We start from the raw sequence: 72,089 nt of genomic DNA, 5'->3' as shown, positions 1-72,089 counted from the left end.
GCCCTCTGCCAGACAAAGTGAAGGCCATAATCGATTTTCCCCGACCTGAGTCCTTGCGCCAACTGCGCCGTTTCCTAGGGCTGGTGAAATATTACCGACGGTTCATCCCGGAATGTGCGGCCATTGTTCAACCTCTCGAAACTTTCTTTCAAACTTCCAAGTCTCCCAAGTGCAGTCTTGAATAGTCTGAAGCCGCTGATCGCGCATTCACTACCATCAAGGAGCGCCTGGCCTCTTCTACCCTCCTCGTGCACCCGCGCCACAACGCTCCCACAAGCCTGATGGTAGATGCTTCCCACTGTGCGATTGGAGGTGTACTTCAGCAGCACATCCGCGGCAGCTGGCACCCGCTCGGTTTCTTTTCGAAGAAGCTTTCTCCCACCGAGCAACGGTACAGCACTTTCGAACGGGAACTCCTGGCGGCATACCTCGCTGTGAAGCATTTCCGCTTTTTCCTCGAAGGCTGCAGCTTCGTGATCGTCACCGATCACAAGCCTCTTACGAACGCCTTCAAGTCAACGAAGAATACATATTCTCTCCGAGAGACGCGCCATTTGGCTTGTCTTGCAGAGTTTACGACGGACATTCGGCATGTCAAGGGAGTTAACAACATTCCAGCCGACGCCCTTAGCCGTATTTCCGCCATACAGCGCTCCGGTTTCAGTTCTCAGGAGTTGGCCCAAGCCCAAAGCGATGACGAGGAGCTCCGAACTCTACGTTCTTCAAACAGCTCCTCTCTGCAACTCGAGGACATTCTATGCCCTGATTCGGGAGTCAGCATCGTTTGTGACATTGACCCGGTCTCAGGCCGCAGACGGCCGTACCTTCCTGCGTCTCTCAGGCGCATTGCCTTCAACTCTATTCACCGTCTCTCTCATCCTGGAGTTCGCGCCTCACGGCATTTGATTGCCGAGAGATACGTCTGGCCGGGCATGAATACTGACGTACGCGCCTGGGCCCGTTCCTGCCTCGCCTGCCAACAATGCAAGGTCTATCGGCATACCACATCGCCTCTGGCTACTTTCCCACTATGGGACTCAAGGTTCTCCACAATTCACGTGGACCTTGTTGGCCCACTACCGCCATCTAAGAGCTGCCGCTACATCTTGACAGTGATCGACCGTTTTACCCGCTGGCCGGAGGCTTCTCCAATCGACGATATTACGGCGGAGACTGTTGCTTCCACGCTTATGTCGACGTGGATCGCCCGTTTTGGCGTGCCGTCGGAGATTATCACAGACCGTGGCCCCCAATTTGAGTCCACACTCTTTCGCCGCTTGACATGCCTGCTCGGTGTTACTCACCTAAAAACAACGGCCTATCATCCTCAAGCCAACGGCATGGTCGAGAGGTTTCATCGTCAGCTCAAGGCCTCGCTGATGGTTCACGAATCACCTGAGCAGTGGGCAGTTCACCTTCCTCTTGTGCTGCTAGGCTTGCGCACTGTCATCAAAGATGATCTTGGTTGTGCCACATCCCAAATGGTCTACGGCACGTCTTTGCGATTACTGGCAGCCTTCCTGGTCCCTCCACAGCCTCAAGATAACCCTTCCTCTCCTGGCCCATCCTAGGTAAAGGATTTAACCCGGTTTTTCAGCTATATCCGTCCCCAACCGCCACGGCCGTGTTCCACAAAACCCACTTTTATTCACCACAGTCTTTCTGTCAGCCAATACGTTTTCATCCGTGTCGACAGTGCCCGCCGGCCACTTCAACCGCCCTACACCGGCCCTCATCTCATCATTTCACGCGGCGGAAAGACGTTTACAGTTCGCGTTAACGGCCGCGACACTGTCGTTTCCATCGATGGCCTCAAGCCCGCTTTCACCGAGGCTGAACCGCCTGCCTTCGACACCACCATCCACCACTCCACCCTGAACACCACCACTCTCCCCTCCGTTCGCAGCCCCACCCGCGAACATCCCAGCGCAAAGACTGTCCGTTTTGCAGACACTCCGTCACAAGAGAGGGGGGGGGGGCTATGTAGCGGCGCCCCAGCAGCTTGCGTCGTCTGCTGCCGCAAACGGGCACGCTCCAGGAACGATGACGCTGGGGCTGAGCCACGAGTGGCGAGTGCTGACCACGTGCTTGCGGCGCGCTGGGGACGAGCGTGGAATAAAGCGGGGCCCCCAGTTTGGCTCCACGGCGCTGTAGCGTGCAGACGTGTGTCTTCTAACATCTCTGTCGCCGTCGCGACAACACCAACCATGTAGCTATGAAGCCATGTATTTACATAATGAAGAACAACTATTTACATCAAGCCATAACCGAGTCTCGCCTGGCTGTGCCGCGCACACAGCTCTTCTTCGTCCTCATCGTTGGTGGTGGGCCATCGCGCCATACAGATTGTCCCGTACTCTGAGAATATGCATGGGTCGCTAACTATCTTGAACGACGGAAACTTTTCATGTGCACAGAAAAAGTATCAACACCAAGCTGCGACGAAAATAGAGGCGTCCCTCAAGGAGCAGTCTTAAGTCCACTGCTGTTTAGTCTTACGCTTATTCACCTAAAACACGTTATCCCGGGGCGTTAGTGTCACACACTACGCTAATGATATCTGTCTTTGGAGTGCATCAAGATAGCGTAGGACCACGCAGCGTATTCTGCAGAAGGCACTTGAAAGTATAGCGGCATACCTATCGCCGAGAGGACTCAATCGTTCCTCCGAAAGAAGTGTCGCAGTGGCGTTCACCCGCATGTGCATGGACTGATATCCTCTAACCTTCAGTGGCCGGCCTCCGAATTACACAGGAACCCAAAGATACCTGACATTGTAATAGACAGAAACCGCTCTTGGTCACCGGAAGTAAAAAAAATTACGTACGCGAATTTCAGCCGTATACCTAATTATTGAATATCTTTGTTGCACTCGCTCGGCAGTGGTTGTCGCTCTGCCGTGCTCTTCTTCAAGGCATATGTTGATGGTGTCTTGTGCTACATCCTTCCCGTGCAGAAGCAACTGTGCCCGACTAGCAGAAAACATCTGGAAGCGGCAAGGAATAATTGTCTAAGGAAGTGCCTTGGCCTTCCTGCAGGCTTGTCATGTTGTGGGACTCTTGCAGAAGCTTACTGCCTGCCCATAGATGTGCTACGGCTTCAAGAGACGCAGCGAAATAATTTGAGGCACAGGCTACATGCCAGAAGGCATTTCCTGCCTCGTAGTGCGGATCAAGACGCTTCCAGCTTCGAAAAAAAAACAATAAATGCCGTTAATACTTCCGTTCCAAATCAAGCACCGCAGACCGTGCCACGGGGATTGCAGCCATGTACTTTGTAACCTGTTACCATAAAACATTCTATACCTGGAATTGATTAAAAAACACATATCCCAAAATTTTCTACTTCAGTGTACACTTGCCCACATTCACAAGTTTTACTCAGCAACGACTCATTTTCACAGATGGATCGGCAACATCTGAGCGCAGTTCTTTAATAATTTTTATTGTGTCAGTTAAGAAATCATTGCCATGCCGGCTTGAGCAAACGACTTCGGCCACGCTAGCTGAACTTTGTGGAATCAAGCAAGCCATCGGCTACATACTTCATCAGCCACCGACAAAATGAACCATTTTCACAGATTCAGAAAGCCGGCCTACAAAGCCTGCGACGTGCTAGCTGCTTCAGCATCTACGACCACATCCAGCGTGAAATAAAACAACTTCACCATCTCGCGCACGCTGTTGGCCATCGCCTATCCCGTCAGTGGCTTCCTGGTCACTGTGCTGTACTACGAAATCAGAGAGCAGATGAGGCTGCACCCAGGGGCTTAGAAATAAACAACAAAAGAAAGATTTTCTAAAAAAAAAATGATGCCTCAACTATGAGCAAGGCACTAGCTCTAGAAAAAAGAAACCGCTTATGCTCTTTTTCGGAACATCCTCATGATTTTCTATACTCAATTGACCGGCCGATAAGACTGCGGCTGCCAAAACGACTACCTCGCTGGCAGAAAACGCTATTTTATAGACATTCGGCGTTCACTAATGCCTACTTACGTCGCATAGGTTAGCGCCAAAGCCCATATTGCGATAAGTGTGGCTCCCCCGAAACCATCGAGCATATCCTCATAGAGTGCTCCGCTTACACTGATGCAAGGGGCCTGTTACAGCAGAAGATGACATGACTTGACCCTGAACCAATTACACTGAGCCTGATAATGGGACCATAGCATTCTCCATCATCTCAGCGGAAAGACGTCGATGTTTTTTGGCTATCTTAAAGTTATTGGCGGCGCTGAGACTTTATAGCCCCCCCTTACGCAGAGAGCCTTCGCTACATTCCATGTCCCTCTACATAACCCTTTCTGTTTTGTTTTCTTGTCCCTTATGCGTACAGTCTTCGCTATATTCCATGCCCCTGTATATGACGCTATCTCTTTTTTTTTATGTTTTACTACTCCTTTTTTTAAATGCAGAGCATTTCTTTAACTCACGGTGTTATGCGTCCGTAAGTCGGAGTCCGCAGCTAGCCAGCATGTGCGCCCCTCCCCCGCTCCTCCTCGCTCTCAACAACAGGTGCGGGCGCGCCGGCGCGTGCTCCGGCGCTGAAACAGGCGTTGGAGCAGCAGGTGCTACCTCCTCTCCCTCTACTGCGCGCGCTACGAATATACTCGTTGCCCGAGCGAAGGATCCGCGGCCCGACGTTGACGTTTGGCCGCGGCTTCTCGTGCACGAAGTTCGGCGTCGGCAGCGCGCTTCAGACGCTTGCGTTGGGCGTCGGCAGCGCGCCGTCTCGCCGCCTTGTCTTCTGCCGCCGTCGATGAAGAGGATGGCACGATGTCTTGAACTGGTACTGCAACGCTGACGTTGGCTCGCGTCGCGGTACTGCTTGAAGGTGTTGCTTCCATCGCTTATGAACTTAGACGATGGCGCACTGCCCTCCCGAGAGGGATAATAAGAAAGAAAAGAAAAGAAACAAAAGAATAATAACAAAGATCCAACCGATTGCCCCGCACAGAGGGTGGGGTGCAAACGATGGCAATAAATAACACGTTACGTACTTACGTCTCTCGTCTCTCTCTCTCTCTCTCTCTCTCGTCTCGCAACCCAACTACCCAACCCCTACGACAACAACTACAACTACTACCGCCAACTACCACAATCTACGCCACGTGACCACCCCCAATGCTCTGCATTTACTCGTGCCCCTCTCGCGGGGGCATGCGACGGAGGATTTTTTCTGCTCATCTATTTTTTTCCCATTCCCTTTCCTGCAGAGTATAATGTCGACGTCCGCATGTTGGCAGACCTCTCTGCATTTCCTTCTTTATTAAGAAGTTCTCTCTCTTAGATGCCGCGGCTAATAACTTTTTTGTACAGTGCATAGAAAATATTTGTATTCTCAAATGCAGGGTGGGAACACCATGTCGCGCCCCTGCATCACTCCAGGAATTCTTCCTTGTAATGTTTTTTAAAGCGACCCTTTCTTACTTTTACCAATGATGTATATACGCTAAAACACACTGCAGAGAAGCCAACATTTTCAGGCGATGATTATCATCGTGAGTGATGTGTAGAAAAATTAGAACGCTTTCCTACGAAGCTTGGCTACAGTTACTCTAGGTCGCCCCGCTAAAGTTGATGTGCAGCAGAACAAGCAGGTAACCCAGCCATGCGACGGCGCGACGTATGTAAGCCTAACGTCATGTTCTGAGGTGAACGTCGAGCCCAAGGACGCGAGTTCAATACCCAGCCGCGGCGGCAGCTTTTGTGATGTAGGTGAAACGTGAAAGCGCCCGTTTGTTGGAGAAATCGGCGCAAGTTAAACTAATTTAGAGCATTCCAGTACGGTGCGCCTCATTGTCTGTGTTACATCGGCGCGTTAACCGTCGTAATCATTAAGCTGAACGTCGACAGCACTACGTATGATGAGAATGACGTTGCTCGGCCTGCCGTAATGCTGTTAGCCGCAGAATGTTACACCTAACGCCTCATTTTAACCTTTCGGACGTTATTCCTAAAGTCACATTTGGAGGTTTAGCACAATAAACCGGCACCCACTCGGAAAAGTACTACTCACTGTACGCCAAGCACTAGGTACCGACACGCGCCGTAGACCCGATACTCATACGCTTGGCCGAGAGGGCATACCCGAGATTGGTTACGTTGATTGTAGAAAAGTGGCGCATACGTCCAGAGTGCCACAGACTCGCAACGTAAGATTGGCCAAGAAATGCAATTCATCACGAGAAACCTTCGCGCTCATGCGTCGTCCTCGTTAGACGGAGGGGCGCATGATTTTGTACAGTGCAGCTGTTAGGTGAGCCAAAGTCACTTTCATTCGATTGTAATTATTGCCTTCTTCTCCCAAAGAAAAGCGTGAATAGATGTGTTGAAAGAGGGAATGCTTGTTCAGTCCTTTATTATTCTACACTGGCTGTGGGCTTCTGGGCCATTGTGATTAACTTCTACTGCGTTATAGTCTAGATCATCTTCTCACGTGCAAACCAAAACGTTGTGTCATTTCGTTGTCGTGCCTGAAATGTAAATCGCACTTTACTACACTTACTGAGACACTGACAAAGCATACACTCAGATGCAAAATGAATAAAAGCGTGTCATAAAGTACGGAACACCAAACTTCAAAGTTGCTCACAATAAATTAAGGGGAGTTCCTGGGTACCGACCTAACACATTCTAAGCAAAGCTGTCCATTATTGCTGAAAAAGAAGTGTTACCGCCGTGGTTTCACAAAATCGTCACGTCGGGGAACAAAAACACCCGAGCCTCCACGTGTCATTTTGCCGCAAGACATTTTATACCGCAGGTCGTTCAAAACCACCTGCTGTTGTGTGTCATATTAGCGCAAGGTCACCAGTTATATATCCCTACGTTGAAAACAGCATTTGCGAGCCGTTCCAAAGCGCGTGACGTTAGTGTGTGTGAAGTATTTTCTTTGAAGCGCCGGGGGTTTTGACCACGAGGGGCTTGTGTGAGCGCATTTGTTTGCTTGTTTGACTTTCACGCAAGTGTGAACATGCGTGTCTTTTTTAGAGATGACACCCGTCACCGCTCAAAAGAAATAAAACTTGCTCATCAGTTCTGTGTCCCCTCTACGCCGCGTGCTCATAAACTTCACTGGTCTTTAGCACTAACGGCCGATGTCTTTTAAAAGGCGCTTTTTGGTCATGCGCCGCAGTGCCCTTGTCTTGGCGTGATCAACTGTATGCGTGATTCGTCGTTCTCTCACCACCTCGTTTTTGTCGCTGATTCTTCAGCGGCGTATCCTGACGTGCATAGCCGAGAACATATATGAAAACCAATGTTTACGCCGTTTTAAAAGCGTTCGGATCGATTATTATTATTATTGTTATTATTATTAATTATATTATTATTATTATTAAGTTATTATTATTTTGCACCTGACTTCTAGAGATGCTGCTCCTCTTGCTTGCAAGCGGATAAAAACTAAGTACAACACCTATGCCTCCTTCTATGTTGCCGTAAGCAACGTGTGCTATGATTTACTGCAGGATCCAGCTCTGTGGCAAATGAGTGTCTTTTTAAGCCCTTCCGGGGCGTACTGCGTGAGTCCATGCTGCACCTGTCTGCACTTTCCTCGCCCGCTTGGTCAGTGTTTGTTACCAAAATGTCCGTGGTTTTCGGACCAAATCTGCTGAGTTCTTTTTCTCTATAGCTTCGTCCTCATATAATGTAATCGTCCTTACCGATACTTGGCTATCCTCAGAAATTTCATCTAGCGATTATTTTACCGATAATTATGTTGTTTTCCGAAGTGAACGTACTGGCCCCACTTCTAAAAATTGCGGTGGTGGAGTGCTCATTGCGGTGGACAAGTCGTTGAACTGCCGTCGTCGCTCAGACCTTGAAACTTTTGCAGAATCAGTGTGGGTGGAGGTTCTCGGCGGTAGAAAAAATAGTATCCTAATTTCCATCTTTTATATACCTCCATCCATAAACTACGCCGAATTTCAGCGCAGTGTCACATCGATAGAGGATGTTGTTAATGCCTACCCAGAAACTAAATTTCTTATATGCGGGGACTTCAACGTTCCCGGTGTAGACTGGGATGATTGCCCTGTCAGACGCGATCATCATTACATTTCCCAGAAGGGCTACTGTCTGTTAGACTTTATTTCTTTCAGTGGTCTAGAACAAAGTAATAAGTGTAAAAACATTTGTGGTAATGTTTGAGACCTTTGCTTTTCCAACCAGGCAGGCCTTACCATTTCTCTGTCGGATACCTTGCTGGTCCGTCCCGACAAATTTCATCCTGTCCTTCACATCTCACTGCCGTATGTGTCGGGGCTATCGAGATGCTCCGGCCATTCTGCATATCCGACGTACAATTATGCTGCTGCAGATTACGTTGCTTTTTATAACTACTTATGTAACACTGACTGGTCTCGCCTCGTCAAACTTCCCTCTATTGATGACCAAGTAGAGAAACTTTCTACAATTACTCAGCAAGGAATGCAAACGTTTATACCAAGAACGTCCGGAAAGAAATCTAGACTGCCGAACTGGTTTACTGCGGAACTGCGAAGGGCTTTAAAGGAGTACTGACACAAAATTTCAAAGCTGAGATAACTATGTAAAACGCTTACTTTTTATCAGGAGATACCTCCCAGCAAGTTTCAACAGCAACCGTTCAGCGAAACATATTTAAAATCCATTTTAATCTTCGCCCGCACGAGAAAGCCCAGAGCGGGCCGACGTGACATCATCTGCTACTTGCCCCAAACTGCCAACATCGGGGCCCCCATGACGAAGTCGACGCGCTGGCTGTGGTTGGCGCGCGCTGCTCGGGCGTGTGTACACGTCATGGTTTTGGGACTGACGTCATGCTGCCCGGGCCTGTGGGGACGGCGAAGACCTCGGCCGGTCTGGGCGCGCGCGTGTGCTCGCTTGCGCGCGCTTCCAGAGAGGCAGCGATACGGCAAGAACGGTGACGCCATGTGATACATCCTGTCATGGTGGCCCCTCGGCGTTTTTTTGTCGAAACCGAAACTGGCACAAATAAACGACGCCGTAAATGAATGTTTACGCTGCGCTCGACCGCCTAATCTGTCATTCTATGATTAGTGGGCTGGTAGGCAAGCACAGCAGCGAAAAAAACGTAACATGAAAATTTCGTGCCAGTACTCCTTTAAAATGTAAAGCCCGTGCTCACAAGAAAATTCGCGGGCTACAATCCGAAGCTTGGAAAAAGGAGTTTAAGTAGTTCAGAGCCCTGTGTAAAGAGCTGTATGATCGCGATTGGTCAGACTACATAGCCAAGGTAGAAATCAGCGCTACGCGCGGCCAGAAAAGTTTCTGGCAGTATGTTCGCTCTCGATCTGCTGGCAAGGTTGCCGAAATCGCTAACCTTCTAGACAACAATGGAAACCCGATTGGAGACGTTGCTAATGCCTTTGCGGCTCATTTCAGCTCAGTATGTCCAAAGGGTGAAGTTAAAATTTTGTCCAACTCTTCCTCTGCGTCGTCTAATTTCTGCGTTCCCAGAATAAGTGAGGGCGACGTTCGGAAAGCCCTGAAGCACCTCAAACCGTCATTTTCCTGTGTCCCTGACGGCATTCCTTCCGCAATATTAAAAACCTAACGGGAGCTCCTGGTTCCCATACTAACCGCTATATTTAATAATTCAATTCAATCTGCTACTTTTCCAGCCGCCTGAAAGTTAGCGCGCTTGGTCCCTGTCTTCAAAACTGGTGCTAAAGATAGTGCTAGAAACTATCGGCCTATTTCGCTTCTGTGTGCGGCGTCTAAGCTTTTTGAGACTGTGTTCCACGATGTTTTAACTTTCAGTGTTACGGGCATACTAATTTCCGAACAGCACGGGTTTATGTCCGGACGTTCCACAACCACTAACCTCGTTTCTTTCATGCAGCGAGCGTCCGAAGCGGTCCATCATAGGAAGCAGCTTGATACTGTGTACTTTGACCTGAGCAAGGCTTTTGATGTGGTCAGTCACCCATTCTTAATTTTTAAACTGTCACTCCTGAACATAGATAATTCGATTCTTGACCTCCTAATTAGTTACTTGCGTGGGCGGACCTGCTACGTAAATGTTAACGGCCAGCAATCCTATCGTTACTGCGTTTCAAGTGGTGTGCCACAGGGGTCTGTTCTAGGCCCTCTTTTGTTTACTTTATTTGTCAATGATGTTTCAGGTGCTATAAGGCATTCTTCTTTTTTACTTTATGCTGATGACATCAATATTTTTAAGGAACTTTCGTCTCTTAGCGACTGCGGGCATTTCCAAAGAGACGTGGATGCATTTACACTCTGGTGTAAAGAGAACGAACTGATAGTGAACGCCGCGAAAACCAAAGTGTTGTCATACACGCGTAAAACAGACTGCCTGCTTTATCACTACTAAGTTAATGATGTTAATTTTCCTCGAATCTCGACGACAACTGATCTTGGCGTGCTTTTTGATAACCAGCTGACTTTTACACCGCACGTTCGATCCATCAAACAGCGATCTCTCCGCCGCTTGGGTATGGTCTGCCGGATGTCTAAAGACTTCCGTAGTGCAAAGTCCTTCCTGAAACTGTACTCCACTGTCTGTCGTCCCGTGCTGGAATATGCCTCGGCTGCCTGGAATGGTACATGCAAATGTAACAGCAGGGCCATTGATAAAGTGCAGAATAAGCTGCTGTCCACACTTATACATTGCTTCCATCACGAGTATCACCGTCTTGACTCTGGACCGCGCTACTTGCAAGTGTTGCCTGAGCTAAAGGCTAGGCGCGATACAGCTGACCTCTTATTTCTTTTTAGGCTCATACATGGACAAATTACCAGTGTGGAACTGATTTCGGAGTTCCAGCTAACAGTGCCTATTAAAACCACAAGAAAATATCATCCTTTTCGTACTCTCAGCTCCTGTAACCGACATTGCCCGCTGTTCAGGCTGCACAGCACGTGTAACTTCTACTCTGCAGACGTAGATATTTTTACCAGCTCCCTCAATCAGTTCAGTTCAGACACTTCCAGAATTCTCATTCGCTAATATGCTCCCTCTTATTCTCCTACATGGAACTATATGGAATATTTCTTTGCTCCGTCATAGTGAATGTATCTTGTTCTAGTTATAGTAACTTCTTTTTACCTGCTTGCCTTACTGTATGGAGAGTATGCTGTTTATATGATATTTTTAACAGCTCCCTCAATCAGTTCAGTTCAGACACTTCCAGAATTCTCATTCGCTAATATGCTCCCTCTTATTCTCCTACATGGAACTATATGGAATATTTCTTTGCTCCGTCATAGTGAATGGATCATGTTCTAGTTATAGTAACTTCTTTTTACCTGCTTGCCTTACTGTATAGAGAGTATGCAGTTTATATGACTCTTTTGTTGTTTTCCTTTTTATGGATCGCTGTTATAAGGTTACAAGATTATCTGTAGTGTGCAGATGTTCTGTTTCATCGGTACGATGTAATTACCAATTCTGTTGTATCCTGTCAGTTTTGTTTGTGTGCATTGCATGTAGTGTATACGCTATCTACGTTTTGTAGTGGTTTGTACGGTATACTTTCTAATATACATTATGAACGTTATTTGTTTTTCTACTCTTTTATCTTGTACGCTGTCAAAGTGTTCTTTCCTTTCACTTTTTGTTTTCCTTTTTTTTCATCTGTATCCTTCTGTGTACCAGCACCAAGGCCTCACGGCTGTTCCTGGGCACAATAAATATACATGATTGATTGATTGATTGATTAATTAATATTAGTGGCTCTCCCTTTGAATCGGGGCGTCGGTTGTGAGCCACAGGCTTGCCTGTTTTATTACCCTTACTTCTCGTTATCCTGGCTACCCTAATAACCTAATAGATTTGCTTCCTCCCCGCATCTCCCCCTCATCTCTGTTTTAAACTCTAATCGTTCCCAACCCTTTTTTTTCTCCCCCCGCTGTTATAAAATCTCATCCGTATCATTACTCCGCTTGCGTACGCATCCCTTCCCTACTTTTCTTCCTCCACCACTGCAGTCGTATCTTCGTCACCTCTATGGCCTCGAAGTTTAGGTGTCCCCTCGCCCGAAATACCCAAAGCCTCCGCCAGCATCGTTTACCCCTCACCCCGCCTTGGTCGTATCTCTGTGCAGCCTCTGACAATTTGGTCTATAGTTTCCCGATGACTGCCGCAGCATGCACATGTTTAATCATGCTGCCTGTAGATAACCGTGTATGCCCGGGTTCTCAGACACGCTGCCCGTGCTTCAAATGGACTGTCTCTCGTATTGCCGTAGAATCCTTCCTTTTTAATTTCCACTTTCTTTGTCCTATAAGTCTCCAGGATTTTTTTTTTCGCTTCCAGTCTTTGTGCCCAATTCGACGCCTCTACTGCCCTTACCTGCTTTTTAACTGTTGTGTAAAGCCTACTTCCCAATACCGATTTTCCGTACGGTTGGTCATCTGTCTGCTCCTCCGTCTCCACCGCGTGTCTATGCTCATCATATACAGGTACTTAAATACCCTCGCAGCCCATGTTTCGTCCTCCATGGCACGAAGTTTGCTCCTCAAACTTTATATTGCTCTACGCCTCTCTCCCCTCGAAAGACCCCCAGCCCATACCCCCTCTGCCGCTTCATCTGTAGTTTTGCTGTGGGCCCCTAGGGCTGATGTGCCTACCGCCCTCTGATTTACCTCCAGGCCCGCTTGGGCCTCTCGTTTCGTGCACATAAACGAATTTACGAAAGGTAATTCTGTTGCCATGACCCCTTTCCAGACTCCCCTTGCCACCTCGTATTTGTTGAATCCTCAGAGGGCTGTATGCTTCATAATAGCCGCGTTCCGTCTTCTACTAAAAGGAGCCATGAAGGCAAAACACAAATTTGGTTCATTCGAAAGATTGCCTGGTTAGAATCATACTGACACCACTTCTAACGTAAAATGCGCTCAAATGAGCTTCATTATTAGGAAAAACTTCAATGGTGACGTGACTCACTACCTCATTTCCCGCAACAGAACCTATGATGTCATACCAGACAGCTCTGCGATTGGCGGACGCCGGCAAAAGCAAATGCAAGTTAAGCAGGGCTTATAATCTTCTTTCACGAGATATTTTCGCATAAAATTAAAGCATATATTCATTTTATAGAAGTGAAACTGCTGGGGTACGTATGGAAGCTACGAAAGTACACGTATACGTTGAAGTACCAGAACGTGCTGTTGTTGGTACTGCGCACACTTGGCTTGTCATAGCTGCACAGCGGTATGAAAATTCGGGTTGTCTGACAAGATACAGGAAGATTAGCGTAAGCGACATAGCCTTGTGTGACCCCGTTTGTCAACTATACGGCATGTTTCACATTACGAGTACTTTCTACTTCAATAAAAACAAGCCAGGCGCAAATACGATCAAAAACAAAGCAAAGGCGGGCAAATGTCGGCCACGGTATGGTTGCGCCATCGAGAAGGACTGACGGTAGACAAGGTTGTGTTGTTCGCTGGATGCCTAGTACCACGTTCGCGTTCACTTCAAGGCCTGCGTTTCTGAAGTCATTGCAAAGGTCCTCACCAAACACAAGATTTGACAGGAGAATCAAAATTTTAACATAAATTGATTATTTCTTAGTGAATAAACTATCCTTTGCTGCAGGACAAGCGCTGGGGGCAATATAAAACACCAAATCTTTCAAATCAAACAAACTTGTACTTTGTCTTCATGGCTCTTCAAGTGAGCCTCATGCGCGTGCCCGAAATCGTCGCTGTCGTTCAGCCATATTCCTAAATATATATACTCTTTCACCAATGGTATTTTTACTTGTTGCTCTGATACTGTTCTATGCTCCGCGCCGTCGTTGAAGACCATGATCTACAATTTTTCTCTGCTAAATGATAGCCCTAGGCGCGTCGCTTCATCACCGCATATATCCATCAAGCCCTGCCTACTTCTCCGGTTGTCCGCAATCAACAATACTTCGTCTGCATGCATTAGTCTTGGAAGCCGTAGTTACACCACCTGCACGCTTTTTATGTACGATAAGTCGAACCACAGCGTACTCACTTCTAGCTTCCGTTCTAACCCCGCCATGTAGATCATGAACAGCAGTGGAGAGAGACGACATCCTTGTTTCAAGCCCTTGTAGGTGTATACAGTCATATTGTATGTTATCCCCTCCCACACTATTTGCCATTGGTTCTCCCGGTTTAGCTCCCAGAGTAAACTAAGGAATTCTGCCCCCACTCCCTCGTCCTCCAGGATACTCCGTAGCCGCTTCATGTCTACATTATCATATGCCGCTTTAATGTCCAGAAAGGCTAACCACACCGGTCGGTTTTGCATCTTCGTCACCTCTATGCATTGGCTTACAACATATCAGTAGTCTTCTAGTCTTCTGTCTTTTCGAAACCCATTTTGAAGTTCTCTTAATATCCTATTTTCTTCTACCCACTGCTCTAGTTCAAACTTCACAGCCTGCATTGCTAACCTGTACAGCACTGACGTGACGGTTACTGTCCTACACGAGCTCGGATTTGTCCTGTCTCCTTTGCCCTTGTACACTTAGTTCATACTACTCATTTGCCTCGCGGCCGGTATTGCCTTTTTTTTCTGTTCTTGTTCTTATGGCTTGTAGTAGCTTTCCTTTTCTCTTAGGTCCTAATTAGTTAATCAACTCCATCGGTATCCCATCCGTGCCTACCGCGGTATTTTTGGTGACCTTTTCCTCTGCTCTTTTTCATTTCAGCTTGTCCCCATCTATCTTTCGACATACTTTCCTAGCCGTCTCGACATCTCTGTGTCGCTGCGGGGCCTCTTAGTCCACCTTACTGAGCTTATCGTTGATGATTTCGTGTAAGTATGCTTCCTCTCCCTTGAGCATCTGCTCCTGTTTGGTTTCTATAGTACCGCCTTCTGTGGGATTCGTGCGTTTCCCTAATGCGTGCACATTGTTACAAAACCTTTTCGGCGCGTCTCTACCTCTCCCTCGTATTTGCGCTACCCATCACTAGCTGTCCCCCTTGATATTCGCGTGCACCAATTGCTGAACTTCCTGTTTCATTTGCTTATATTTCTCGCAGTTTAGGTCAACCTCCTCCTGATGTCTCCCCATCCTCTTGGCCTGCCTGTGCTCTCTAGACGCCTGTTTACGCATCTCTATCACCTCCTTAATTTTTTTGTTTCACCAGGTTCTGGTTGTTTTCTTTCCTCTCCATAGATTGGCACTCTCTGCCCTGACTATTTTTTCCTGCATAGTTTTGAGGAGCCTGTCATATTTCCACTCTTTTCCAGGATATCTTTCAAAGTCAGCCCCTATGCTTTTGGCTATAACCACAATTTTTTTGCTGTTTAACTTTGTGTACTGCCCCGGTCGACCTGTTTTTTCGCCACCCACTTTCCCAAAACTCATGTTTATACGCTTGTGGTCACTGCCCAGACTGTGGCCCCCTTTCTCATCTATGATCCTTCCATCCAATATTTCATAAAGTCCCTTTGAAATACGGCAGTTGTCAATACTCGACTGTATCCTACCACAATTTCACGTGATTTCACCCTAGCATCTTTGTTCCTTATTTAGTATAATTAGCTTTTGGTACTCACACATATCTAGCATTAGATTTCCGTTGAAATGTGTGTACCCGCCTAGATCTTCAATGTGGGCGTCCATGTCCCCAAACAATAGCACCTCCCCGGAACATTTAAATCCTCGATGCCCCTTTTTAGACACGCCATTAGTTTTTCGTTTTGTTCTTTGCTCTCGCTACTCGTCCACAGGTACGACACACCTAAAGGCATCTCCCTACCCTCAACTATCCCTTTAACCCACACATGTTCTTTGCAGTCTTCTTTTACTCTCTTCCAAGTAGCCCCCTTGCCGTATAAGCATACCTACTCCTCCACCTTTTCTCAATGCAGCCGTCCTGTTACAACCTTCCCATACATACTGTCCGATTACCGGAGGATCTTCCAAGTCCCGTAGCTGCGTCTCCGTCACAGCGTATACCTGGATATCTTCCTCTTCTATCTGCTTACTAATCTCCATCCACTTCTATCTTTTCCTCACACCCTGCTTGTTTATGTCTAAGTTCTTCAGTTCCCCCCTCTGTTTACACGCCGTCGTCGTCACTTTCTTTGGCTGCACCGATCTGCACCGACCCAGCTATCTTCCTTTGATCCTTGCAATTGTCTACGCCATTTTCGCAAAGGCGTGTGGCCCCCTTAAAAAAGTCAGTTCGCGCCGAGTGTCGTAGTCTAATGGCTGCTCCCACCTACCCGCTGAAATGAACTCCGTCATGCTGGAACGCCATTTTCCAGCCCACCCATCGAACATGCCTATTGATGTCTACTACAGTGAAAACCAGCTCCTTGCTCAGCTCCCGTGTGTCTCGGTTTACCGCTACAACTTCCCTTTCCACATCCACCCCTCTCCCAATGATCTCGAGTACTGTGCTCACGAAAACCTGCACATGTGGGTACAGCGCCCGAAGCTCCTTCACCCCATTTTCTTGTTGTTTGCGCACTCCAGCGCCCCTTCCCTGCAGAACGTCATTCGATCCTCCTGTGATAATCACGAGGTTCTACCTCTGCATGTTTTCCAACATCTTATCCTTCGCCTTTTCCAACACTACCCTGACCGATCTGCCCCGGGAACACGCCAACCTGCACTCTCTCGTCCTCTTTCACCCGTTCTCTAATCTCCATCTCTTACTAGCGCATGTTGGAGTCCCCCGCCAAGATCACCATGCGCATTTCTTCCTTTTCCTTCCTTCCCCCGTAGCGGCCACCTGCTCCCGCCCCGGCTGAGTCAGCGCCTATCCGGGATCATTTTCCAGAGTGCCGTCTTTGTCCTTCCTCTTTCCCTTTTCGGTGCCAAGCACTGTCGACAGAATTGCCTCGTGACCTACGTCATTCTTTCTTGGGATGTCACCCGTCGTCGCTAGTTTGACTTCCATTTGTGCCAACCTCGCTTCAAGTATATTCCTCGGCTTTTGTTCATCTTTCAGCTCCTCCTGTAGCTCGCCTACCTGAACTCTCAGCTGCGACTTTTCCTGGCCGAGCCGGTCGAGGCGCGCCGCTAGCACACACACTCTGCACCTGAACGCCTGACATTCCGTGTCCAGGACTGAGTCAAACCTCGTATCCTCGAGCGAATATTTGTGCTCACACCCCGCGCACACAACACCCGGCTTCTTCCTCGGAAGCATGGTACTGCCCGTCCAAGGCGTGCCCTGCCGCTTTCTCGCGCGCTCTCCTCTAATCAAAAAGTAAAACAGAACGTGCGATTCTTTCCTATAGCAACAATTATTCATTCACAAATTACTAACTAGAATCACCAACTATCCCACTTTTAAAACGCCACGTGCAACAACCGCGTGGCACATCTGATTCGGTCACTTCCATACGCTAACAACTCCTAAGAACTACCGTTCCTTTGCACTAACCATATTGCCTAAAACTACATCTGCACTCTCTAAGACATGGCCACTCTAACATTCGATTATTAAATTTCAAACACTTATCTGTTTTCGTGGTCTATGCCTCCGCCGCGCTCTGTGCCCAGGCTACTCAGCGCCTCAGGTGGGAGTTCTGAATGATCATCCTGGATTCTTGGCTCCTGCGAGCACTGGAGGTAGTCCCTGGTCAGCCTCGACACTTACACGTAGCTCAACCTAGTTACACGAGCGGGAAGAGCAAGTCGAAGGGAAGGAATACCGGACTAAGGATGCCATCAAGAAGGCGAGGCCCATAACAGCCGCCAGTATTGGATACAGATAATGAACGCATTATTGCGGACTTTGCAATCATTTTCAGCAGCTGTGTGATAGCTTATCGTACGGCCCAGGATATATTTCGTACTGGTAGAGCTGTGTGACAAATGAAAACAACAGCGCTAAAAGTACCACGCTTGTAAACCCAGACAGCGCTAAAAGTACCACGCTTGTAAAACCAGACCCTTACCAGAAATCCTCGCTGGGGATTGACGACAACGCGCAACGCCGGTACATACTGGTACTTACACGGTTATGTGAGATGCCGTGTTTGTGTTTCTTTCCTGTTTAAAGCGGCCGCAGCAAACATCATCGCAATGGCATAAGCATGCGTTTTCAGGTTTTCCTCGTAAAGAAACATCCCTCCCTCTCTCTATCCCTGCCTGTCGAATGACCTTGGGGCACGGAATATATTTTTTCTCGGTGCCTTGGGGTGATCTGTGATTGTCTCCAGCGTTTTTTATGAGTTTAGTCTATCTTCAGCTGCGCTGCATAGTGGTGGCTTTCCAACTTCAGGGTATCCAAATATTGAGGCATCTTACCTGACCGCTGTATGTCGCAACAACCCTCTTTGCGCATATATCCACAACAAAATCTTCACATTTTGAAAATCATACTATTGCGGCTACAAATTCACTTTGATCAAATGAACAAAACATGCGTTGTAAGTTGATAAGTTCGTTCCCTTCTATAATTATCAAAAATGAAGTATTGACCGTATACGTCCTGAATGATTTCTTCAGTATAAACACCACTTGATGTATTTCTAGTCATAAATGAGACACAAAGTTTTAAGAGTTCCGGTTGTGCCTAACCAACGTGCTAGCAATGCCCGCAAAGCGAGCGATTCCGAATTGGTTGGTGTGTATAGCATTGACACGTGCTAATATTCAGCGCTTACCTTCAAACTTGTTCATACGTCTTTTGGGACCAACTGCGCCACCGCACAGCACGCCTAAATGCCCAAATATAACTCGTTATTTAAAAACAACCGCCCGTAAAAACAACGACATCCCGGAGCATTGGGGCAGCACACAGGATGGAGCAGCTGCTTAGTGCCTGTTGTTCTGTGTTTTTCTTTTGTTGTAGTTGTGTAGTATTTCAACCTCGGCGTTCCTCGATGCTTATACTTTAAACAACTCGACAACGCCTCTCTGCGCTACGTCGAGGCACGTGTCAGCGTTGAACAGTCGTTCTTCGGAAGGACACTGCGCCTGCGCTGACGTAGCGGGAAGTTGACGAACACTCGGCTTTATAAGCGAACGATTGGTGCCTGAGTATCATCTTTCAGGAACAATTCAGGCAACGCGCAGGATCGAGCAGCTGCTGAGCGCATGATTTTTTCATGCAGGTAGGTGCTTACACTCGTACGCTAAAACTCAATGCAAGTTAACGTTTTCTGGGTTCCTCCGCTAATGCTTATGAGCGCGTCAACGATAAAAAAGTGGGAATAGCTTGAGCTGATTTGTGCGCTCTACACAATCGAGGAAACCAAATGGGTCTTGCAGTTACCGGCCAGTATCAAACTAAGCATATATGTAATACTCTTTTAGAAACTGTAAGTGGCAGACAGCGGACCCTTTTATTCAACAACGCGGTTTATTTTCAGATACTTAACATAAACAGAAGTTACAAACCTATCCCACCTCCTTCCGCCCCTCGACTAAAAATAACCATGGGAAGTTTTTAGATATTGAACCATTTATACCATTTGCCTTAAAGTGTCATCGCTCCTTTTAATGCGTTCTATGTACTCGTACGAATACCATATCTTTCGCAGCCTGTGAAGGTCCTCCTCCGTTTTGGAACTTTTAGAGTGGCTTGTCCATCACTAAAATAACCAATATTGCTTATAAATGAAAAAAATAATTTTCACTTAAAATGTAAATGCATCATTTTAAGAGGCATTTATTTGGCCATGGATAAGAGAAAAATGCAAAGAGTGTTGGTCATTCATTGAATTCATACCAACAATTTCCGAACAACAATTAGACGAGAATGAATAAAATGATAGCATCTGTTGACACATTCTTTTTGTTTCTACGCCCTCATATAGGCTCGTTAAAGCATTACGGATTATATCGTTACGTGGTTGCTCAGAAGACGACACGAGCCAACGTTCATGAAGAAGCGATGTGTTTACAAGTTGAGACAATATATTTACAAGCGAGTGTAGCGGCACCCGCGTTTGCTGCGCCTCGCACCCAGATTCCTTCTGGTCATCACCGTGCATGGTGGGCCGTGGCGCTATGGGGAGATTCCGCCACTTCACATGACATTACCCTTCTCTCCCCTCCTTTGGTCAAGAAGGCCATCCCGGTCGAGGCCCAGGCAATTTGAGGATTGGATGCGGATGAGCAGTTAGATAGAAATACACAATTACGGTTCGCTTGCCGCCATGGGTTACGATTGTGGCATTGATTAAGCCTGTCCTCGCAACAACGATGTCTTCAGTCACGACGAAGCATCGGCGGTACCGAAGCCATGTCAGAAAAAGCTAGGGGGGTGGGGGGGGGGGGGGGGGGGGGAACATTTTCGTCTTGTGTGGGCATGGCTCGCTTCGGCTGATTTTCGTCGGCGTTTGTGTGTGTGCGTGGGAGGGGGGGGGGAGAGGGACACGGGGCGGGGGACATTGTGGAGTTCTCTTCTAAGTACCTGCCATTTCGAACAGTGTAACTTTTGAAGACGCGAGTCTTTCTTGGGCTACTTAAACGCATACATTTTGGCCTCTCTGTGACTCGGTTCAGCCAGCCGGTCAAAGTGAAAGGGAAGCTGCCCACTAGGTTTATATACCCACAGCAAAATCTAAACGTCTGAGTCCGGTGGCAATGCTCGTACATGTCAACATTGATAAACAAGAACCGAACATTACACAAATATGAGGCAGAAAATCGATGCATAAGTGATATTTGCAGTGTTCCTTTATAAACAATTTATGGATGTTTGATTAAAATTCAGTACTACACCTACTGCATAAAAAAATCACTCCGTCGCCTGCTGTCGCCCGCGCCACTTGAGCTTCTAGCAGCATTTTCAGAAGCCAAACGAAAACAGTTACAAGAGGTTCCACTAGATTGGTCCCACGTTCCACTTGGCACGCACATGGAGTGGGGCAACGTGGTTCTATAAACGTTGAAGTTACGCGCCTCGATTCACGCGCGTCTCTTTCGCACCGCAGCGCTGGCATCGAGGCACCCTGCCTGGAGCAGTGGAAAGCGTTAAATTTAAATAGACTTGAGCAAACCTCTGGCGTGTTTACCTTCGAAGGAGCGCGACGGGAGAGGAACAGCATGATTGGTGAGCGGAAAAGAGAAAGAAGGCATTTGCTTGGCAAATGTTGACGGTAGACATTTGCAACGAAAGGAGCAGATACGCGGCCAATTTTTTTTTCACCACCGCTAAGGGAGATGAGGCTGAAGTGATCATCAGTACCCCTTCCAAATATGAAGCATTATTTCGATTTACAATGCTGAATGTTAACAGCCAAGCTGTTCAAAAAATTGCAATTTTCGTGTTCGCAGTTTAAAATACAAAAAATCGCCAAGCACGTGTACGTGAGTGCGCGCACTTGTGTGCGTGCCTCGCGACGACCGCCTAGCCTTCCCTGCGCGCATTCGTTGACCAAGCACACCCACTTAGGGAGATTGGCCAAATTGCGGCGAACGCCGAGCAGTTAAAACACAAGAAAGTGCCTAGTGCTCCTGTTTGCTTGCCTCGCGGAGACCGCCCATCGTCCCCGGTGAACGTTTGTCAAGTTAAGCATACCCACGTAGGGAGATTGGTCACGATTGGCCAAAAAAAATTGGGCCCATCTCCCCACGATGGGGGACTCGAGTAAATGCGTCGCGTAGGGGGTGGGTGTCTTGCGTTAACGTTAGTGTTTGGGGGGTGGTGGTGGGGTGGTAGTGAATGTGTTAACTATTATTGCTTATTACTATTAATTATTATTATTTATTTCATATATTATTATTACTTTCGTGATTTTGCGACTCGAGTTCCCCCCCCCCCCCCCCCCCCCCCGTGGAGAGATGGGCCCAATTTTTCTTTTTTTTGTGACGCAAGAAGTGAAGGCAAGGAGTAGGTTGTTGTGAGGCGTTATTTATTTATTTGTTGCTGTTGTCGTTGTATTGGACGCTGAGAACGACAGCTTTGTGGTCGCTAAAGTGTACTGTTAAGGGGTCTTTAAGCAGTGGTCGTGCGTTGCAGCAACTGGTGAAGACGAGATCGATGCAACTGCTGCCGTGTATCAGCAGCTTCTTGACGTAGTTTGAATGAGTCAAGGATATAAGGCGCGTTCGTAGCCTCTGATTGTGTGTCGCTTTTGTGGCGCAGTGGGAAGAGCACCATGTACCTCGTGTTCCGCCCACAGGGTCGTGGGATCGAAACCAGGCGCCGATAACTATTATTTTTTTTATAGTGTAGGGGGAGGGGACAACAACGCTACACCTGTTGTTGAGAGCGAGGAGGGTACAGGGGAGAGACGCGCATCTGCGCCTCGCCGCGACGCGCATGCGCAGTGAGCGTGTGGACGCCGCCGCCGACGGTCGAGGGACATCGTGCGACTAAGAAACGCTCCGCGTTTAAAAAAACTACCGCGTTCGCCGTAAATGTGGCAACACTTTCTCGAAACTAGAAAGACTCCAGTGTTCACTGTAATGATTGCCACACTGGCTTTGAACGAGAAAGACACGTCATACCATATGCCCCTCCAAGGTGATGCCGACTGAATATAAGTTCCAAAATAATGAAGGAATCCGACAAATATAGCAAGAATGATGGAATAAATGTCCTTTCCGCAGCGAAGAAGAAGGAAATCGCCTACAATCGTGGCCTTAAGCCTTGGTGATGGTCGTGTAGGTTGCGTACAGGTACGGTACCTCCAATTCTTACGCGTTAGTGTGAGCAACCGTCATTTTTCTTCTACAGAACAAGCAACTCAATTTGCACGGCAACATGAAAGCTCGAATCGAAGATGGCGTAGTACACTCTCCCTACCCTGAGATCGAGATCCCTGTGGTCTCATTCTACTCACTGGTTAGCGAGAGCCTGAAAATGAACCCCAACAAACTCGCCCTGGTAAGCAGCATGTTCAGTGTTTTTTTTTTACATTTCTTGAGCGGAGGCGTTTTTACATGTTTAATCTCATTCTCCCTCCAACGTCAGAAGCCATTCTTGTATCTTTGGGTAAGACATGCTCTGAGGCCAAAGCTTTAGGTACCCTATTGCGAGGAACATTCTCGTCGTTGGTATGGTTGTAGTTGTCTGGTGTACAAAATGGCCGCATGCAAAAAGTAAATAAAAGAAGCATTTCAGTTCGCATAAGGTTTGAACCCGGGTTTGGAGGGTAGGATCCCCGTTATTTCTTACTAGCTATTGCAGCTATTGCAGCACGTGGGCAGGGGTGGAATAAAAGTTGCAATACTGCATTGCACGAGACACATGAACGCGATGGCATGTGAGTAGAGCTGGTGCACCTAGGCGCGCAGAATGCCGACTCTGGGAAAGCTTCGGCATGAGCTCCCGCTCTATTTCTTGGATTATTTTCTCCAACAGACTAAGAAACGAAAGCGAGAAAGAAATGCAAACATGAGAAAGCAGCAAATCATCAAGTCTATGTAGTTCGCCTCCATTGTTTTATTATGGCGTTTAACCCGCCGACGCTAGCTAGTCGATGAGGCGCGCGGTATTGGAGGGCTCCGGATTAACTTTGACCACCTCGGGATCTTTAACGTGCCCCGAAATCTCCAGCACACAGGCGCCCTTGCTTTTCGCCTCTTTCATAAAAGCCGCCACCACAGTCGGGAATGCAATACGCGGCCTGTAGTTCGCATCCAAAGACAAAGAAACAAAAGCAGAAAAACGAGACGGAATTACAATGTAGCAGTGAAGAAGTCGACGCTTAACCCCAGGTTTTCATCCGCAAAGCCCGTGAGCAGACTGAAGTGTCCCAAAAAATTTTAAGTGTATAGAAAACCTGTACACTCCTACTGGAGTGGAATTCCAACAAAAAATTGGGCCGGCTTGCGTTTACCTTTTAGATGTCCTGCGGTACTTCGCGCAATACGAAGACAATTGTGAGCAGCAATCACCAACAAGCCCCAACTCAGACAATCGCGAGCAGCAATCACCAAAAAAAGTAGAAAAAAATATTACATCACTTGACCGAGTAAAAAATGGCATGCTTGCCATAGCGTTATACCTGGAACAGAGGTTACCGTAGAACAATGCAAAATTTGGAAATCGTTGCATCGTATGTCAATGCGAAAAACCGCCCATGGACGTATCTCTGGAGATAAATCTTCGGACAGGAAGTGTCATCCCAAAAAACAAAAACAAAAAAAACAAAGCTTGAGCTCTGCCAAGAAAAATATCTGTATTCAGCGGCGATGTTACGATTGTTTACCCGGTTCTATGTACATTGCTTTTCTGTATTTTTCAGGATTTATATTTAGAACAGCTGACGCAAGTACCTGTGTACTGATAAACCAAACCACAGGGTGCTATATTCTCATTATGATGTTTACCATGAATCCGATGCAAGTAGACGTGTTCACGCGATTAGAACGCTTCCGGCAGATTACCAGAAGAAAAACATCCTTCCTGCATTTCTATTTTTAGTTTTCTAAAGAATTAGCTAACAGAAGTAACTGACATCGCAATACCGTGCACAATGGAGTCCCTTCCCATAAGTAAAGAACCCTGCGCACAGGTTTATAAGCGCTTTCGTTTTGGTTCATTATACGCCGTTTGAACTATTTAGAAGTTTTCAAACTCAATTACACAAGGGCAACGGAAAGTCTTTAGCAAGAAAGCTGGCTGGCACAATATTTTATGAACGCAGGAGTCTATTAAGTCTTAGAATAATGTGAGAATAATACTTTGAAAACACGGTGTTGAAAAATAATTCTGTGAAATGAAGAGGTCCGCGTGTGCGGGGCGAATTTCCAACCGATATGTCAGGCGGCAGGCTTTCAGTAACGCGAAACAGTAGCCACTCTTTGGAAAAGGCGTCAGCTCGAATAAGATTGATAGCTTTCGAGTCGTTTTGAAGCATGGCTACCTGCATAGTTTTGCAACGCTCCTTAAAAGGGCTGGTGAAGCGTGAAACTGAAGTTTTTTCAATATATGAGTTTTGCTTCAAAGAAAGATTTCATGCATGCATAGAGGCGTAAGACTAGCTGCACAGAGAAGGAAGGTAGCTCATTCGACTTTTCAACCTGAAGGTATTCATTGGAAATGCGCGGTGTGTGAGAATATCGAACGCTAAACTCATTCCGATCGTGAAACGTGATCTTTTGTGAAAAATAATTTCGCAAAAATGGTTTTAAAGCTATGCACTTTAAAGCTATGCACAAAAATGGTTTTAATGCACTTTCTTGGGCGACCCAAACGTGAGAAATTTGGTGTGCCTGTCACTCCATACAACCCCCTTCCGATAAAGATACAAAAAGTTCGCCAGGTACGTACTTTGGCACTTATATGAATACTTTCAGCCTTAAGAATTAAGGACCTACATTTGGGCGACTAGTAAAGTACTTCCGTTAAAAGACATTTTCTTACTATGAGGATACAAGCCGGGCACTTCCAGTATAAACTAGCGCCATGTATTGGTGGTCTTCTAACAGCCTTGGGATTCGCCTGAGAAGCGGGAAGTGAAGCCGGCCTTTCCTCATTCAGTGAACTTGAGGTACACCATCGGAATCTGATAGTAACTGCCTTTGTTCAAGCCGCAGGGTCTAACCGATTTGTTTCTTAAAGCGTAAAAAATCTTTTCTGGTATCAATTTTAGGCGTTGTTTTTCTAAAGTGTGGTTTGGTATCTTTAAGGTCTATTTAGGTTCAAGGCGCCGCCAACCACCATGTTTTATTAACGTTCTGCACCTCACCGGCAGTGCGGACTTTCCTCTATTTTCGAACGGAATTTCACCACCGCTAAACATACACTTTGCGCGGTATGGCTACGGTGGGTGAGCGCCCACTGCTAAGGGGGATTCATACGAAGCACATTGTCGCAGCCAGACCGATGACGTCGCGGAACGTCAGTAGACAGACCGTCTACTGACCTGGCGCATTTACTGACGTTCCGGCTCAAGAATGCATTCACACGAAGGATAAAGCGAGAATCCGACAGCGCGGACTAACCGAGTATACTCTCGACGCGTGGGCCGTCTGCCGGCGTCGAAAAGTGCAACCGGTCCGGGTGGTTGAGAGTACCGGAAAAAAAGGACGCCAACCGAAGCCATCGTAGCGCGGCATGGTCGTACAGTTGACCACAATAATGAGCCGCGTGTGATCACGTATACGTGTTGCGTGGGAACGGATAGATGCAGAAAGACGTAGCGCCCGCGTTTTCCGGTTCTGCGTTTCTTGAACTCCTCATTCTTTGCTGTCGCTTCACGAACTCTACCTTTCTCAGCTTTCCGGCGTAGCTACCGAAGTTGTTGCGTGCCTGCCTCACTTCTCATTGTGGTATCACCGCTGAGCAGGCAGGTGACGAACACTGCGATCACTGTTTCGTGTTTGTGACTGTCGAGTCAAGTGCCCCTGGCACGAAAGCCCTGTACCGCGGTGCTACACTGCCGAAACAATCATGCGTCCCGCGGGAAAATGGCCCAAGAGCATAAAAATGTCAACAAACGAATAATACGTTGCGGCGACCTCATTACGCCCACTACTCAGAGCAGAGAGGCATGGTTGATATACTCTCCAGCCTTGTGCGCACCAAAGCGCTGTGATTTGCTTTATTACCCACCATAATTGCTAACGGAAACGAAGCCTCGAATTGTCAGCCCGCGTCGTCCGCGGTCCGTTCGCGAGGGTAATGAGTCGCTGACGTCGTATCACATGGTACGCATTCCGCGGTCTGAATCACTGATTTCGTCCACCGTCGGAATCGACCTTTACCAACCAAGAGCATCGAAGAGTAGACTGAAGGTAAAGCAGATTGACAATCATGAGTAGACATCTGACTGTTCCACAATTTGACACTTATGCTTTCGCAATCACTAAATCATTAGGAATACATTGTTGTCCGCACAATTCTTGGCGAGTTGTTTACGTATTAATTGTATTTTTGTAGAGATCAAAACGCAAAATATGCTTGATTCAACGTATCAAGAACGTCTTCGCCGGTCCTCTGTATTTGCGCCTGCTTTTTAGATTTTATTTCTTGGCTTTCGGTGCGATTTACTTAGACGGAACCTTCCACTACTACATCTTTTCTGTGATTGCAATTCTTCGCTTTGTTTTCTGAGTCTTTTGCACAAATTACTTAGACAGGCTCCTTAAGTGCTGCATCGCGTGTGCGGTTCTTTCTGCGGTTTCATTTTTACAATTGTATGACGAATTATTTCACTAAGCAGGCTGGTGGCACAGGCCACACCTTTAAGGTAATGAGCGCCGTGAGTGGCTGCGATGCCCGTGTTCGGCCAACGTCCATCTCGCTCGGGTTTCCTGCGGCAGGCCCCATCGTAACTTTTGCTCCGGCGCTGTAAACATTTTGGGATAGCGAAGAGGAACCCTGACCTCTTCTAAAGACCCAGTTCCAAATTCAACGCGAACTATAAAGTGTTTTTATTCACCCTTTGCCGAGGCCGCCTTTTACATTAACAGGCAACAGCTGTCACAAGAACGTCGTTAGTTCTCCAAGTTGGGCGCCTGAAGTTCTCGCCCTAACAAGCATATTATTCGGCCATTGTATGCCAATGCCACAAGAAAGTCCTTCTTCATACAATGTTAGCGACGTTTGCCTGAAAGAAAAGGCCAAAAAGGTGTGAAAGTGTGATCGTGTCGTTCAACAAGAAATTGTTCCATCTTTAGTATACTGTTAAGGATTACCGGAGTGTGAAGAAATATTCAAAATCACTTTGTCCAAGCTAAAATGTTTAGTTGCGTGTTTTAATTGGTGGAACCATTTATGCACAATTTTGTTTTTGTCGTTGGAATAACACACAACGCATATAAGCAAGCCCAAGGAAGATTTTTTGGGAATCGGATTTTGTCTAAACTGCGAGTTCAGACTGTTAACATGAACCACTGATTTCTACACTGCCTCACGCCTTTCTTCCAGGTTGATGATACGCTTAGCCTGACCCGCAGTGAACTTCTGGTGCGGCTTCAGCGTTACGCTATTGGATTCCGGCGTCATGGCGTCCTGCCTGGAGACCGAGTCTGCATCCACCTGACTGATTCTATCGAAAACTTGGTAGCCATGTATGGGTGCGTCCTCGCGGGAGCAACTATCGTAATGGCCAAACCATCGCTCACTAAATGTAAGGGTTTGGGACAGACATAATAAGTAGTAGCTTTCTTCCCAATGAAAACTAGAGAATATCAACTTCCATGTTTACGGATTTAAATAAAGTGATTGACCAGGATATGTGGTTCTTTCCTACCTCAGAAAAGTGACCATAAAACGTTCTCTCGCTTTATACCGTCTTCTTCAAGGCACAGGCTATGGTGGACCAAGAAAGGATAATTTCCCGAAATTCCCATGATGGTGAATTATGAACAGGGTATTCTTACTTTTGACATCGCATCTATTGCTTTGCGCATGCCGATTCTGCTAACGCATGCCGCGTATTGATGATTCCTTCGCCCTTGAATTACCAATCTGTAGAATTTGTACATGCCTGGAAAGAGTTTAGGCGTGCCGTTCGTTTCAGAAACTTTAAAATATTCAAAAGATCCGCCTCAAAAAAATACTGAACGTTGGAGCTCCGCGTATAGTTTCTATAGAAGCGTTTTTCGCCATGGAAACTCTACATTGTTTGCAATACGTCAAGCAACAAGAACGTTTATACAAGCAAGTGAACGCAAAATCACGCCTGGCTTGTTCTGAAATGGGTTCTCGAAGTTGCCGTTGGACAGTCTATGCAGACCAACCGTGAGGGGTTACGCTGGTGTCTGATGGTGGTACACTCGGGCAGCTGTAGAAATGGTTCATGCGGAAGCTTCCGCACTTAACTGTGGGCCCAGGGATTATAAAGCCGCACTAAATGCTGTGCCCTGAGCGAAAACGTTGAAATGGATGTGAATAAATGGGGGTGACAGTGCTGCAGGTGCCGACGTTGGTAAGAGATGTCTACGGCTAGCGTGTTGCTGCGGACACCTCACTAGCATGGCACATTTCATGGTAGGGATCTGTCCGTATTTCATGGGACTGCAACTAAGTGTAGTCCAATCAGCTATGGGCTGTTCCAAGGAAGAGTCATATTTTTGTATGAAAAGAGCGTGAGCTGGCTGTGAGCCGCACTGTTCACATGACGCATTGCTCGCAGTAGGATGACCGCCTAAATGCAGTTCACTTTGAATCAGTTGGATTGGTGCTGTGGATACACTCATTGCTAGCTTTTTATCGCAACTCTCAGCAAACAGTGCCGCTGCTAGGACACAGCGACGTTATGCTTCAAATCAGCGCGTACGTTTTTTTTAATATTGCGCAAACAGTTTTGAGCTTGATATGGCAGAAACACTATGCATGTTTCAGTAAAAGAGTTTGAAGCAACCGCTCCTTGCTCACGGTTGCCAGACGGAACTCCCCGATGATATATATAGGCGCAATTGGATTTGTGCAATGCGTGGTACACGACGCGAAGAAGTGGGAAGTTTAAATGCAAAAACCGTGAATGTAGCATAAAAAGCTTCGTTCTGAACAGTCGTACTGAGACAGAAGACCCCACGTGTTCTGTTTGTGAAGTTTGTGCATTCGCCAAGGTTACAACGCATCTTTACTTCAGTATTCTGATTAGAGTTCTCGTTTGAAAGTTGAGCGTAACCTCAAATTTACAATTAGTCCAACCCTAACCGTTGCGTACTCTGCGTTCCAGAGGTGAACCAGTTTCTTTTTATTTGCTCGTGCCAGCTCGACTACTTCAATCTGTTTAATTGCTGTGGCGAGCAAAAGCAGTGAGTGTCACTAAATATGTAACGAATAGTGACAAGACGCATTCCCATGATATATGTCGTAACGGCTTGTTAGCAAGTACGCAACGGGTTCTGAAGTCCCTTGATGAAGGTTTACTAAGATGACACCGTCGATTTTTACTTGTTTTTATTTTAAACATTGCGACTGGTTTGTGTAGCTCCTAATTATCAATAAGGTAGGCAGTCCAGAGGTCAGCCAGGCCTTTATCTGTACAAATGTCTGGGCGAAAGTGGTTCTTCAAATGCAAGTATTTCAAGTAAAGGAAAAACATCAGAATGGGCTTCCCTATACAAGCACAAAACCCTTGTACATTGCTTGATAATGCCAGCTCCACGAAAAGACAGCTTTTAAAGCTTCAACAGTAGTTGTAGCAATCAGCAAAAGCTTCCACGGGATTGGAATGGGTCTGCTTTACCCCTAATTTCTTTTTACAGGTACTAGTTAATTTTGCAGGAATCAGTCTTTACAAGACTTAAAAGTAATTTTTCGGTAATGAGTTCTGTACTTTGAAGAAACTGTCTACTGTTATATTTGCGCAATCGCATATGCATACCCGCCTTTAATACAGCTATAATTCCGTTAAACAAAAAATACCAGGTACACCCAGTGGCTACAGGTCGCCCTCACGTTAATTTGAAATTGAGCACGTAAAACAACGCCTAATGATTTGAAGTAACCGGGAGAAAATTAACCTTAACAGATTTTCAGCGGTAAACGTAGGTAACTGTGAGTAGAAGTGTCGAAAATTTTCGCCAATAGGAAATCTCTGTTTCTCAGAAAACTCTAGCGCTCACAATCACCATTCATGTTTGTCTCAAGAAAATTTAAGGAGCTGGCCTTGTACATAATGTCAAGGACTCTAGTGCCCGTTATTATGTTTAGCACCCTAGTTTTTAGGCGAACGTGTTACACGAACAAGAATTAATATTTTGGGCAGGAAAATTAGGTGAGCTTTGTACATAACATTCTGCAATTCGCGATTGCGTGCTTTCTAACCAAAATAAAGAAACCGCCTTCAACCTTCACCAGTGGACACGCCGTATCCTAAGAATAATTCCTACGCCTTCTTTGAAGCTCGTAAATTCTGAAGTTTAGCAATTTTGTGACCAGAAGCCTTTGTTTGGGTATTAAGAATGGGCTTATACAAAACTGTACAGTTCTTGCCATACCGAGTACTTCGACATTTTGTTTGTCAATCCCAGACGGCTCGGCGCTGAAAAACAATTTCGTTCATCGTACTGTTTGCTTATTTGTCTAGAATTTTTCATTAGCGGTATGTTTTGTGGAGGCGTTAGAGATACTCTTTTGGTGTCTTATTGAGAGGTAATCGCATTGTTTGTTCGGCAGATGAACTTCGCTACCAAGCACAGGACAGCGACAGCACTCATATCCTCACCGATGTTCAGTTTGCAGAAAAGGTCACCAAAGCAACTACCTCTCTAAAGTTGAAGGTATGTTTAATAATAACCAAAAGGAATCACCGCCCGGACTAAAAAGATGTTTGGAGGTGTCGCAGAAAGGCTTCTAAGCGGTTATCACACGTCACTCCTGAACAGCAGTTCCTTGGGGCTCTGTGATTTAGTGTTTGGGAGCGTCGTCTGCGACCTAGGCTGCCGTGTTCTCACATTGTGGTACATGCGAGAAGAGTATGGCCCACTCCTTTTCTTTTCATTCAGCCGGTTTCGGATAACCTGTTGTCGTACAAAGCGTGCGACATGTTACTTTCCCAGCAATATGAGTGGAAGGAGTCGAGATTATGGGTAAATTCCTTCTGTGTGGCTATTAGGCGCGTGTTTTATGATGATCGTGTGCATCTCTTATCGTTATCACCGGCATCATAACCATCGTCATCAGCATGTTTCTATATCTTCTTCCGAAGGGCTAGGCTCCCCGTGTATCCCTCGTATATACCCAGCCAGAATACTGCAAACGTCTATTCTATTTCCTCGCCCTTCGATGCTTTCATTATAAAGTGGCATTTGCAGGATGTGGCGCGTTTAGGTAATTTTTAATTGCAATGTAAATGGGCCGTTGATAGTGCAAAACGTCTTTGGCAACGTGGTTGAAGACATAAATGTCATCAATTAGGCTTATGCCTTCTCAAAATTGAGCGTTCTCCATCCTTTGATAATGAATCTCCACTTTTGTTTATTCGGTTAAATAATACTATGGACTATGCCTTACACAGAGAGAGAGCAGTTGCTGGTTGTGCATTTCTTTAGTTTTCGACAACTCCCGTCTCGTTGATCGTAACCAGTTTGAAAATTTGGCCGGCAAGCAGTTCCTCTAGTCATCGGACGCAATCTGAGAGTATGTACGAAGATTTTGGTTCAATACCATTCCATTCTTCAGTAGATCCAGCGTTTTTGCTTTCGCCTGCCGCGTATTTTCTTCCCTTTATGGCTTTAAGCGTTTTCCTGGCCTAATCTTTATTGACTGTATACACGTTCCTATCCTCCCTCTTTCCTGGTCAGTTATGATTGCTCAAGTATTCATAAAGGCTTTGCTCTCTTTATTACTTTCTCTATTTTTGGCGCAATGTTAAGTACTTTCAGGCCGGCTGCTTACAGAGTATATATCAGGCGTTTTACTGCGTGCACGTTTTTCGGTTCAGTGGACGGCATACACGGAATATTCCACACATCGTTTTTTAGCCCTATTCATATCTTCGGTGCCTGTTATTCTGCTTAATTCCTTCTTGACTACTATATCTTTGCTTCATGTGTATATTCACAAAGTGGCTGATAAACAAAGTTTTGGTACTACTATCGTTTTCGGTTGACAGTTTTCCACGTTCCAATATACGTCCCACGCGTACCGGTCAATACCTGGACTTTGCTCCTGCGAAACCGGTTGGGCAGAAGTGTTCTGTGGCCTCGGCACTCTTTACACGCGCAAACGCCTGTGCTCTTCTACTGAGGTACGGAGATTGGAAGAAAAAAAATTAGAGAGGACCCTGCAAGCAATAAATACCATAGAGAAATTCTAAGCGCTCAGCAACGGAGATCGGCAAACCCACCTGCATCCCCGAGAAAAGAGCGGAAGCGCGCCGCCATTCGTTACGCTGTCGGTGTAAGCGAAACGGTATCACGAATCCTCAATGACTACGGTGTTCATCTTTGCCACGTGCCTACAAGTAAGCTCGGACAGCAACTTGTACACGCCAAAGATGCGTCAGAATGCGAAAGATACCGCGGGGTGGTTTATAAATCTCCTTGCCAGACTTGCGACGCAGACTACATTGGTGAAAAAGGAAACTTCAAGAGGCGACTAAAGGCGACAAAAACGACGTTGCTAAAAACCGCACCAAGCTAAACGCCCTTGCAGAACACCACAACGTAAGCGGTCATGTCACCTCGTAGGACTCGGCCAGAATCATTGCCACCGACGAGATATTATCAACGCGCCAAATCCAAGAATTCTTCCACATCCAATCAACCCCGCACGCTCTTAATTGGAAAGGTGGGCCCATGTCTACAACTTACGCATGTGCTTTGGAACGTTCCAAGAATGTATAAATGGGTCCGAGCCGCTTTTCGTTTCACATGTGAACAAGGGACCCGTACGGGCCACGAAACGTTATTTAATTTAGCTTTTGGTTTTACCTTTTTGGCGAGTGTCAGTTTGGTACCGGCAATGTTACTTCCTCGCCAGACGAGCTTTTGTCAAACCTTGGACCCCATTCCAGTACATAATTGTGCAATGGTTGGTCGATGCATTTGTTGGATATATTTATTACTGACGCAATAAGGTACCCACATTTATTAGGTTCAATCTTGAAACCAAATATTACCTGTTCCTGTTTCTCTTTCGCGGTTCCGCTCTTTCCCACTGCGAATACGATTTATTTTCATCGCCTATTTGTATTTTTGGGACGGCATTTTAGTTAAACCAATGGCGTCAACTTCGGAATTGTACGTTTCTCGCTTGAGCCATATGTGTATATTTGCCGCTTGTTTCGTACTCATAATTGTGCGTGTTCCCGCAGGCTAAAACGTCAACCATGTAAAATATTTTGTGCGAAACAGCGCTTTACACATAAACGGGACAAGTAGAAAAAACAAAATTTACTGTAAAACTCGTAGGTCGCATTTGTGACACGCAGCCTGCAGAATGAAATCTCATCGCACGATACACAACTGCAGGCTCTTTTCTCGATGGGACAAGCGAATGGTTTCGTGTCAACAGCCCCATTTCTGTGCCTGGATGAGAACGATTTTCAGCAGTGGGCTGTCGTGGATCCCAAAAGTACGCCAATGGCCGTTTTCTACACATCGGGAAGCACGGGAGCACCAAAAGGAGTGGAGATCACACATTACAGTTTCGTTGGCTGCTTCTACACATTAAGGTAATTCCTCTGTTTAAATTACTGTATGAACAGTGGCATCCAGTTTTCAATGTCTGATTGTTTGCTTCGAAAGGATTTCCAGCGGTAACCACTGAAAGAGCCGTAAACACTACACTCCGGCTGTTTTACGCTGGGTAGCTCTTGACTGAAAATAATTTAGGAGCCCTAAAAAAGACGTTGCGAGACCAAACACAACAGTTAGTGGATATGGCGCAACTAGGATTTGAAGGCAATTCTGTAGAGAGGACATTTTTGAGCTGTTCGTGTTCGCTTCATGTGTCGTAATTCTTAATTTGTGCTCATGCAGTAATGCAACCGCAAATAATAGTAGGCTGCGCCTGTTAGAAGGTCTATTGCGAACGAACGGTACGCGTTACTATGCCATCACATGTCGCATTCGAGTGAAACAAATCTTGCCATTACTGATTGCTTGGTCGATTTATTGATTGATTCACCGTCTCTAGTTTAATTTCGGTATCTCATCATAAAAGAGAATCCATGTGTGCTTGACTACCGTCGAAAGTATACGCTCTGTTACTAGTGCATGGTTCAAAATGTCTTAGGATCTCAGCCAGATGTAAACTTTGACCACAACAAGGCACACTCTTTCATGTACCCGTTGCATGCCCTGACGGAATACTCTTACACCCCTACTTTCTGACATTCCCCCACAGCAGTATGTGGAGTAGCTAACCAACTCGCCGCTAACGGTCTAGTGTAACCAGGTGTTGGGGACACATCTCTCCAGCAAGAATAAAGGTATCTTTGATTAAGGACACCGAAAGAGTGCACGAAGAGTGCGCTTTTTGTAGATCACACCTTTCACTCACTCCTCTTTCAAGTTGTTTTCTCCTATCTGTTTTCATCTACCAGCAATTCAACATTGTTTAGACTTCACGAGTAATATCATTTTTCCCCTCCACGGGTATGCACAATTTTTAACCTAGGCCTTTAAAAACTACGACCTCACCCCCAAAATATTTCGTGTACATATTGTAACTTTTGATAAAATAGCTCATATCATTTCTGTTTTGTGTCCGCATCCCACACTTTCCCCATCATTACACCTAAACACCCATACGAAACCCCTGGTTTTCAAACAGCCTGCGCTTTCTTCAGAACTAATAAAAGCGCCACCTTTACAATTTTTTGCACATTTTTTTGCGTTATCATGCTTCTTTTGCGTGCTTATATCAGGCAACATTTTTTTACTAGCTCAAGTATTCTGCCCCTTTTATCAATGTATTGGTTGTCCAGCTGATGAGTGCTTCTTGAGACTTGGCCATGTAATTTGTCTTCAGCCCTCCAGTCGTGTTTGGGACTTCGTGGCCAATGTTTTTCACGTAGAGGTTACTATCGAATTTTGCTGTCCCTATCTGTGCATGCATGTAGTTCTAAACTGCTCATGAAAACCTATTTAAATTTTATTTTTCGCCTCTCATAAGGTCACCGAACAATAATCTATTTTCACAGCTGCATGCGTAGTTTGGCTTTGCGGCCTGAAACTACGAAGGTCTACCGTTCAATAAGATACCCTTGCGACTCCAATCCTGCATCGTTTAGGCACATAACTGCATATATAAAAGCAAACTGTGAGACCATTAGGCCTTCCCAAACTCTTATTACTATTGTGCATTAGTATTAGCCAGTCTTGCCTCCTGCCAAGTGGACAGGGCAGTGGACGCCTTCAAGCCCGTTCTAGTGGCTTTTTGTTCATTGCCCTCAGCATCTGTATCGCCTGATGTTGATGTTGAAATAAACTTTTGATTTGATTTGACTACAATCTGGCTCATTAGTGGCATGTTTCGCTTTCTCTGCTTCAAGATTTTCACCATCAGTTTTTTGTTCATATATCTGTGCTCGGAAACGTCTTTATTGCCTCGTGCTAAACAGGAAATACCTAAATGCTGTGTCATTACAATTTATTACTACTTCTTATTTAAGGAAATATATTCAGGCCTCTGTGGCTACGTAGGTGGCCGTGTTGACCTGCGCAACACAAGTGGAAAAGCAAGCTTAAAAAGATAAAGCGTGCGTTGATCTCCTTAATTTATGCACGAATGCACACCTTCGAAGACGTTTTAGCAGGGGCAATACAAGCCGTCTTATATCAAAATATCAAGGCTCTAGGGCAGTTAGGTTGTATTAAGTTCTCTATACTGGAATAAGCTCCCCGTGTCTAATGTCATGATCTCTCTGGAGAAACTAGGTGTAAATATAGCGTGACACGATACGAGCGGGGACTCGTGAACGCCAGCGCTAGAACAGCTCAACGTTTACACAACAGGTTTTACTTCATTCACAGAGACGCGGTTTGCTGCCCTGCTGCCGTTTACTCCTGCGTGACAGCGCGATGTTCTCGATGAACGGCGATGTGCGATTCCCTTCGTCGCGAGCGCCATCAGCACAGCGATAGTACGGTGCACTAGAAATCCATCAAGCGTTACAAGCATCCGCGCGAGAGTGAAGGCAAAGTTTGGCGTGACTAGGGCACTCTCGTCATGAGCGCGGGAAGGCAATAACATCGCCGCCCTGATTCCGTGGGGCCGCTCCAGATACCTGCGCCGTGGTCCGCTTACGTTTTTGGGCGATACCATCTCCGTGGAAAGTCCCGGTTGAAAAAAAAGTATTCCCGGGAGTCTACTCCCCCGGACGGCATTTGGTCTCCGTGTGAGGGCAGCGCGATGCTTACCTTTACTTCATCGTGGTGATTGGCTCGTATTCGCTTCTTAACTGGAGTAAAAACAACTAAACAAGCATTGTTTACAAAACATGCACAAAACTGATCTAGTAATGCGTCTTTCAAACAAAAATCCAGGATTTAAAAACCACGGAATTGCTGTGTCTCGAACTCATAATGTATGCATTATAAGACGCGGCGTAATCTACTAGGCCACAAATGCCGAAAAACTAATTTGTTTGAACTGCTAATCTAGAATATTTAGGCTGGGTTCAATGCTAACCACTGTACGGGGACAGCTGTATCTGGCAGTCATCTCTCCTATTGTTTGACACTTGCGGTAAGTCTTGTTGACGAGCCCCCGCGCTAGCTATATTCTCGTTAGGTTTGTAAGGGTGGCTCAGAGGAGGAAAAGAAAATTTACCATCCTTTCCCAAAAGAGTTGAAACAAGCGTGAAACCTAAAAGTGCATCCAACCTTCGCTGAGAGTGAAACTTTGGATGCCGCTTTCCTGTCTAGCCCGTATTCTCCCCTTCTCCGCTCTTTTTATTGCCCCTTAACAAGTACGTCTGTCGGATTGGGGTGTTGCTTTCCCGTACTTCCGATAACATTCTTTGGGAGCGCTCCTAGATGACGGATTTATCACACTTTGTATTTTTACCTTCCAAATGTTTTTTTTTTGTTTTCCATCGCATTGATAACATTACGACATTTTCAAAGAAAAATAGGCTATGTTAACAGATATTTTACTATGCCACACTTTTTCGCCCAGGGAGCACATGCCATTGACTGAGAGTGAAACAACCTTCTCGTCAAACCCCATAACTCATATATCCGGGCTGGTGTTCAAATTAATGCTCGTTTTGAGTGGCCCAAGCTGCGTTGCTTTACCTGCTAATTCTACACCTGAACAAGTCATTGACGCCATGGACAAGTACCAGGTACCACATTTTACCCTAAATCAAAGGTGTTCATGCTCTAAAATGCAGTATATTGGGAAAAATTGAGCTACGCATGAAATATAGCGGTGTTAATGCACCATTCGTTGAGACACTAAGGGGGTGTCCATCTGTGTACCAACGTTCAAATTGAATATAGCCGCTTTACTGAGTTTCAACGCCATAGACTCAATAGTATATCGGAAGCATTGCTAAGTATACCAGCAAGCTGTTTACTACTCGGCAATACACGTGATTGTTGGGTAAACATAACGCCATATGTATTTCTACTGACGTTATCTGAACATGATTGGCTTCGTAAAGCTTTTCCTGCCGGACAGGTTTGAATATTGACAGTGTGTAAATCGCGCCCGTAATATTTCTCTGCGTGTGCAGCAACATACTGCTGTGTAAAGGACAACAGCCAAGTTTTCTTTTATTTCAACTGGTTTTCAAACCCAAACCGGTTTGTCAGCGCCAAATAAACAATCCGGCAGTCTAAAAGGTTTAATTCAACGAAATATCATTAGGAAGCTAGCCAACAATACTGTTGTTGATAGAATTACACATAAAAAAACTTGAATTAATTATGTTTCATGCAGTGTGGTGTGCCTAGGAAGACATTGTAACATCTGCGAATGATAGTCATCAAAACTACGAAGAAATGCAACGATGGGCCTCTCTGCTACCGGGAGAAATTAGGTTTGACGCATATGCAGCTTGCGCCTGGCTAAAAACTATTTCTGCTCAATATGCCACCAAATGTTGCGCATAATGACGACGATTGACTTTAATAAGCAGCAATTTTGTAGCCCGGCGGCTAACAACTGAAAGAGCGTTTTTCTTTCGAATGGTCAAAAAGAGCCGCCCCATCAGTGAGAAGAGTGAATCACCATGTTGTGGCTGTTATTCGACTCGCAAAAATAATAGGGAGTAACGATAGAAGCGATGAATAATCTTACAAATCTTGCAAGGAAGAGCAGACGGAAAAATTAGACTAAAGTTGGGGAACCCTTTGTGAAACCGGCCTGTTCTAGTAGATTTTGAAAGTCTAAAGTGGCTCTCATGAAGTTAAGAATTACCTTAGTAAATAATTTGTAGGTAACAGAGAGAAGGCTGATGAGCCCGTAATTTTTAAGGTCTTTAGCATCACCTTTCTTATGTAGGAGAATTAATTCAAATTTGTCCACTCCTTTGGCTCGTTTAGGGAGCTCAAGCACTGCGAGAATAGGGCTGCTAGCTTCGTTAGGACAATGCGGCTTCCGAGGCACAATACATCGGGCGTAATGCATCATCTCCTGTAGCTTTGCCTTTCTTCATTGCTTGGAGCGCCATCGCTACCTAATGTGTTGTAACCGGCGGAACGGGTTCCACATGTTTCGGGAAAACGTGTGTCGGAGGCAGGGGTAGAAGGGAATAGGTTTCTGTTGACTTACACGGCTATTTTTAGTGTGTCATCGATGCTGCTTCCTATGGGACCACAGGCGTCGTGGAGTGCGTACATTGTATTCTTTCCAATAGTAAGCTTCCTTCTAGTCGCTTTCAAACTCCGTCCGTGTTTCAACGTTGCTTCAATTTCTGCAACATTGAAAGCACTGATGTTGGCAGCCTCGCTTTTGTTGATCAATTTGGAGACCTCTGTCAATTCTATTTCGTCTCGTGGAGTGCTGACTAACATTTTCCGGTGCTGATCAATAAGGTCCTTAGTTTTCTCTGATAACGTGGAATCGAATGCGAGCTGTTTTTCTGCTATGGCTAGAGCTGACTCCATGACCACATGTGTGAAATGATAATTGATAGAGGACATGATTGGTGTAATTAGGCAACACAGAGAATTTGTTTTCACGTAACAATCGGAATTCTTCCACTTTCACGTAACAAGCGGAATTCTTCCACTATTAAGGAGCTACACGCTCCTTAATACTGAGAAATTAAACCACATTTCCTGCTATAGCTCTATGAACCAGAAACCCTACACCTAAGTGATGCGTTTCAGAATGTCCGCGATAGCCGAACGTATCAGAAGTAGAAAGCTCCACAAATTCTTCTCCAACCCTTCTTACCTGGCTTAGCCCTACTATATCAAATCGAACATCGGATACCTCATGTAAAAGGACTGATCGCTCGATAGATTTCGAGCATTAGATGTACAAATCTATAGTCTCCATTGGCCGCCCTCCCGGAACCAGAGAGTCTTAGCAGCTTCTGCTGCATTGCTTGACTTCCCGCCACCTTGGGTAGGGCAAATGCAGCTACTGGGGACTGAAATCCGATAGTGTGGTTTTGAAATCATTAGGTGGTTTTTGGCAAACACACTCAACCAGGGTTTCCAAACCTTCTCTGGTAAGGGAATGCTGTTTGTGTCACAGACTAGTATGGTTGAACCGATCTAGTACAGCCTCCCGTGGTATCCGGCGATTGTTATGGCCCGACCGGGCAGCATTTCGGACTTGGGGAATGTAATGAACGACGGTTGCTGAGCATCGTTATGCTCAGAAGTTTGGCACGCTCCATTGATGCACGTAAGCTGTGACATCTGCAAAGCACCGCTTTGTTGGGTTTAACGTATTTCTTCTATCTTCTTTCTCTTTCGTTTTCTTTCTTTCTCTTTTTCTTTCTTTTTTTTCTTTTTTTCCTAACACTCCCCCCCTCAGCACATACGTTTGAAATTGTGCATTATGTACCTTCTGCACATACTGAGGAGGGCCGGCAGCACAAACTGTCTGCAGGCGCAGGGCGTCAGCATTTGCTCAAGCACCTCCGTGTGGGAGCAGCACAGCACGTCGCTACCGTACGCCCGTACGAGATCGCCTTTACCACATACATGCACAAATGGGCGCTATGCACCTTCTGCATGCACTGAGGATGGCCGGCAGCGCAAAATGTCTGCAGGCGCAGGGCTGCAATTGCTCACGCAACTCCGTGTGGGAGCAGCACAGCACATCTCTGCCATACGCCCTTACGAGATGGCTTTTTTGGAGGGAATTAAACAAACAATTTTACGTTGACACCCTCTCCTGAGCACGGAAAGCCCAACCGGCGAGAAGCGATTTCGAAAAAGCTGCCTCACTTTTGCCTTCACTGTGACGCAAATATTTGTGCCAGCAAGTTTTTGAGGAGTACCATCAGATGAGCATAACGACACGCATGTGACTAACTGACCTCTTTGAGATGCATAGTACCTCCTAGTTGCATAGTACATGGAGGATATAGAACTCTCTCACTATATTTATATATATATATATATATATATATATATATATATATATATATATATATATATATATATATATATATATATATATATATATATATATATATATATATATATATATATATATATATATATTTATATATATATATATATATATATATAGTAAAAAGGGGCGCAATAAAAAACACAACAAGTTTACTTCGAAAACATAACTTTACATCGACGTTTCGGACGGGGACCGTCCTTTATCACGCTTGATAAAGGACGGTCCCCGTCCGAAACGTCGATGTAAAGTTATGTTTTCGAAGTAAACGTGTTATGTTTTTTATTGAGCCCCTTTTTACTATTTAACATTCACTAGCCTAATCGTTTACCTTATATATATATATATATATATATATATATATATATATATATATATATATATATATATATATATATATATATATATATATATATATATATATATACATATATACACTGTAGATTCGCGCCCATGAAAACTGTGATGAGCATCAGACACAACGGGCATATTCCCTGCCTGGATATGCACCGTATGCCGCTTGAGGAAGAGGACGCTCTCGTTCATGGCCAGCCTTTGCAAAAAGCTAGTCGTTCCCGCTCACCCCGTTCTGCGTTTCCCTTCGTTCGCGAATAAACAAGTCCAGGCAAAAATGCCCTGGCGGGCATTTTTTCTCTACTTTCTTTCGAATTTCTTTATCTGTGTCAATGACCTACCACATCCTCCCCTTTGCTTTCCAAGGGTTGCTTGACTGCCAATTCTTATTTCTGTATTATTTCAACGAGCCCCTCATTGCTATATATATATATATATATATATATATATATATATATATATATATATATATATATATATATATATATATATATATATATATATATATATATATATATATATATATATATATATATATATATATATATATATATATATATATATATATATATATATATATATATGGACAGAATAAGGGTTGGCATTCAAGGCAACCTCGGAAAGCGTAGGGGAGAATTCGGTAGTTCATAGAAACAGATGAATAATTGTTTTAGTCAGAAAGTGGTGAAAAATGCCCGCTGGGTGGGATCCGAACCCACGGCCTCTAGAAAAGGCGTCTGGTGCGATGACCACTACGCTACCGGCGGGGCTGTTTCTCCACCACTTTCTGGGGTATTTATGCTGAGGTATTTTTGTTTCCAGCACCTGGGGGCGTTAGCCAGCACCACTCGGACCACTCGGGCTAAAGGGGACCATCTTTTTAACTCCCGGAGCGTGACTCGAGTGTCTACGACATGTCGAGAGTGGTCGACCAGCTTTGAACCCTCTTAAGCCACCTTTGGCACCAAGACTGCCAGAACAGAGGCCCTTCCTATGCATGTAGCGGATCAGAAATGGGCAATGAGGGGCTCGGTAAATTAAGACAGAAGAAGAGTTGGCAGTCAAGAAAACCTCGGAAAGCAAAGGGGATAATGCGGTAGGTCATAGAAACAGATGAAAAATTTTTTGAGTCATTAAGAAAGTGGTGAAAAAGTACCGGCCGGGTGGGATCTGAACCCACGACCTCACGATTACGCGTCTGGGGCGATTACGACTACGCTTCCGGCGGGGCTGTTTCCCCACCACTTTCTCGGGTATTTATGTTGAGGTATTTTTTGTTTCCTGCACTTGGGGGCGTTAGCCAGCGCCACACGGACTACTCGGGGTAAAGGGGACCTTCTTTTTCTTTTTAAGAAATCAATGCCCAGAATGACGTTATGGGTTGAGTTTCGTAGTACAACGAATTCCGCCTTAAACTTTCGTCCCCCAAGTGAGACGTCGACTGTGCAAACACCGAGAGAGTACAGTAGCTCACCGCCTACTCCACGAAACGAAATGTATTTTCTCCATTTGAACAAGACTTTACAACCTAAGCTGTCTTTAACAGCACTCCTCATTACCGAAACAGTTGCACCAATGTCTACTAAAGCTACAGTATAGATTCCATCGATGAACACTTGAACCTAGTTTGTTTCCATAAAATGGCAGAGGGTTGTCTATTAAAGGCTGTCAGCGACCTCACCCAAATTGTTACGGTGCAGAAGGGGCGAGTACGTTGAAGGAGGCTAGCACTGGACGTTCCGGCAGTACGAGCGAGCACTGACTTCTGTCTCACCGTCAGCTATGAAGAACCGCTTGTCACATGCCCCTTCAAGAGGATTGGTTCTCATAAGCGTTCCACTACTTCCCGACGTGACACTTCCCCCGCTCGCAGACAATGCGTGACAATATGTATACATATATACCGGTCTCTCTCTCTTTCTCTCTCTCTCGCTCTCTCTCTCTCTCTCTCTCTCGCTCTCTGTCTGTATGTGTGCGTGTGTGCGTGCGTGCGTGTATGTGTGTGTGTGTTTGTGTGGTGTGGGGGATTTTTTTGCACCCTGCAATGAACCATATTGTTAAGCTAACCTCCAGACGCCCTATATACTTATGGCGACTTCGTTTTGTAGGGAGAACGTTGGTAGGACAAACGAGCGTGGCATACCTTGAAGAAGGCTGTCAACCATCTCTCTCGAACAGACCGAACGTTCACCAAACCTAAATCCCCCGTAAAAAGAGTATTGAGCACCGTGAGAACACCCTCACCTAACAAGGGTGGCGGTGCAGGCGCGACGCGCCTTCTAAAGCGAATGAAAAACACTTATACAAGAGACACCCCAAAAATGTGCTACCACGAGTAGGACCCTTTAGGAGCAGAACAAATGGACGCACTTTTAAACTTCGGCTCCAAATTCATATTTTACTGTCTGAAAACGTAAATCAAGTAACACATGAGGATCACAGGCCGCACATATGCCTGCCTGAGTAATCTAGTAGCTGTATTTGTCTTTAAATTGCATATTTTTCTTACAATAATTTCATTTTTCCGCAGGTCACAGTAGCGGTGTCATTTCCAACCCAGCTGCAAGCTCTTGTGCGGGAAATGCGGCGAACGGGCCGACGGCTACCTTCCGTGCGACACATTTGTAGTGGTGGGTCTGCCGTTACAGACTGGCTGGCCGATGCAGCCCGTTCTACTTTTGGAGGCCTGCGTACACTGCAAACCATGTACGGTTTGACGGAGGCATCAATGTTTGTTTCTGCTCAGCCTAAGGACCTTGAAATCTCCCAGCATGGAAACGACATTGGCTTCCCTACCACAACAGTCAGCATTAAGGTATCTACAAATCCCAAATACCGCCTTCAGATTTAAAGTACATTATAAACTGCGGCTTCGGTTAATGGGACCGCAATCTCGTCATCAGTTTGAGTTAGTCATAATTCCAGCACATAATTAGGCAGCCTCTGATTTGTTAGGGATTTGAGTACTTTAATGCCCTCAGCTTTTGTAGGTGTTCCTGGACTGCTGTATTTTCAAGTAATGGGGCGGAACTTGGGACGTTGTCTGCAATACTGCGTGAGGGACGCTTTACAAATGACGTTTTAAGATGTACCTGCTGCCGTGACCGGAAATGGTAACCAGAAACCATTGCCAGACGCAAACATTATGAGGGAGGGGTGCGAAAGCCCATTCCTTGCTATAGAACGCTGGTTGTCAGAAAAGAAGCTAATATACTAAATGCGAGGATCGGATTTAAAACATTTTCGACGCCAGTGACTGGTTGGGCGTGTGGTGCGATTGCTTGCGTCACTAACCTTCGCCATTTTCAGTACTACATTGGGCCGCACCGACCTTATTGTCTTGCTGGTGACTGCAGCACCACGAAGTAAGGTAGCGGCGGAAGTATAACGCTCGGCGGGGGAGTTACCTTGTTTCACTAAATAGGCCTATTTGTTGACTCTGGCTGCCTTTCAGAGGCCTATATGTAGAACTGTGCCGATGCCCCCGCTGCTCGCGTGACCTTCACGAATTCAAAAGCAAGCTGGTTTATAGCGTTTGTTTCCTTAAAAATACAAGTAAATTAATAAAAATGATATAGAGGCCAGTAATAAAAGCTATAGGGGGGGGGGGGGGGTGAAGCAATAAATCAGTTTTAACTGGGTAGAAACTGAGGAGATAACTTGTTTGCCCTAACCGAAAGGAACGCACGACACTGCCGATAGAGATTTTCGAGAAAAAGGGTGAGGAATAATGCAGTTGCTCCAGGTAATTTAAAAATAAGGGGTCCAATAATAAGCTCGGATCCTAAGGTGAACTATACCGGTAGTTATAATAAAGGATTAAATTTGAGTTGTGATCTCTCCCTACTACTGGTCACGCTCATCACGGCAAGTACAAGATAAGATTAAGGGCGGTAAAGTGCGTTTAATCTATGCTATAACCACAAAAAAAGAGGAACAGAACAACCTTGGCCATGTGTACGCGGGTTGCTTAATACTCATAGCAGGTGGTGAACACTATCAACTACGACTCCACCTAAATGCTGTGAAGAAACTGAAAAACGGTATATTCACAAAACAACCTGTGCGCACTAAAGTGCGGCGTTATGGGTCACAATGATGACGCTTCTTAGAAAGTGGGTCTGGCTAAACAAGAAATAACACCCAAGGTAACGAAACACAAATGCGTGAGCATAGCAGTGAGCGAAGGCAAAGCCTGCCCAAAGTCACACGAATAGCATGCATGAATGGGACGAAAGAGGAACGCCTTTGTCGTAAAACACAGAACACCTATAAGATACTACAATACGATGCCGTTAGAGAAATCGGTGTGGGCGTAATGATACCGACATTTACTATTTCAACCGCTATACACTATGTCCAGCCTAATATTCGAACCGGGCTAGAAGTAAACTAGGCGACGGTGAGACGATTGGGATTAAGATCACTCAGGTAAAAACCATGAGGCAGTGAAGGGAACCATCGGCGGGCCCTTCCTTAAAGTGACAAAAGCGCAAAGTAAAAATGCTTTAAAAAGCCTTCGGAACGTGTAGAGCAGAAGCAGACTGCGAGGATATTATAATTTTGTGATATGAAAAATGGGGACGTAAGAATAAAAAGGTTCCCTACAATCCATAGAAAACCTAGGAGCGCAGGATAGATGTTCAAGATAATAAAATGAAAAAAAAATCTGAGGAACAAATAGCTGAAAAAGCATCCTATATCAACAAAATCACAACGGATACATCCAAAAAAAATCTTATTTCACATAGCTAAAAAAAATTTTTTTAAATGCAACGCATCTCTTTACTCGCCTTGTCCCGCGTCGTTGTCGCTGCGTAGTCCGCATCCCTCCCCCATTCTCCTCGCCGCGGCAGTTGCGCGCTCCGCCGCTCTCACCGCAGCGCCATCTGTGCGTCAGCGCGGTCAGCGCGCAGCTTGCGCTCGGCTGCACTCGCTCCCGTCGCCGTGCCAGCTGTGCGTTAGCGCGCAGCTTGAGCTCGGTTAAAAAGTTTACATCATCTTCCCGCGAGGGGAACCATGGGGTAGATGCGACGCATCGGGGGTGAACATGCTGCGTAAATAGGATACACAACAACAGCAATCCACACGCTGACATTGCTAACAGAACGGAAACGCAACGGCAACCCCCGATGCGTCGCAGCTACCCCATGGTTCCCCTCGCGGGAGGATGGTGTAAATCTTTTTCAGTCCCGAGGGTTCCTTAAGTTTTCACGGGGTTCTCCTTAATGCTGTACGAAAATGTGTACACGAAAACTTGACAGTGTTGGTGGCATATTGAGAAAAATCGGGAACGAACCTACCCGTAATACCAAGGACCAGCGTAGAAGTGCAATAAATTAAAACGGTAGTTTTCTAACCTTAAAACAGAGCTCAATAAGAAGCTACGTTTCTAGTCAGGACATTACGCAACACCAATTTGATGCTTAGAGTAGCTCACTAACCACCACTATCACAGCTCGCTCAAACATCGGCGGTATAGCCCAGCGGTATAAGCGCCCGAATAGGTGATGCGGCATTGGTTTCACAGAAGATGCAGGGGCGTTATTATAATATAAGGGCCTTATTGAAAGTTTTGCAGTTCGCTAGTTACCTGCAAGACATTGGCCGTATTGGCATATTTACGTCGAATGCCGCGAAGCACGCTATGAGGCTCGCTTTATTACCACCGCATTGACATGCACATTAAGCAATATGTACACAGTCCCCAAACACACCTTCAATTTTTAGCCCGTACGAAAAGATTTAGGGCCTGAAATCTGTGTTTAAAAAATTCGATTTTCAGGATGTTCTGTAGAAACCCGTCTTGGGTCCATGCCCAGAATTAGGGAAAAGGCAAAGTGGACAGGCTCTATTTATTTCACGACTGAATATCATTTAGGTAATAGAGACTGGGGGTCAAATGTGGTTTCTTTCATATAACTTCTGGGTGACGGCCCGCTATACGCCATATCAAGGCCTCACTGTCCGTACTATTGAAGTGCAGCGAGTTACACCATACATGTAATTTTGACCTTGAAGGGATACCCCGTGAAGGGCGCCGCCGCCGCTGCATTGTCCGGCGCCTCCCACGTGCGTCCGCGTGAATAATTGCGATACTCTCCGATCGTTTGTAAGAGCGAAGATGGTCTTTCTCTGCCTCCTAGCTGTTTCTCGTCATCGGCTGTACTCGATGGCGTGGCCTGCATGCTGGCAACTGTGTGTGTCGCCTTATCAAAGGAAACGCGCAGGCTCCGGCATGGCGGTATACCCATGAGGCCGTCCCTCTGAGCTCGAAAGCATTACCTAGACATGAACTGCTGTTTCGCACAGCGTCCGACAGCCTAAGGTCCCCAATACGCGAGTGAAGTCGTCGGAACAGATCACCTGATTTCCAGCAGGAGTGTTTTTGTATCGGCTACAGATACCGCGGCTCCATTTTCCAGTGGTGATGAAGTGTTCTCTAGGGCAAGCAGAGCATCACCCCAAACTGTCACTGCGAATAGAATTGGATGTAACGGGCCCATGACGGACGCATGGGCCTGTTGTTTTCTTTTCTGCGAGATGCAGATGCTGGCACAGATACGGTGGGCAGTGTCCCGGAGGTTTTCAATGTTGCCAAGAGAAGAAATCGCCCGCTAAACATCTATAATAATACCATTTATAGCCGGGCCAGTGCATCCGTTCAGCCGTTGTGCGATGGAACGAGGGAGCGAGGACACTGGTGCCGAGGTAGTTACGCCCCCTTCATGACCGGGCCTAATCGAGCTAAGCCCCAGTCATTTTCTTTTTGTAAAGGCGCCCAGCCTCAACTTCACGTTTCTTGTGGTTTCTTTCCCTTAGGCTTTCGCTCGGAGAATTTTTAACACGTTTGCGGAGATACTTGAATCTCATCCGGTTGGAGGCGGAACAGGCGCATCATGTGGATGCTATGCCCAAAGTGACGCTCATGCTTTTTGATTCAATTGCCGCTCGCATACATGCTTTTCGTTCGAAGGGCTACAGTCAAGGTCTCTCGTCCCGCCAGCTGCGCTAGGTCTTTCTTTTTTACGGCGGGTTGAACAGCGACAGTTTGTGTTCGCACGATTTATTGCAAGTCACGCAACCTGGTATAAGCCAGTGACTGTTGTGGCCGCTGATCTCAGGCCACCTGAGGCCAAAAACCTCTTAACGAGAATCATCAAAACAAACCAAAAGAAGATGGCAGATGTCGGCATATAATGGATTAGGCTTGATGTGCGAGCGACTTCCAACGCCATTTGAGGGATGCATAGCAAATTGGTGGCAGTAGCCATAAAGCACACCATACCGTGATCACACTCCTAGTGTAGTTGTAATGTATTGTAATGCGCGCCAAAGTCGCCGCCATGGTGAAGACAGTTTGGGTGCGGTGGACTTCCTGAGCTCCGTTGAGTTTTCCACTGCGCATACGCAGAACGTCTTAAAATCTCGGGTCGTCTTCTTATGTGTACCATAATCTGGTATCCATCACTCAGCACTGGCGCGGCACGCCAATACCCTGTTTTTAGGAGAACCTTTCAGCCATGGCTATTTGTTAAAATCTCGTCCACTCTCTTTCCAGCAATGACGTACCTGAAAATTTTACAACAGGGCATTTTACACTATATTCCAGATACAAATGGCAGACAACAGCTGAGCGCTAATCGCTATGGTTGACAAACAAGCACATTTTGTGCTTCTGCATATTTTTCAGTCAGGTCATGGTGACCCCCTTTTTCCAGGTGGTGGACATAACGACGCGACAAACGCTCGGCCCACACCAGATTGGCGAGATATCTTTCCGGAGTGCTACCATGGTTAGAGGATACTACAAGCGGTCCGAAGAAACCGCCAACCTATTTGAAGAAGGTGGCTGGATGAAGTCAGGTAAGGCAAAACGGCAGAATTACGGAAGTAAAAAGAATTGCATTGGAAAATGTTTTGTAAGAAATGTTTTGGAGTGCGCTTGCAGGTTGTAACACATTTAACGAAATAAGGTAAGATGCAGTGATTTTTTAAAGTGACGTCTTGGGATTTTTAATAAAGTTGTTGAACATCAGCATTAGAAAACTAACGACCAGTTAAGCATTTCATCAAGGTCATTCTCCCTGGCGCTGGCTGTAGAATGAGCGTCTGCTAAATGTTCGCAGCAGGTTGAGGGTCTGCTATTTCTCAATTTACTGAAGAACAACAGATCCCGCGGACTGATTTTGTCATGTGTGAAGAACGTTGGAAGAAAAGCGCTCTGTGACACTTCCGTGAGGATTTGCGACTCTTTAGAACGCTCTGCCACAACCATTAATGCCACCACCACCTCCGTTACTGCCGGGAAAGAAACCAACTGAGATGTACCCGTCGTGAATCACCAGAAGCTGCTACCCATGTTTGACGAAAGACGGGATGATCTAAACGCGTACTCGCAGCGCTTCGAGGGGGTGGGGACTCGGCAGGGGGGCCTCAGGACAAATGGGCCGTCGGCCTCAGTATGTGCTTGTCCGGGGAAGCGCTGACCGTGATTGGCCACATGACGGCCGACAATTGTGGAAGCGGAGCAGCAGACAAAGACAATGTGATAGCACGTGCAATTTACGAGCCTCCGAGGAGAGCCTCGAAATCCAATTCACACAAAGGCCAGACGTCGAAATCAACTGGACGTTGTTCCAACTATAACGACACAACCAGCAGCAATTCACCGTTACGCGCCGTGGTGGATCAGTGGCTAAGGCGTTGCGCTGCTGAGCACGAGGTCGCAGGTTGGATTCCCGGCCGTGGCGACCACTTTTCTGATGGTGGCGAAAAGCAAAAACGCAAGTGTGTTCGAGATTTTGGCGCACGTTAAAGATCCTCAGGTGGTCAAAATTAAACCAGAGCCTTCCACTACGGCTCGGCTCATCGCCTGCGTTGTGTCGCGTGTTAAACGCTTCAATCAATCAGTCAATCAATCAATCAATCAATCAATCAATCAATCAATCAATCAATCAATCAATCAATCAATCAATCAATCAATCAATCAATCAATCAATTACCGTTCTTGGTCAAGGGAATGCCTCTTGTTTTTGAACGAGTGCTAGTAAAATTCGCTAGCGTGCTCCGAGACACTGGAAACGACCCTGCCATCGTCCGACGTGATCTGGTCGACGATAACTGTTTCACTGGCAAGACGCGCCGCTGTGTCCTCCTAGCCGAGTTTATCAAGGAACTACCGGAGGCTAAAATCCAAGTGCACACGCCTTATATTATAGGCGATATTCGTGCTCCCTGCATGGCCTGTCCGCTTTACGACCTGGTTCTTGGCAACATTCCAGGTGTCAGGGCGCTTCATAAACCAGATCTTGACTGGGATTATGAAGTTGCTGGCGGCAGTGAAACAGCGGCGAGCAGCATAGTATGAACACAGCCAACGAAGCCTCCCTACCTGATTCCCACCGTGGCGAGCACTGAAGCTGTGCAGGACATGTGCGTAAAGGCGCCACTACTCAAGCACTATAATCTCATCCGGGTAAAACTACGTCAAAAACAATTGGAAGACCCCACTTTGAGGTTTGTTGGTGGAAAGTTGGAATGAGTCCCGCACTGCAAGAGGCCACCACTATGCTTCTCTCGAATGTGAGGACCTCTTGTATCGGGTATGTCACCTTTCAACAGGAAATCTGTTGAAGCAAATAGTATAGCCAAAGACCCTCAGACCGCCAGTCCTTCGAGCCTCTACATGCGGGCATACAGAAGACGACTTATCGAATTTTAGAGGAATTCTACTAGCTGGATTTCGGTAGGGATGTGAAGCGTTTCGTCCGACCATGCAAAGTCTGCAACCGGACAACACCTGAATCGGAAGTTGCTTCGGCATTTCTGGTCAACGCTCCTAGTACCTCGACATGCTTGAAGCACACCGGTATCTCTACAGAAACGTGCAATCAGCATCCAGAGGTACCAGGAGATGAGCAAGAAGGCACGATACACAAAACTCACTTGGACACCTACAGACGCAACCTGGCTTCCGCTGGCCTACTCCGTGCAAATACCGGTGTAGCCGACGGTAGGAGATTCTCGACAACTGGGCATGCGTCCAGCAGTGTCGTGTTGTGCGTCCGCGGGTTTAACTCAACGGCGAAAAAACGTCGTCCCACGTAGTTTATTTTCAACTGACTGCATGCTGTGAGTGAGTGCGCTATGACCCATGGCCAATTTTCCCCCTGACTCGGGCCTAATAGAATAGTTATTTGTTCCCCTAACAACTTTCTTAAGGTGGGGGTTGTGATGAATTACCACGCGAGCGATTGCACGCGCAATACAGCCAGCGGGAACTTCAGCGACGATGACAATAGAGGCCGCGCACGAAAGTGATCGCGGAAGCTGGAATAACGACGGGTGGAAGTCAACCAGCGGAACAGGGCGCAGTTACGTGGAAACGACCCCGCCGGTCGACTGGTTTACGGGTTACCTTGAACCAGTCCACGGGCTACCACGGGCTTGGTCCACGGGCTACCTTGAATGGGCTACCCTCCACCAAGGCAAGAAAACGCATCTGGGCGCCGTCATCGAGGTGCTGGTGCGCCGACTGTTGACGCTCCTCCGGGCTGGCGGTTGGGCGCTGCGGTTCCTGCCACTGAACCGCTAGAAACACACCGTGACGGAACGTGAGCTCACTAGCTATCGGGCATTACTCTCGAACCTTCCAAACTGCCAGACTAAATTGTGTACATTTACACTGTTACTGTGTTTTCCGTGCGAGCTCAACTCACCCTATCGATAAGGTTCAATCGTCTACTATGCTCCCGCCCCTGCTTGTCCTCCATCCTGTACAATAGAGCTGTAAGCGTGTTAACCAGCGTTCGTCTCTCTGCCTGCGTGGTCCTTGGCTCATTCATAACAGGCCTCTCCCATCGATCTCCAATGATCCCCGTCCTGTGCTAACTGCGACCAATTTATCCCCGCAAACTTCATGATTTCATCTGCCCATCTAACTTCCTGCCGCCCAATGCAACGCTTGCCTTCTCTAAGGATCCACTCTGTTACCATTAATCACCAACGGCTATCTTGCCTTCGCATGATACACCCTGCCCACACCCATTTCTTCTTAATTTCTACGAATATGTCCTTAACACGCGTTGTTCCCTGACCCGCTCCGCTCTATTCTTGTCCCTTAACATTACACCTATCATCTTCCGCTTCATTTCCGGCTGAGGCGTTCTCAATTTAAGTTGAACCCTCTTAGTGAGCCTCCAAGTTTCTGCCCCTTAGGTGAGTACTGATAAGATGCAGCTGTCATACACTGTCCTCTTCGGGGACAATGATAGGCCGTCATTCATTATCTGGTAATGCCTACCGCATGACCTCCAACCCATTATTATCCACCTAATTATTTGTCCCTCCTGGTTGTGATCCGGGGTCACTACGTGCCCTAAGTAGACAAATTCTCTTACCACTTTTACTTCCTCGCCACCTATCTCAAACCGCCGTGTTCTCCCGAGGGGTTTGAGCACTACTTTAGTTTTCTGATTATTAATTTTCAGGCCCACGGTTCTACACTGCTTGTCCGGTGGGGTAAACAGGGTTTGCAATTTGCCCCCTTGTTACTTAGCAAGGCAACGCCATCAAAAAATCTTATGTTACTGATGTATTCTTCATTAACTCTTACGCCATTCATTCTCCAATAGCTCTTACACCAGCCCGAAATAAGATATTCGCTTATCAGAGTTCACGTTCAACTGTGTCTACCCACAAGTTACGCTGTAGAACACAGTTTTGTTCTGGTTAACTATATCCAGCCTAAAAGCATGTAGCATTGTATTTTTGAACACACGCAATTATACGCGCAAAAATACACACACATATACATACATACATACATACATACATACATACATACATACATACATACATACATACATACATACATACATACATACATACATACATACATACAGGTGCCGTCATTAGTAATAGAACGAGGATTTGTGAATATCACAACATATTTGTCTTACAGGCTTTCGGACACCCATTACGGCTCTACTGAAAGCTTTTTCAAATAGGCAGGAGTTCGTAAATGCACACCAATGCAGCCAGGCAGTTTCCAGAAGAAATTCCTGTATATTTACGAGACCGTGTTCCAATTACTTTTCGCGGCATCTGTACGTATGTACGTACATACATGCAAGCACGCACGCATACATACACACATACATACATACATACATACATACATACATACATACATACATAAATACATACATACATACATACATATATACAGTCTTTATCAAAATTTTCTATGCCAATCCGGAAGTGTGGAGGGCGCCAAAAATTCAATGTACAAGTTTACGTACCAAACGAGGCTGAAACTTTCTAGGCCGGAAAGCTCTAAAAAAAGATTTCTTTCCTACTGTCGAACTATTTCGTCACATTTAGACCTAAATCTCATTCTTTGAATTATGTTTTGTCGAGAAGGCTAAGGAGTGGTGTAGAAAATTTCGACAAAAGGTGTACATGCATTGGTGTGCGTGTCTTCATAACTTAGAAAGTTTTTTTAGCGGCACATTTATATCAGAGTCAGTTGAGGCCAGATGATGCGAGTGCTTTAGTGATACATACTCAGCTAATGGAAATATCAAGCACAATTGGAGCCAGCTTAAAAAAGCGGACAAATCTTGTATATATTGGCGTAATAACAATTACATGTGGACATAAAGCGCAAGGTCGAAACATTGTCAGGCTTAGTTTATGCATACACCTCCCCTGGTCTCCCCAACCAACGTGAATGCTTCTAACACGCATAATGCAAAAAGAACACGCTCGCCACCTTGGGCGATCGATTTTTCCATCCCAAGCCACCTGAACCTGTAGTCATTACACTTCGAGCCAGAACTTCCTGGTCATTGTGTAAATATACTTCGGGGTTTAAAACACAAATTTTAATTGGTGTATTCTCTATTAAGAGGTGGCAAAGAAAGTTCTGATAGTCGACCAATTACCTTCCCCTTGAGCTAGCAACCACAAAAATGCGTGCTGCATTGAGACAAAAGTAGCGCTCAAATCTTTCCTTAAAAACTGTTCAGCCGCCTCTACCAACAATATCCATGATGTTGCGGGAGACTGAAAGCAAATATACATCAGTTGGGTGCTGCAAAATTGCACCGCGCGTAACGCCAAAAACAAGAATAGCTAACAAATTCCTTTCGTTATATTGCCACCATTATCAAGTCTATCATCACCAGAGTTCATCACAGATCATCATGAGACCTTGAAGTTGGTGAAGCGCACCTCCGCACCTTACCAAATGTTACTTGTTGCCAGAAGTGATGAGGCGATTCATGGTTAAGGGTGATTAACGATGTATATAAACACGATCTATGCACAACGTGGCCATGAGTGAGACCACACCAGGCGACGTGCCCCACCCATTGTCGTCGCCACCGCAGATGCACGTGCGTGAGGCTACATGCCACTGCCGTCTTCCTCGTCTTTGGTCGCGTCACATACCCCTCCTCGAAGGCGACCGTTTTGTTCGAGCCCCGCGGTAGCACGATGAGTGCGGTGAAGAAGAACGTTGTGATGAGCAGATACAGAGAAGAAGCTGTTGCCACCACGGGTGCAATTGATGGGTTTGGGGAACACTGGCCCGCTTCAGCGACGTCCGCAAAGCCACAGCGAACAGGTGAGGACTTGTAAACATGTCGGACAACAGGGCTGCGGATGTGGCGTCGTCGGCTGGTCGCATGTCGTCAGGTCTTGGCGGCTCCTTGTCGGCCAATCACGGGCTGGGCACACGAGGCGGGGAAGCCGTCGAGTGCTGGAGCGGATGCCGTCTAGTGCTGCTGCCTTACACGGTTCACAATCACTACCCCTCAATGGTTGCGCCGATGCTGATGAGGGGCGAAGCTGGGGCCAGGACGTGGATAAACGCGCACTCCACGAAAATAAGTTACGGGGCGACAAGCAAAGATGAGAAGAATATTGGACAATGGCGCAGTGATGTATTTACATGGATGATCTTTGTACAAGCGGCCGTGAAAGGGCTCACGCCTGCCACATCCTCCCCGTCGTCAGTGGTGGTTGATTGCGCTATGAAGTATTGTCCACCTATGTGCTCTGTTTAAATAATAACATATAATATACACAAAATGGGGCGACTCCGCGAATATATAAACTGTCCCTTTCTGCGCGCGGAGGGGGGGGGGGAGAGAATACAACTTTATTGAAACTCCTGCAGTTTCCCTGCCCCAACCTGTTTAAGCCGGGGCTTGGATCGACGCGGCCTTACGTCGTCCCGGCGGCGAGGCAAGCACCCGGTAGGCGTCGGCTTTCGGGGGCTGGCCCCTCCAGCGCTTGGCACATCCGGTCGCTGCCTCTCGACCGCCGCCAAGATCTGCTGGACAGCCTTGCGTTGCTCTTCGTAGTCCTTGGATGTCTTGGTCGCCTTGAGCGGCGGCGGGAGAGCATCACCCCTGTTTGTATTTTCTTCGTTCACGCAATCTCTCAGGATGTGAGCCACTGTGGCCCGTTCACTCCCGCACAGTTTGCACAGATCAGTCACGTAACCTCCGGCCATAGTCGCCTCCGGCCACAAGTGTTTCGCGAGCACTGGGGTAATCACTGAATTGGTTTCCCACTGGCTAAACACGACCGCCTAGGCCAGGGGCAGCCCTGGGCGAGGCAGTATCATCGTTCTCCTGCCTAGTTTGTACCACGAGATCACCTCGCCGTAGCTGGTCATATTGTTCGTGAGGGGCAGTCCACGTCGTCGGCGGACCTTCCCGCGGCGCGGCCGGCTAGTCCTCGCGACACGGCGTTGGCCGTATCGTTGTGGTTGCCGAGCCCAAGCGGGCTCGCTACCCCTTCTCCCGCGTGTGCAGGAAACCACTTAATCACGCTACTGTCATTGTCTCCGTCGGCTTAGGCCTTTCGCAGGATACGCGCGGCCGCACAGCACGCTGTTTCTGGCAAAGTTGCGCACTGCCGTCCTGGAGTCGCACAGCACCGTCTTGCATCTTGGGTCCGCGATGGCTAGGGCCACCGCCGCTTCCTCGGCCTGACACGGGGTCTTGACTGTCACGCTGGCCGTTGATCTGGTCACGCCCGTCCTGGCCTCGATTACTCTGAAGCTGTAGGCACCGTCGATGTGCCTTGTTACGGCTCCTGCATTTGTGGAAATTAGTCCAGCATAATCAACCGTTACCAAAGACGAATTGGTACCAAAGTGTACAAAACGGTACGGGTTATCGACCGATACCGGTATCGACCAAGTAGTACGAGAATTTTAGACTTTTTTCGAGCTTTGAAATTCTACGGCGAGCACGTTTTGCTAGGACTTGGGCTTAGCCATGAGTACGGCCCCAGGGGCACCCGGCCCCGGCGTTAAACCTAACCGACGAGTACGATCAAGATGGCGTCAGAACCGGGGATGGAGGTGTGCGATGCCGAGGAACCCAGCACGAGACCGACGACAACCGTCGGCAACATCGAAGGGAAGAAGTGCATCAAGTAGGAGGCCGCGATGTGACGCCAGGCGAGTCGTGTGAATGAATTTCGGCGAGCAGAAAACTACGAAAGCCCAGGGACCAGCAAGGTGAGCGACATCTCGCCTCGAAAGGCAATCTAGACCCAAGGAAAAGGCTAAATTCGTCAAAAGAGGTACCGAAATATCAAGAGAGACGCCCGCATGCCGGCAACGACGCCTAGAGAAGACTTCAAGATTTTGATGAGGCCTAGGGGAGGCCTAAACGTGGCCAGAATGGAGGCCTCGGTCGTCACGGACGCCGTAATGGCGGCGCTGGAACGGCGAAGAAGTACCAGAGAGAGGATATGATATGCGTCAACGCGGCGCAGAAATATTCTAGTAGTCAGCACGCCGAGTGAGCAGAGGGCAGATGTATACGCCAGAGTCATGTCTCTAACTCACGGGGGCATGGCGTACGAAGTTTTCTGCGCGGGAATTTTTTCTCGTTTGCTTCCCTTGTCGCTTCATTCTTCCTGGCTAGCTCAGTCAGAGGTTTCTTTCTCCCAAACTATGCATGTGACCAGTTGCCGTGGAAAACATTTTAAGGCGTTTTACATTACCTAAACGTGTTCCGTAAAAGCGAAAACTTGTTGGTAATAATGGTGCGCATTTAGTTTCAATGATACGCGGGCTACTCTTCGAAAGTTGAGTCTGACTCCAGCCTGTACCATAGTCACCGCCAATTCCACACATAATTTTTGCACATTTTAAATAGTATTCGTACATAGCATATCCCGCATTTGTAGCTACAGTCGAACCTCTAATTTGCACTCGAAAGGGCCCAAACATTTGTTTAAGTTAAAAAAGTCGTATTGACGAAAGCTAATAAAATATGTACATACATGGTTTTGCTGGAAGAACAGCGTCCATTCGAACAAACCAGTAGTTGGAATTAAGCGATTTCGTATTAACGAGGTTCGACGGTACTTGTTTCAACCAAGCTTCAGTGGCTTCAGGAGGAGTGGTGGGGTGTTTAGCTTGTGCGGCTTTCAGGGGTACCACAGTGGTGACGAAAAATCGTATCAGGGCAGGGAACCAGCAGTTGTTCTTAAAGCTCGATATAAGGGGTGTATGGTTAGCCTGATATTGTTGTTTAGTTGAACATAGAATTGTACAAGGTATGAATTACAATTTCTAAGCCATTTTCGTTTTGTACCAAACTGCTGTTTGTGTGGTTGTGCTGCCTGGAGCTAGGAGCCTAGTCAGGCGACTTTAAATGTTGCCTTTAGCCATAGCCCCAGGGCAACTTCCTTTGTTGCCGAAATAAACAATAAACAAACCCAATTAAGCGTTATTCACTTTTTGCTCCAATCAAAGCGGAAGTCAACGTGATTCAATAACGCTTTCGACAATTTCACAGGTGACGCTGGCTACTACGACGAAGACGGCCGGCTTTACTTCGCTGAGAGAATTAAGCAAATGATTAAGTGCTTGGAAAACCAGGTCATCCCCGGCGAGCTGGAAGACCTGCTGCTGCGGAAACATGGGGTCGATATCACTGAAGTGTGCGTCGTTGGACTGCCACACGCCGAGTACGGCGAGGCACCCGCTGCAGCTGTTGTTCTCTCGGAGAAAGGACGACAGCTGGGTAGAGGAGACCTCGCCGAGAGTATTAAAGAAACGGTTAAAGGTTAGAGATTATATCCGAATACTAAGCACATTTGCTTTTATTGATTTACTAATATAATGGGGGCTTTTTTATTGCGACGTTATTTCCTTGATCATGATGCAATGGTCAGCATGTATGAATGCCGTAATGAGATATCCCTGTGTTCATGCCAAAACATGACCACTAGTATAAGTAACTTTAGGGTAACAGAAAAAAAAAACAGACCACAAAATAAAACGAACTGCAAAAAAGGGACACCAACACTCAGTTGGGAAGACACCTTGACGATACAACACCCAGAACAAGCTAAGTTCAGTGTGGAAAACTTTTACGTCGCAAACCTTCTAGCACAGCAAGCCCTCTAGACTGTTTTTTGGCGCGTATAGAGCATTTTTTTTTCATGGAAGACAAACTGTAAAAGCTTTTTAATCACAGCATATCTACAACATCAGGAGGTTCAATGACATATATTTTATACTCGCTTCAAATGTATGTCACAAATGCACACTACGAACTTTCATGAGTTCAAGTGGATATTCATAAAATACATGAGTTTATAAGAACGGGTTCACATGGAGAAGAATTATTTCTATTGTCCGTTACTATGATGAGGCGACGGTTCTTGATTGGAATAGCCCCTTAAGGCACAACTCCCATGTTATGGCCAGCACCATTCGCTTGTTATGCGCTGGCAGTTAGTTTCCTACCTGACGCGTTTGCCGGGAGTGTAATTTTAATTAGCCGCGTAATAAAACGCGCGAAATACTTTCCTAAAGATGTCTGCATGCGCAGGGTGGGGACATTTTATACGTAATTCTCAACACAAATAGATTCCTACATGCAACACCAGATTTCTACATGCAACATTTCTACATGTAACCGTGTACCAGATTTTGTAGATTTTGCGGCGGCTTTACATTCAAATGGCATTTAAGGCAGGATCTAATGGGCACAGCAGGAGAGACCTCGCCGAATAATCAAACTGTGCCTATGCCAGCGTCGTCTAACACGGCTCTTCTATAACGTCTTGTTTAATGTTCTCAAGAGGAGAAGATATAAAAAAAAACGTATGAATGACAAAGTTGGAAAATAAAGAGGCACAGAGGGGGGAAAATTAAAAATAGGGACAGGAGTGGTAAGGCTAGATGGATGTAATGGTTGCGGGAGCAAGAACACATGTAGACACGTAAACAGGCGAAGAGTATAAGCGGAGCTAAAGGGTGTATTGTGAGGCGTTGGAGGAGATAGAAGATGCAGTTGCGGTACGACTGGCGGAAAAGATACCATCTTCACACTTTTTCTTGTCACTGACGCTATCCAAATTGCCTTTAATTGCGATAAGCTGTTTTCAAATACAGTGTCAGTATAGCCGCAAAAGCCCCTGTTTGCAGGTAATGCTTAACGAATAAAACGTAACTTTCATATATATGTTAATGGCCTGTGCGGCCAAACATAGAGCTACCAGTCCCGGTCCGGCACTGTTCGCCTTGTCTAGGTTGTTAAACATTTGCTTCACGCAAGCAGGATGTATTTTTTTTTTCACCAGTGTATCCTACCTCCACTTGCGCTTGCTTTGACCGTTAACCACCATTTATTCTCGAAGGGGGACGTATGTTTTCATCAACACCACTTTTAAATCATGTTACAATTCTTAGTTACCTCTATAAAAACCTTTATTTTCTCTCTTTTAGGCAACCTTGAAGTGCACAAACATCTCTACGGGGGAGTGTTTTTTCTGGAATCACTTCCGTTAACCGATTCTACAAAAGTAGATCGGCCAGCTCTGGTTCGCTTACTTTTACGGGCTGATTCAGGCTCACGTACACCTGAATAACGAGCTGAAAATAAAATTCTCTGTCTCTTATCATCGTTGCGGTGATGTTTTGAATAGGAAGAAGGCCGTTCTTGAACACATGTATGAGCAAAAGTCTATTTACAGGCTGAAAGTGTTTCCAAAAAAATTGTTTGTTACGCTCTGTTTTTATTCTCAGCTTCAAAGAGTTGCGCAAAAGATCGCTAAATACTAGAGCTGTCTCTAAACAATGAAAATAACTGAAGACGACAACAAATCCGAGGAAGTGATTAGGGTAGGATTAGCATTTTATGAGAATGGTTTAGTGATTTTGATAGAACGTTACACATCTGCTTTTTTCGCCCTGGCTTTAACCCTGTAAAATGCTTTCTATATTGTTTCTACTCGGTATTCCATAGCTGCTCCATGAAACGGAATTTCGGACATACCCGCCGCAGTGGCTCAGTGGCTAAGGTGTTGCGCTGCTGAAACACGAGGTTGCGGGTACGGTTCCAGGCCGCGGCGGCCGCTTTTTTAATGGAGGCGAAAAGCAAAAACGCCCGTGTGTACGCGATTTCGGCGCTTGTTAAAGATCTCTAGGTGGTCAAAATAATCCGGAGCTGTGCACTACGGCACGCCTCATCGCCTGCGTTGCATCGGCGTGTTCAACCTCACAATCAATCAATCAATCAATCAATCAATCAATCAATCAATCAATCAATCAATCAATCAATCAATCAATCAATCAATCAATCAATCAATCAATCAATCAATCAATCAATCAATCAATTTCGGACATCGTGATATTGTTATCATTTGTATGTGTAGGGTAAAACATCGGCGACACCCCCACAAGAGTTTCAAGGCTGATTTAACTGCTTTCATTAAGGAAGGGGAGTTTCTAATTGATTTCGAATTTGACTACTTTGTAAGCACGTTATAATATTCTCATATCGTTACGCGGCGGCAGAAAAGAGAAAATTTATTGTTGAGGGTGACGTGTTCTATTTACAGGAAGATGCGATCGGTGTACTTACACTTTGTACAGGGCGCCCATCACAGCGCCCGCGCCGGCTTCAAGTTAACCCATCCCTCGTCGTCGGCGTTGTGGAAGGTGCGCAATGGCAACTGCCACAGCAGTAGGTTAGCGTGTTTCTGCCATACCCAAGCGGCTCTTACGGTTAGAGAAGGAAGCCGCTCGACCTGCTTGTTGGGGGTTCTTCTTTCTCCTGGCTTGCTCCGCCTGTTCTGGACACCGCTTCGACTATTACAGCCCTGTTCAATCGGGGAGCGGGTTTTTTTCGGGACATATTGGTGGACATGCTGGGTATCAACCCATGCACTCTCATTTTGAAGCCTTCCTCGTCGTTGGATCGGGTTGCGTGGACACAGCACCGGTCCACAAGAGGAGCCGCCGCACCGCCTGCGAGACCTCCAACCTGAGTTCGCTCCCTTGCCAACGCCAACACGAGTTAAGAGGGGGATACTTGTCCATCCGGCAATCCGGTTTCCGGCGCGGTGAGTTAAAATATCTAGCATATTGGATGCGGGCGTGAGGGGCCAACGTGGCGGTTCTTCCAGCAGCCAAACAGGTTCTCGGGGCGGACACGCCTGCTTCTCCGCACATGTGTTCAATCCGAAATTTACGAGTACGGCAAGTCGTGGCAGCCATATGTCCAACCAGTCGTGCACCGCAAACGACGGTGCAGTTATGCATGTGTCTCGGCTTTATGGTGACTTCATCGGCGAGTCAGACAAGCCAGCACTCCGGATTTGAAACCCGGGTTGTTCTTTATGCCCCCCGAACCCCGAGATCTGTTCGCGGCGACGGCATCGAGGAAGTAGAGGACAGGCTTGACAGCTACGACAGTGTGGACGCCTTCAATGAGCGGAATGACGAGCGGAAGTTCCGTAATGTATCCTTCACGATTAAATATACCGCAAGGATGCGGTTTGAAAATCGCAAATCATCTACGACCACCGGGCATCATACAGGAGTGGCGAAAGGAAAGGCTGATCTTGGCATCCATGTGAGGGTGCAAAAGCCAAACGAGGCGGTTGCCATGTTTCTTAAGGACATGTGCCGACTATTTAGTCAGAACGATCCGAATTTGCCAGCGGAAAAGAAGGTGAATTATTTGAAGCACGGGGTGAGGGTGGAGTTGTTTGCTGGACTTGTGCGTGAACATGCACTGCAGCAGAATCAAACATGCACTGCAGCAACGCTTCCCCCGTTTTATCGTAAGCCGACATTCCGGCCGTGAGCTGCCATGAAGAGTGTGGCCGGGGAATCGCCATCACGTCGACCTCCCTGCGATGACAAGGAGCATTGCGCGGGAAGAGCTGGAGCTCCCGAAGCACCACGCCGCCTGCCTCCAGCCAAGAGTCGTCGCTATCTCCGAGGTTGTCTGCGACGAGATTCGGCAGGTGCTGCCACCCTCTTCGCCGTCGCATAGGAGTCCCGCAACTACTGGTTACAATGCAGCTCCTCCCCACGTCTAGACGTTCACCGATGAGTCGCACACTATTACTCCAGTGGCCCCACAGTTCCAAGCGACCTCGGCTTCCCGATTTAAGCGGCATTCAAGCGGCACTAACCGAGCTTATCCAGGGCCATGCAACCGAATGGCGCCATATAACGCCCGTTGTAAAACCGGCCGATGGCCCATAACTACACTGGAGCAGGGTGCGTTCTCCTTCACTGCCCCTATCGCACGATGGGCCTGTGAAGTACGCCCCCGACGCTCCCGATCCAGCTATGATTACGCCCCTTTGAAATGCGAGACTACCTGGCTGCCAACTTGCGCCCTTTACCAGAGCAGCGACGCGAGCCCATGTCGCCTTCTCCCTGACGTTTCACGTCGCCTCGACGCCCACTCTCTCCTGGTGGCTACGACTGACAGGTCCCTGAGTCCTCCGTGTGGAATGTGAGGTCGGCGGCCTCCAGGGGTGGGAGCGCCGCCGCCGCTCGGTTACGTCAAAATGTCCCTGCTTTACAGGAACCAAGTCAGAACCCGCCTCGATTTCAATATCTTCGACCTACAACGTCACCGGACCAACTCATCCTACCCGCCTTTCTAGGGCATAGTGTAAGCCGGAATTCCGATTAGTGTTGATAACCATCCATTTGTGGCTGTGGTGAATACGGAAGCCGATTTCTCTGTTGTGACTAGCCAGCTAGGCAGTAGACTCAAGGAAGTGATCACACAATGGCGCAGTCTGCAGATTCGCACGGCTGCTGGTCATCGGGCAACACCAATTAGCGTATTACCCGACAGAGCACACACACGCGCCACGTATTTTCCTGGCTGCTTCCTAATCCTGTGCGAATGTCTCAAACAGCTAATCCTAGGATTGAACGTTGTTTACGAGTACGGTGTGATTACAACCTTCGAGAGTGGCTGGTCACGTTCTCCACTCAAGGAGCAGTTAAAAAGGAAGAGGAACCACGTAACCTAGCATTGCACGATGGCAAAGAGAACATCGCACTGCCTCCACGAGCCAGCGTGTTTGTCGCGGTAGATTGTGAAGCCTCTGAAGGCGACGTGTTCTTGCTTCCGAAACACGTTTGCGTATCTCGAAGGCTTGTGGAGCTCCGGAACCATCGAACTGTAATTTTGCTTACGAGATTCAGCAGGGCACAGAAACGCTTAACAAAAAAGTCTGCTGTTGCCAACCTTGACAAAGTCTACAACTGTGCTCGACTGGATGGTCAGCAGGACACCTCAACTGTTCTGCCAACTCGAACCATTTCCCACTGAGGCATTAGGATTGAGATTAACCCGGACCTAACCGCAGAGCAAAAGCACCGACAACAGACCATCATCGATTCTTACGTGGACAGCTTCGCTTCTTCTTCGAAGGTGAGACAGATGGCAGTCACAAAACATGGCATTGTAATTGAGGAAGGGGAGGGACCTGTTAGTCACCATCCATACATAGTATCATCAAAAGAGCGTGATGCAGTTTGTCGCCAGGTTAAAAGAAATGGTCAAAGATGACGTTACACAACTATGGACGATGCCTTTGGAGTCTCGAGTTGTATTAGTCGGAAAGAATAACGGCACCATTTGTTTTTGTATCGATTACAGGAGACTGAACAAAACTACAAAGAAACATCTTTATCCCCTGCCTCGCAGTCAACTACTTAGATCGTTTGCGTCATGCCAGATACCTTTCTACCATTTATCTGCGCAGCGGTAATGGCAGATTGAAGTGGATTTACGCGACTGCGATAAGACTGCTTTATTCCTCCAGAATAATTCTATAAATTCAAGGTGCTCCCCTTCGATCACTGCTCTGTCTCTGTCTTCTATGAATGCATTATGGACGGTGTTCTTTCTGACCTAACTGGCCATCATGTCTTGTCTACCTGCATGACTTTGTAATCTTTTCTCAAACCTTCCACGAACATCTCAAGCACATACAAGAGGTGTTATATGCCATCCGTACTGGTAGACTCTCCCTTATGACAAAGAAAGGCCACTTTGCGTTTGAACAGCTCCCATTTATCGGCCATGTGGTGAGCTCCGAGGGTGTCATCAGAGACCCTCACCAGACGGCCGAGGTAAGCACCTTACCAATTCAAATTGACAAATGGTCTGTACTATGATCCTAGGACTTTTGTGCCTACAGTAGCGCTTCGAAGCTAGCTTCCCAAATTTAGCTGAGACCTTTAATTGTTTAACAAAGTACGACGTGTCATTTGTTTGGTGCCCGGAGCAATGCACCGCATTTGGAAGGCGGAAGACGCGTTCACAAACTACCCCAATACTACCCTAACTACCCACAAACTACCCTTCGAAGAAAACGCCGACACCTAACTGCACAGATGCGAGTAACATTGGTCTTGGCGTACAGATGCGAGTAACATTGTTCTCGGCGAAGTCTCGGCGCAGCGGTAGGTTGGTACTGAACGCGTCATGGTTTACGGAAGCGGCACTTTGTAACAAGCTGAGGCGAAGCAATTATTAGTGAAAAGGAGTGCTTGGGCGTGATATGGGTAGTTACAAAATTCCGCCCATACTAAGTGGTAGACCGCTTCGCGTCAGCAGCGACCACTACGGCCAGGTGGGCCTCGCCAACATGAAAGATCATTCTCGATGTCTCTCGCGGTGGAGCTCTCTTGGTCCGTGCTACCAGAAGACCGAACTTGGGCGGTAAACCTCGCAGTCGGCGTCTGGCTGTAGTTGGACTGGCTTGTCGTAGAGAGCATAAAGGGTGCGCCCCCCGCAACTCCATCATATGTCAGGAAGCCAAAGACGACGCACTTGTCTTCAAGGAAAACAAGTTTATTCGAGCAAACTTGTCCTCCCCTAACAACTCAAAGTATACACAGGCGGCGAAGCAGCAGTCAACAAAGTGCCATGCGCAGGCGAGCGTCGGCTAGTCGAATACCACGGCGTCTGCTCTGCAGGCTTTTCATCTTTCGGCGCGAGTAGTTCTGGAACCGTCGACTTACATCCAGAACATTGTAGATCAACGAAGAATATTCTAGGCTACAGACGTTAGGGTGAAACAGCCTCCTTATTTGAATAAGATTGCCCGTGCGGCATTAAAATAAGTAATAGAACACGTGCTTTGCTTGGCACACAGGTAAGAGGGCCTGGCGCGGCCGGGAAGTAAAAACAAACCATAAATAAACAAACCCATTCATGGTTCGCGGCAATATACTGCCTCGCAGTAAAACAGCAAAAATACGATGCAACTTATTCACATGAACACGGAAACAGTGAATAGCTTGCATCACGAATCACACTTTTGCCAGAAACACAAGTTGCAGACAGTGGCCCTTGCGAAGACTGACAATGCGCGGCCACCCCACTTTGTGTCTTTATAGCGCAGCCTTTGTGTTCCGCCGCGCCCGTACCGATCGCTGTCCTGTTAACTCTCCATTGGTGCCCCCAGGTACCCCCTGGGCGTCGTGGTCCAGTTTACGCGCTGAAAAACAATTGGTGTCGATTCCCTGTTTCCGGGACAAAATCAGACACACTTCTTCCAATTGACTGAGCTTCGGATGACGTCACGAAATTATTTGGCTATCGTGACAGCTATACTCATACTTTGTTCGTCTGTGCAGAATATGGCCACATCATCAGCATATGTGAGCAGCGCGGCTTCGCTTGCATTCAAAACCTGGTACATAACTCTCATTTATCATTTTAAAACAAAAGGGTTCTAGAAAAATACGAAACAACAACGGTGAAGCAGGGCACTGTTTCCTCTCTCAAGACAACACCAGAATGTACTCAATGACACTTTCGTTAATTATCATCTGCGTGAAACATCCATAGCACGCCATCTTACCTCCATTTGAAATAACATCTTCGACAATTATTTTCTTCAAAACTAAATAAAGAATCCTATGATAGATACGATCAAAGTTTTTCTCAGAATTCACTTGTAGCATGGCTACTTGACGAAAAAGAGGTTACAGCACTGCAAGACACTTCGCGCTACGTGAATGCTTGTTACAATATGGCGACATTTTGTGCCACATCAGACGATATTTGGATGTTCCCGTAATGGGAACATATCCTGTTAGAGACGGCCTTTATAAAGATGCTTGATTTTGGTATAAGAATGTGGTACGTGCGGGTGCGTTTTTGCAAATGCAAGACAACACTAGAATGTACTCAATGACACTTTCGTAATTAACATCTGCGTGAAACATTTATAGTACGCCATCTTACCTCCATTTAAAATAACATCTCCCACAAATATATTCTTCAAAACTGAAAAAAAGGATCCTATGACAGATACAATCAAGGTTTTCTCAAAATTCACTTGTAGCATGGCTACCTAACGAAAGATATGTCACAGCCCTGCAAGGCACTTCGTGCTACTTGAATGTTTGTTACAATACTGCGACATTTTGTGCCACATCAGACGATATTTGGATGTTCCTGTAATGGGTCCATATCTGTTAGAGACGGCTTTTCAAAGGATGCTTGATTTTGGTATAAGAGTGCGGTACTTGCGGGTGAGTTTTTGTAAATGCAAGACAACACTAGAATGTAGTCAATGACACTTTCGTTATTTATCATCTGCGTGAAACATTCATAGTACGCCATCTTACCTCCATTTTAAATAACATCTCCCACATTTATATTCTTCAAAACTGAAAAAAGGATCATATGATAGATACGATCAAAGGTTTTCTCAAAATTCACTTGTAGCATGGCTACTTATCGAAAAAGATGTCCCAGCACTGCAAGCACTTCGTGCTACTTGAATGTTTGTTACAATACTGCGACATTTTGTGCCACATCAGGCGATATTTTGATGTTCCCTCAATGGGTCGAGATCTTGCTAGAGACGGCCTTCGCAAAGATGCTTGATTTTGATACAAGAATGTTATACGTGCGGGTGAAATTTTTGACAATGCACGGTTTTTGAAAGCTTCCTCGAATACAAGAAACAAGAAAAGGGCAACCACATTTTTCTGCGAAGCAGTCTATGTCTAACCCCCGCAGTTTTCATTCCGGTGAAGCCGCTTTACTAGGCGCCACTCCAGGATCCTCCTCACCACCCGCTGACCGGGCTCTTTAAGCTATTTTCCCCTCGCCACCACCATTGCTTCCTTAACAAGCTGCACAACAAGCAGACAACGGTGGTTTCGCAGTTATAAGACCATTGCAGACAATCAACAGAAGCGCGAATGGGCGTAGATATGGCCGAAAGGCGCCACAGCCGAACATGTAACCACCGCCGTTTCCGCCTCAAATTACCCCTCACCTAGGTGCAGCGAATCCCTCCCGGTTGAAGGGCAACGTACCCATTTGAAACTCCGCAATGAGTACATAATTCTTCAGCTTGAAAGGCTTTCTGAGCGACTTTTTCGCCTGAGTATTGGGCGCACGGGTAGGCGTCCATCACCAGTTGCTGGTTTTGCGTGCACGGGCGGGTTAGGGGTCACGAAGGGGTGCTTGCACTCCAGCTTTTGTTCTTGCCGCTACCGAGGACGTGCTCTTTGTAATGGTGGAAGATTTAAACGTGCAAGTTTCAGGGCTAAATGCCCTGTGTCACCTGTCCTTCGTAATCGAGCCGTTTCTGTCTGGGTTGGTGCGTTACGGACAGTAAGATGCTGTAATGTGAAGCGCTCAGTCGGCGGGGACGACGACGACGACGACGTCGCGGACACATGCCCGTGAAGGGATTGTGCTCGTTTTGGAAGGGCCGAAAAAGAAGAAGTGGCAGGCTGCACGAGCCGATGACGGTGAACGCGAGTGGCCTATGAGAGCCGGCCACAACACAGCGGTGACGAGGCCAGAGGGGAACAAGGAAGGACGGCCATTCCAGTGGAGGAGTTCGGAGAGGACGGTTCGAGGAGAGCGGCGTCCAGGCACAGATCGAGAGCTCATCGGGTCTCGGGGACCCAAGCTCGGAGGGATCTACCTGACGCCAAGGCCTCCCCTGACCAACGTCCTATTCCCCAGTGTCCTGGCCCGTGGCAGGCACACGCGCTGCGTAGTGCCCCGGGTCCTGAACGACCACGGCCTGGAGATCATCGTCTACCGGCGGCTACCGGGTGCCGACTGCCCGCGGCCTTCCGTGACGTGGCCACGACCGTTCCGGCCACGACCGCTCCCGAAAAGCAGCGACGGAGCTGCACCGTCAACGGTTCAGCACGCGAGACATCCCGACGCGGCCCTCAGCGCAACGCACCGCGACACCCCGACGCCCCGAGTACTACGCCACGTCACGGTGAACTCGTTATGAACTTTTTTGAGGCACTTTTCTGGCGCTTAGATTTATAGGCTTTTCTGTGCATTAGTTAGACATTTTGGGTTTTGTTAGCTTGTTAGCTTTCTGGTAGTCTATCGTCTAAGTATTGTTGTCTGCGTCATGCTTTGTTCTTTAATACATGTTTTCTTTGTAACCTCTCAAAGCGCCCTCATCTGAGTAACTGGTGACTGTGGCTACCCCCAGTCGCCACTGAACACACACTACTCAAGAACCTGCAGAGGGAATTCCCTTCCCTCCTCACAGATGCCTATGGCGGGGGAGGAAAACGGGTAACCACATGTCTGTCCACTTAAATAAAGCTCCAAGGCTTCCACGTTTTAACTTGCTATGGGATGGACGCATGTTGTCCTCTTGGAAGAATACGAGCGGAAGCATGCGCCCATAACCGGTGGCCGGTTCATGTGTGCACGGTTCGGGAGTGCAGGGAGGGGGCATGCACGCGCAGCTATAGGTTTCATCCGATTTCTGAGTCCATGTTCGTTGTGCTGGCGGGAGGTTTAAACGTTGACTTTAAACGGCCCAATGCTACCTGTCCGGTGTCCGCAGTGTTCGAGCAGATTGGGTTGGTGTGTTAAGCACACAGAGACATGCCTTCGACACGGCAGGGAAACACACAGCTATAGCCGGAAGGCTAGAACTAAGACTAAGACAGCTTCATCTTTGTCCGCTAGAATAAAGCTCGCGCCCTTCCAAGTTTCATTGAGCTAATATGCAGGAACGTATCCTCAATCGCAAAAACAAACGAACGAGTTTTGTTTCCTGCTTGATTTGATTTTATAGATTATGAGGTTGAACGGGCTGACGCTACTCAGGCGATGAGGCGCACCGTTATGGAAGGCTCCAGATTAATTTTGACCACCTGGGGATCTTCAACCTGTGCCGAAATGTCGAACACACGGGCGTTTCACTTTTTGCCTCCATAAGAAAAGCGGCCGCCGCGGCCGCGACAGCAACGCGCGTCCTTGGGTTCAGCAGCACAATGCCTTAGCCACTGAGCCACCACAGCGGGTGTTTGGTTTTTTACACTTCTTGGACTGCCTACAGCTTCGCACCTCATCCTCTTTCAAACAGTTCAGGGGCAATAGTTTTTGTACATCCTATACATGTCCTAACCGAGACCATCAGGACCCGGCTCTTTCCCACGTTTTAATTCATAAATTGCGGTTTCAACTTCTTTATTACTAATTAACCAATAAATAAACTAATGAATTAACTAATGGATTCTTCTTGTATTTGCATAGTCTCGTCATCTACCACGGGTAACAGTGAAAGCAACTCTCACTCAAAAACATCTACTTTGGGAAATTCAGTGCTGAATAGTTCTTTGTAAAACTGCGCGGAATCACGATTTATCTGTTCATCCTCGCGCGTTGCAACACCATGACAGAACGTTTGTTCAAAGTTGCTGGCCTTCACATAACGCATCTGATCCTATAAGGCATGCTTTCTGGTCGCCTCCCCTGCAAGCAGACGTTAAGCACGTGCACTGATTGCTGCCCCCTTGTATCGTTCCTGATCGATCGCCTCAAGCCTGCTTTCGATGGTTGCGATATCGTCGCCGAACAATCCTGGCATATGGCACTCTAGCTTCAGCATACAACTGAGATTTAGACGAAGGGTGTCCCCTTTGTCTTTTTGGTATCTTTTAATGCAGACGGCTTTTCCAACGGCCTTCATTTTGATGTCTTGCTTGAAAAGCCCCCACTTCGCTCCACACCAAATTTCACCTTCATCTCTGCTTCTAACAAAACTCTCTTCCACGGCTTTGTTGAAAGTGTTGTAATTTAGTAGCCTAGCGGTGTTTTGCACAACCCACAATTAAACGTTTTGCACTCCTCTGCCATCCGGCCTGGAAAGGAGACAAGACAATGGTCAATAAATTATACCTGGTCGACAGCGTAATTTTTGCACGCCGACAAAACCTGTAGAGAGACATATACCCGATCTAAGCGCGCATGACTGCTTCCCTTAAAGTGCGTGTACACACCGTACTCGTGCTACCAGAGCACGAGGCCACATCTCACACGTCAGGCTCGTTAAGGATACGATAAGTGTCTCTACACTCTTATAGTTCAATATTTCCCCTTCTACGTGGTCTTCCCGTGCGCACACGCAATTAAAGTCACCCAAAAATGATATTCCTATCACACTTTAAATGCTTGGAAATACTTTCGAAAAAAAAAAGCCGTGGCTTAGCTCCGCTAGGGCAGGATATACGCAGCGTGAGGTAAGGTTCAGCTGGTTATTTTTAGGTTTTCTAGTTGCCTAGGATTAGCTGATTATCATGCTTGCTGCTGCCAAAACGATTTCTAATATAATCAAAGCCAATCCAGTGCAGTCCAGTCCAATCCAGTCCAGTCCGGTCCAATCACTGCTCCTCGTGCATGCGCAGCACTGCTCTCCAGGGGCCAGGCGAAACGGCTACCAAGCGGCTCCGGCGCAGCGTCTGACTTGGCAACTGCGCATCCGAGGCGCACAGCTGGGCACGCGCCGGCGCCAAAGCGTCTAAGCGGCTATGACGTCACTCCTCTGGAATGCGCAGACCGGCGAATGTGCAGACCCAATTCACTAGACACCCCTACTCCAATTGGATTGGATTTCCAATTCATTCCAATCCAATTGGAGTAGGGGTGTCTAGTGAATTGGATCAGCACATTCGCCGGTCTGCGCTTCCAATACAATCCAATCCAGTCCAATTTATTCCAATCCAATTCATGTCAATTCAATCCAAAGCTCTTCGCGCTTGCGCAGCATGGCCCTTCAAGGTCCACGCGAAACTGCTCAACGTCGGCCAGTGTAGCGTACGCTACAAAACTGATTGCTATGAATCGCGAAATAAGGCGCGCAAATGATTCGATTCGATTGTAGGGTTTAATGCACCGACGTAACGAAGGCGATGAGGCGTGCCGTAGTGGAAGACTCCGGATTAATTTTGACCACCTGAGGTTCTTTACCGTGCGCCGAAATCTCGTACACACGGGCGTTTTTGCTTTTCACCTCCATCAGAAAAGCGGCCGCCGCGGCCGGGAATCGAACCCGCGCCCTCGTGCAAAGGGCGCAAATGAATCTTACTTTATATTTGCTACCTCAAAAGTAAAAGCAAAAGTTACTAGCCTGCCATTGCCGCTGGACATCACAATTTGTATTTCAATGGGTATATCGTTTTGTGTTTTCAAAAATACACTAGCTTCCCAATGTAGCCACCGAGTGACTAACGCACACAGACAAGATTAGCGAAGGGACACACCATGCCATCAGTATCTTCCTCACTCCCAATTT

General features: G+C 46.8%; 1 protein-coding gene across 2 annotated transcripts; it reads left to right on the top strand.

The window, feature by feature from the left end:
• Positions 1-18,899: 18,899 nt before the first annotated feature.
• On the top strand, positions 18,900-60,124 carry LOC144173485 (uncharacterized). 2 transcript variants are annotated; one of them, XM_077701891.1, is made up of 10 exons: positions 18,900-19,035; positions 22,611-22,760; positions 27,753-27,954; positions 30,957-31,060; positions 33,755-33,957; positions 37,410-37,578; positions 43,717-44,001; positions 48,908-49,052; positions 58,022-58,291; positions 59,962-60,124. In XM_077701891.1, the coding sequence occupies exons 1-10, from the start codon at positions 19,030-19,032 to the stop codon at positions 60,102-60,104; spliced, it is 1,677 nt and encodes a 558-aa protein (XP_077558017.1). In that variant the 5' UTR covers positions 18,900-19,029; the 3' UTR covers positions 60,105-60,124. The 2 variants fall into 2 exon arrangements, with proteins under 2 accessions (XP_077558017.1, XP_077558018.1); XM_077701892.1 differs by lacking the exon at positions 22,611-22,760 and having other exon boundaries at positions 18,909-19,035.
• Positions 60,125-72,089: the final 11,965 nt, after the last annotated feature.

Source organism: Haemaphysalis longicornis, unplaced genomic scaffold (assembly GCF_048455015.1).
Source record: "Haemaphysalis longicornis isolate Haplotype H1 unplaced genomic scaffold, Haemaphysalis longicornis Haplotype H1 scaffold_3, whole genome shotgun sequence".
Taxonomy (NCBI): Eukaryota; Metazoa; Arthropoda; class Arachnida; order Ixodida; family Ixodidae; genus Haemaphysalis; species Haemaphysalis longicornis.
The sequence above is the reverse complement of the archived record's forward strand: the minus strand, read 5'-3'. Positions and strand labels throughout refer to the sequence as shown.

What these genes read in the sequence shown, in the direction of transcription:
- LOC144173485 (XM_077701891.1), top strand. An exon ending in CAAACCATCGCTCACTAAAT is followed by an intron (nt 27,955 to 30,956) that starts GTAAGGGTTTGG and finishes TTTGTTCGGCAG; the next exon opens with ATGAACTTCGCTACCAAGCA. An exon ending in AGGTGGCTGGATGAAGTCAG is followed by an intron (nt 49,053 to 58,021) that starts GTAAGGCAAAAC and finishes ACAATTTCACAG; the next exon opens with GTGACGCTGGCTACTACGAC.